This window comes from Cucumis melo, chromosome 6, assembly GCF_025177605.1.
Source record: "Cucumis melo cultivar AY chromosome 6, USDA_Cmelo_AY_1.0, whole genome shotgun sequence".
Classification (NCBI taxonomy): Eukaryota; Viridiplantae; Streptophyta; class Magnoliopsida; order Cucurbitales; family Cucurbitaceae; genus Cucumis; species Cucumis melo.
The window spans coordinates 4283648-4335007 of record NC_066862.1 but is presented as its reverse complement, the minus strand read 5'-3'; the positions used below and the strand labels follow the sequence as shown (position 1 = coordinate 4335007).

The 51360-nt window shown below is 33.6% G+C and overlaps 7 protein-coding genes and 1 long non-coding RNA gene across 12 annotated transcripts; 5 read left to right on the top strand and 3 right to left on the bottom strand.

The window, feature by feature from the left end:
- The first annotated feature begins 263 nt into the window (after positions 1-263).
- LOC103483735 (stem-specific protein TSJT1) lies at positions 264-3327 on the top strand. Of its 2 annotated transcripts, none has more exons than XM_008440489.3 (5): positions 264-702; positions 2286-2526; positions 2617-2737; positions 2824-2933; positions 3056-3327. In XM_008440489.3, exons 1-5 carry the CDS (start codon positions 281-283, stop codon positions 3089-3091), a joined length of 930 nt encoding a protein of 309 aa, XP_008438711.2. In that variant the 5' UTR covers positions 264-280; the 3' UTR covers positions 3092-3327. The 2 variants fall into 2 exon arrangements, with proteins under 2 accessions (XP_008438711.2, XP_050942069.1); XM_051086112.1 differs by having other exon boundaries at positions 339-702; positions 3062-3327.
- A 96-nt stretch (positions 3328-3423) lies between these two features.
- On the bottom strand, positions 3424-8478 carry LOC103483736 (ATP-dependent (S)-NAD(P)H-hydrate dehydratase). The gene is made up of 12 exons (XM_008440490.3): positions 8311-8478; positions 7748-7984; positions 7358-7434; positions 7122-7231; positions 6920-7034; positions 6169-6231; positions 5892-6055; positions 5145-5206; positions 4258-4324; positions 4043-4108; positions 3810-3938; positions 3424-3727 (listed from the first exon to the last, which is right to left on the bottom strand). Exons 2-12 carry the CDS (start codon positions 7941-7943, stop codon positions 3700-3702), a joined length of 1077 nt encoding a protein of 358 aa, XP_008438712.1. The 5' UTR covers positions 7944-7984; positions 8311-8478; the 3' UTR covers positions 3424-3699.
- A 5141-nt stretch (positions 8479-13619) lies between these two features.
- LOC127149853 (uncharacterized) lies at positions 13620-14044 on the bottom strand. Its single transcript, XR_007821650.1, has 3 exons — positions 13918-14044; positions 13760-13836; positions 13620-13686 (listed from the first exon to the last, which is right to left on the bottom strand). It is a non-coding gene; the product is annotated as an uncharacterized LOC127149853 (long non-coding RNA).
- Positions 14045-15786: 1742 nt separating this feature from the next.
- Positions 15787-19976, top strand: LOC103483734 (NEDD8-activating enzyme E1 catalytic subunit). The gene is made up of 9 exons (XM_008440487.3): positions 15787-16178; positions 16273-16436; positions 17088-17290; positions 17415-17647; positions 17726-17788; positions 17868-17924; positions 18101-18222; positions 19124-19241; positions 19397-19976. The coding sequence occupies exons 1-9, from the start codon at positions 16077-16079 to the stop codon at positions 19682-19684; spliced, it is 1350 nt and encodes a 449-aa protein (XP_008438709.1). The 5' UTR covers positions 15787-16076; the 3' UTR covers positions 19685-19976.
- A 1004-nt stretch (positions 19977-20980) lies between these two features.
- Positions 20981-23185, top strand: LOC103483733 (uncharacterized). Of its 2 annotated transcripts, none has more exons than XM_051086111.1 (3): positions 20981-21102; positions 21225-22015; positions 22217-22759. In XM_051086111.1, the coding sequence occupies exons 2-3, from the start codon at positions 21896-21898 to the stop codon at positions 22469-22471; spliced, it is 375 nt and encodes a 124-aa protein (XP_050942068.1). In that variant the 5' UTR covers positions 20981-21102; positions 21225-21895; the 3' UTR covers positions 22472-22759. The 2 variants fall into 2 exon arrangements, 1 of the variants encoding a protein (XP_050942068.1); XR_007821649.1 differs by lacking the exon at positions 20981-21102 and adding an exon at positions 22950-23185 and having other exon boundaries at positions 21732-22015; positions 22217-22686.
- A 2480-nt stretch (positions 23186-25665) lies between these two features.
- On the top strand, positions 25666-28504 carry LOC103483732 (3-dehydrosphinganine reductase TSC10A). The gene is made up of 4 exons (XM_008440485.3): positions 25666-26307; positions 26528-26675; positions 26990-27281; positions 27982-28504. Coding segments are annotated over exons 1-4 (975 nt in total). The 5' UTR covers positions 25666-25773; the 3' UTR covers positions 27983-28504.
- A 1417-nt stretch (positions 28505-29921) lies between these two features.
- Positions 29922-34600, bottom strand: LOC103483730 (glucose-1-phosphate adenylyltransferase large subunit 3, chloroplastic/amyloplastic). The gene is made up of 15 exons (XM_008440484.3): positions 34005-34600; positions 33384-33497; positions 33029-33202; positions 32826-32918; positions 32550-32633; positions 32414-32469; positions 31847-31940; positions 31632-31744; positions 31454-31526; positions 31264-31344; positions 31033-31119; positions 30724-30828; positions 30444-30550; positions 30290-30350; positions 29922-30178 (listed from the first exon to the last, which is right to left on the bottom strand). The coding sequence occupies exons 1-15, from the start codon at positions 34227-34229 to the stop codon at positions 30077-30079; spliced, it is 1569 nt and encodes a 522-aa protein (XP_008438706.1). The 5' UTR covers positions 34230-34600; the 3' UTR covers positions 29922-30076.
- A 373-nt stretch (positions 34601-34973) lies between these two features.
- LOC103483729 (DEAD-box ATP-dependent RNA helicase 58, chloroplastic) lies at positions 34974-39499 on the top strand. Of its 3 annotated transcripts, XM_008440480.3 has the most exons (10): positions 34974-35622; positions 35728-35821; positions 35939-36052; positions 36194-36316; positions 36829-36933; positions 37211-37369; positions 37466-37534; positions 37656-37745; positions 38429-38569; positions 39129-39499. In XM_008440480.3, exons 1-10 carry the CDS (start codon positions 35360-35362, stop codon positions 39390-39392), a joined length of 1422 nt encoding a protein of 473 aa, XP_008438702.1. In that variant the 5' UTR covers positions 34974-35359; the 3' UTR covers positions 39393-39499. The 3 variants fall into 3 exon arrangements, with proteins under 3 accessions (XP_008438702.1, XP_016898934.1, XP_008438704.1); XM_017043445.2 differs by lacking the exon at positions 34974-35622 and having other exon boundaries at positions 35723-35821; positions 36006-36052; XM_008440482.3 differs by lacking the exon at positions 34974-35622 and having other exon boundaries at positions 35723-35821; positions 35943-36052.
- The last annotated feature ends 11861 nt before the right edge of the window (positions 39500-51360 follow it).

The window sequence follows — 51360 nt, the reverse complement described above, 5'->3', positions numbered from 1 at the left end:
TTAACAAAAAAAAGAAATGGTAAACGGCGGTATTGTCCACGTCATTAACCCCGAAGCCCAGGAATCATCGCCACAAGGTGGGTCCCGCCGGCCACATTTCAGTCTCCTTCTCCACCTGGCAGCTCCCTTCCACCTATTCTTTTTTTTTTTTTTTCTCTCCTTCTCAGTCCACTGGTAACCTTTTTTTTTTTTTTTCCTTTTTTCCTTTTTTTTTTAAATAACAACAAGAAGTAGAAATTAATTTTTTGTTTTTTTAAAAAAGAAAACAAAAGGATGTAAAATGACGAGCATATCCTCGTCCTCTCCTATATATACCAACAAAGCAAGTGATCACTCACCCCATGTCCAACCTTCTCATATTTCCACCTTCACCAATTCCCTAAACAACTCTTCGTTTCTTCTTCTTCTTTTTTTTTCTTTTTCTTTTTTGTCTCTTTTTTCCGTTCATTTGTTATTATTATTATTATTATTATTATTATTATTATTTGAAAGTGAAGCCATGTTGGGATTATTCAGCAGTTCCATCATGTCCCCGCCGGACGAGTTAGTCGCTGCCGGCAGCCGTACGCCGTCGCCGAAAACCACATCCACCACTCTACTGAACCGGTTCGTCCAAACCAACCCCTCCGCCGTGTCGCTGCAGCTCGGTGACCACGTCCAGCTTGCTTACACTCACGAAACTGAATCCGCCTTATGCCCCAGGTAAATTACTCCATTTAAATCCGCCGCCGCCGTACCGGAATCTTTTTTTTTTCTTTTTCGAATTACTGGTAAATTAGACGAAATCGAAATTGGTGATCGAACGGTTCAGGATGATGGAGGGTCTTAGTTCTTCAAATCTCGGCCGTTAAATTGATGGGTGTTTGGTTGCTGAGAAAAAACGGGACGGAAACCGACGGAAATATATTTTGGAATTGTCGGTCTTCTCTTTGTCGGCGTCCTATAATCTCGATTGAAATTTAGTTTAAACTAACAATAATTACTTTTTAAGTACAATAATAAAATTTAGTATCTACGATAAATCTGAGCGTAGAAATAACATAAAAACAAATTGAAAAAGGAAAAAAAAAAATATATTGATGAAAAAGTTGTAGTGAGTAACATTGAATGGCTGCGATTTGTCGATCCCGTAGTGGCACGTGCGATCAAGGTCAGTTGATAGTAAATTTGTCTGACAAGAATCCATTGGCCTTGTGACACGTGTCACCTAATTTCTGTCCTGCTTTTAAAACTTATCCATTGGGCTGATACCATAAAGTAAATGTATATTTTTTTAATCATGGGTGTATTATTTAGTTAGCAATTAGTATCAATTTAAATAATTGTTCTTTATTCTTCATTTCTTCATTCCCTTTAGTTGCTTATCAATTCTTTGACTTTCCTTAAGGTGGATTACCAATACACTCAACGAGATAGGATTTTAATTGCTTCGTTAAAGTATAAATGTTGTGTCCTTTTTAACACCTTTACTCAATCCTTACGTAGCTTAGGATTTTGATTGGATATCTCAACCACCGATAAGTCTAGTATAGGTTCAAAGGTTTCAAATCACCGATGTAGGGAGTTTGTCCTCAACTTCATGCTATTTATATTACATACATATAAAAAAATTAAAATAATATCAATTTTAAAAGGTTGGGATTGATCATAAAAACTATCTCCCCACCTCTTCTGGATCAAGGTTCAAGTCCCATTTTTACATTTTAAATATCAACAATATCAGTAGCTAGCATAGACTTAGGTTCAATCCCTACTCCTTATAGTTTTTTTAGATTATATTTACTGAATTACAAAGACTCAATCAACAGAATAATTCTAGATCGGCCACTAATCTTAACCTTTTTTTTTTTTTAAAAAAAAAGATAGATAGAAATTTAACTTTATAAACCTCAAGGTAATTTAACTAATTAAAACTTTGGTTAGAGACCCAAACTAAAAAAAACAAGACTTAACAATTGAATCAAAGCATCAACTTGAAGTATCATGGAGCCATGTATAAAAACTGTACTACGATATTGGCTTTTTATTTTATTTTACAGTTCTTGGTTTTGGTGCAAGAAGGTTAGTAACTTTTTTGATATTTATTGATAAAATAATCTCACAGAAACAGGAGTCACGTAACGTAACTCATAATTAATGCTTATTATTGGATTCAATCAATGAAGTAGTTAGAGTAAAACTCCACTAATTAGTCAATCAAAATTCAGCCATCGCACCAATGACACATGGAGACTAGAGATGTCAATTAACTGAATTAACGAATTTGCTTAATTACGAGACAACAGATCTTTTGCGGTGAAGGACGACATCTTCTGTTTATTCGAGGGGGTTTTGGACAATTTAGGAAGCTTACGTCAACAATACGGCTTAGCCAAATCGGCGAACGAGGTGATTCTGATGATTGAAGCTTACAAGGCTCTCCGTGACCGGGCACCCTATCCGCCCAGCCACGTCGTTGGTCATCTCAGCGGCAGTTTCGCCTTCATCGTCTTTGACAAGTCCACCTCCACTCTATTCGTTGCTTCTGTAACTTTCTTTCTTTCCTCCTCTTTCTTTAATCCCTTTCTTTCATGTTCATTTGGAATGATCTAAGGTTTTGTTTTGTGATCTCCATAGGATCGAAATGGGAAAGTTCCGTTGTATTGGGGAATTACTGCCGATGGTTACGTGGCCTTTTCCGATAACGCCGATCTGCTCAAAGGCGCTTGTGGGAAATCGCTTGCTTCTTTCCCTCAAGGTTGATTAGATTCCTATACCCTTTTAGAACCTTGCATGCTAAACAAGCTTGTTCTGTAATGATAATGGAGGGTTTTTCTTTTGTAGGGTGTTTCTTATCTACAGCAGTTGGTGAACTGAGATGCTATCAGAATCCTAAGAACAAGATCACTGCTGTTCCTGCTAATGAGGAAGAGATATGGGGTGCAACATTCAAAGTAATTTTTCACTTTCAGACTATCCCTATTTTTAGGAAAGTTTCGCAACAATCAATCAATCCTTCACTGAACTACCATTTCTAAGACTAGTGTACTTTTGTGTGGTTGGTGTCATTTTTCAGGTGGAGGGGCCTGCAGCTTTGGCGGCCACACGGTGAAGAGATTTTCTCATAGCAAAGGACATTTTCATATATTTGTGTTTTATTTGTGGTTGAGAATGCAGATCAGAAGAGAGAGAGGGGGGTACCTAACAGACACAGATGTGTTTGTCTCAATTGGGTGTGTTTTTTTTGTGTTCTTTTTGCTTGTAATCTGATGTAAATCCCTTTTGCTTTTGGTGTAATAAAGTCGGTGACTTTGTAGAATTATAAATGGAAACTTGAATTTCCCACCACTTACGTTTTGGCCATTTTCAACCACCTGTTCATATCAAATGTATGGATGTCATTAACGTCTGAATCAGAACATAATGCAAACTCATAAAGTCATGTAATGTTGAAACGATTGAACAGGAACCTCAAAATTATTGAAGATTTTGTCTATGGTGATGGAAAAGGCTAAACACGATAGATATTGTCAATCTGTTCTTTCTACATGGCACGACCTATTCCTTGAGACATTCTCCATTTAGTTAGTTCCAAAGATCTAATCCTAATAGACAATATAGAACCTGATGATCAAGTTCATGGTATGGCCAAACATTTTACATGCATGACCAATCAAATCACGAGTATCTTCAGCGCAGTCGCAAGATCAGTGGAATCAATTAGTCAGCTGGAGAAATGTCCTCTAGACTGCAAAAAGAAGGAACCAATATTAGAAGCAGATTTAGTTTTTACATTGAAATGAACCCTCTTTCCTTAAAGATGACAGTACCTTCTCCACAAGAACTCGATGATATCAGTAGTAAGGGTTGATCTTTTCTTGTTCTCAAATGCAAGCGATGCAGCCCTTCTAAGTAAAGCAGATCCAGCAATGCACCCTAACACTGTTGGATTCTTAGGACTACATGTGAAAAGGGTTGGATGTAAATCATTATACGAAATCGGTATTTGTCATAGCCTCATAGGAGTTGAAAGATCAGATGATGTCTAAATACTAGAACTTGCCTGCTAGTCATATTGTCATCTGTGACTAAACCTTGTCGCTGGGCCCAAGATATGAAAACTGCAACACTGGACCACAGGAGGAAAGAAAAGAAGAGTGAAATTATTGTACAGAATTCATGAACTTCAGGCTTCTTAGCTCATGTTAGGAAAGTAAATAAGGCGTTGAAGAAAACTATATTCGCCAAGAACAGTGAAAACACATGCCAATTACTTGCCTTCCTGAAAGAATATCACCTTGCCCACCACAGCGTCGGGGAGATCCATAAATGCTCACTGACTTGACTGCATCAGGGGTCACATGATTTCACTAAATGGAAGAATCAAGTATAATCTAGCAAGGAAGAAGCCTTGACATCATATTAATAGTTAGGTAAGAAATCGCTTTAAGTCCTAAACATTTATAGCTTAGTTCATGAACTTTGGTTATTTTAATCATTGTAATATAAAATTTGTAACAATTTGATCTCCTACCGTGGAAATTGTATTATGATAAAATGATTTTCTTTTTCTGCATAGGCAGACCATTAAATAAATTAGAGACTCAAAATGGTTATATTATAAACTACAAAGTCTACATCATTGAATTAGAAAAATTGGCAATCAATTTTAATGAAATTCTTCATTGTAGAGGTTAAACTGTTGCAAATTTGAAGTCTAGGTAGGAACTAAATAGCATGAAAGATATAAGGATTAAGTTGTTGCAAACTAAAGTTCAACAACTAAATTGTTACTTTTATGAAAATTCCACAATAAAGAAACCCAAGTTATTATATTGACATGGGCATTAAGAACTAAATTCCTATATTGACAAAGTCAAAACAAAAAATCTAGGGAAATTTGTAGAATTTGAAATTTGGACGAGCACTTTCAATCCATATTCATTTGGGTTTACTTCCACCACGTTAGCAGGATAATAGCTTAGCATACAATAATCCATAACAGACAATTTTATCATTTTTTCCTAATCTGACCAAAAGGTAAAGTTCAGCGCAACAGGTGGGTTGGTGACACAGTGACTAATAATTCATAGAAAAGGAACATTGAATTTGTAGCACTTCTATAACATTAACATGGAAAAATACTTTGTATTTGAAATCAGTACCTGTCTCACCGTCACTAATGAGGTCAGCCCTCCCTTTCCTGAGGATAGTTAGGCCACCAATCCTGATCATGTCCAAAAGTTTAGTAAGCCAAAGACTAGAAAAATTGAATGAAATAAAAATGAACACCACGTAGAAGCAATACTTTAACGATATTTGTTCGAACTTATAAAATAGGATAAAAAAGACCCACATAGGGAAACCATTTCCTATGTATTAAGCAATAAGGAATCCCTAATGATTATTTACCAATTCATTTGGCAAGATACAGTCATATTTTTAAATCCTAATGTCAAGACTTTCATACTGCAGAAATAGTTATTGGGGAAAGCTGTATGTCGTAAATCCAAGAGTGATGACTGATCAGATTATTGGACGGACGGAACACACCACCAAAATATTCCCCTTCCTGATAGTAAACCATCTGGCTAGAGATCTCAGAATCTGCCGATAATTAATAGTATAGAGAAACCAGTATGGCCCCCTGGATAGGAGTAACATCTATAGAGAATTCTGATCCGATGAGGTCAACTTCTCATCTGCCAACATTTCAAATATAAGTACCTCAACAAGCAACTTCTTAATAATGCAATCACTAATGTGGTGATTTCATTTCAGGGGTGTGGTAGGTAGCGTCTATACTAGAGCAATAAGCATGTCAACATTGCAGAATCATGACTTATGAAACTCTATCCAAATGAAGAACAAGATGATTTTACTCTATCCACATGAAAACGTGATGATTTTACCTTTTGGCAAGAGATAGCAATTGGTTAGGAGCATCTTGTTCATCGACTTCAGCAAGCAGCACATTTTCCACAAGACGTTTATATTCATTTACATTGGGAGTCAGGACTGCCAGGGGGTAATTGCTTACAAGGTGGAGATTGCCAGTGATAAGAAAGAGACCATCCTGATAAAGCAACAAACAGAATCAGCATTAAGCAGCCAACAATAGACTGCACACGCGACGTACTATGAAAAAGCCAATTTCTTTAAAATCATAGGTGCTTCAAATATGCATACCCCATCTATGACCATTGGTATATTGGTCTGCCTTGCATGCTTTATGATTTCACTGACACAATCCTGAAAGAGTTTTAGACCATTAGAAAAATTATGGTATCAAAGGCAAGAAAAGAACTATGCATAAAATATAATGCCTGCTCGCTTGAATACCCAATAAACTACGTCCGGCAACCCAAAAGAAAATTATGAAAGCTTGAAATTTTGAAATATTAGTTTCAACCTCGGGGTGAGCTCTATATTTCATAGTTGACAACTTGTTGAAACAGTACATAGGCATAGGCTTACAGCCAAATTGACTGCCAGAAAATATCAGATCAATGTACATAAAGAAACAATGGACGAATTAACTTCCAGACCATTTTAGTGGACTGCGATGGCAAAAAAGAGACTCAGAAAATCAAATTTCTTCCATTTTTGTATCTATCTTTAAATTTCAATCAATTTGAGGCTCACGCCAAAAATTTAAAGGGGATCAAGTTAACAAAATGAGGCCTGATGTGACGAGTGAACTAAGTACCGCGCTTCACCTTCTTTCACTCAGTAGTTAGCACGGAGGAAAAAACGAAAGGTATTTTCTATATTGCCCTCGCCAAATCTATAGAAAAATCCCATCTTATCAAACATGTAAACCGAAGTTTGAAAGTCTGGAAGTAAGAATGAATTTTAAAACTTGCAGGACAAAAATGGAATCGAGTGTATTGTTCATGAAGGGACTACGTAATTAGCCAAAAAGCAATAACATAATCACCAGAAGAAATGGGTCCCTTCCAAGCCCTGGACCAATGACAAGACAATCAAATCTTTCCAGCCACTTGTCAACCTCAGCAAGGACCCTTTCTGAGATGAACTTCCTTTCCTCATCTCTAAACATCAGAACGCATCAGAAAAGTATCAAAGTTCCTATTCAATTTTTTCCACTCAGACCAAAATATACACAAAAGTGGAAGTACCTGACACTGTATGATTCTTCAAGAACAGGATGCACAATTAGCTCTGGACTATAGCTCTTTATGACAGGAGCAGCATCTTTTGTGCAGAAAACATGAGATAAATCTGCACCCTGGAAGGAAAAACTAAGGTTATTATTCACCTTTGCAAGTAAGACGAACAAAGATTAAATATCCAAATAGAAGCTACAGAATAAAACTTTCCAACAAGGAGAGCAATAGAAGGAGTCTGAACTAACAATTTTCAGAGCTGATATAGCTGCAAAGTAGGGAGCACCTGTGTACTCGCGACATCCACCAATAACAGCTATCTTCCCTGACATACAGATTGTTAATTAGAGGGCTTCATAGAAATACCTTAAACCAGTGGACAACATTGGTAAAGGATAAAAATGCCAGAAGTTACAATTGGCAGAAAACTAAAACTAGTATCAAAAACCAATATTCAAATTGAGTTAACAACATCTACAAAGTACCCAAAACCATTACTTTTAATTTTTTACTTACCAGAAAGTTATAGGAGACTAATCCATGACAACAAAAAACTCGAGTATTTTTCAACCAATCGTTCATTGCAAATTGGAAACAAATGAAAAACCACAGAAGTACAGAGTACGTTGAGAACTTACCCGCCTGGCCTTTGTATCTATTGGGATCAAGACAAGGTGTGATTGCTCTTAGAATGTGCTCAGCATCAGCCTCGATCGAAGTGCCACTCATGGCTTTGATTTGTTGCCGTCTATTCTGATAGGTACAATCACCGAACCCTCCAAGACACCGTAACAGAAACTGTTGCCTTCTAAAAACAGCCGGGGAAGCCAACATTCAATAACTTTGGTCTATCGATAAACATTAACCGATTAACTCTGGACATAAGAAAACTCGAAATCAGTAACTTCATCCTATGGAAAATCTGTACACTTTACCAGCGCGACAGAAACGATACTCAAATAATCCGATTCATTCAAACTCATAGTCATTTCATTTCACAATCCATTTGAATTAACACATATATTAGAATCAAAACCATAAATCTCCATCAATTTGTAACTCAAAATCATGGCAAATACAAGAAAAGTTGCAACCGAAATCAGTTCCGATATTGAAGAAAATAATTAGAAGCTAGACTAATGCAACAGAAAAACAATAATCGAAATTTGCATAAGGATATGGAGAAAAAATTTCAGAGAACCTTTTAGTTTTTCGCCTTCCAACGAACGAAGAAGAAGAAGAAAAAGAAGAAGAAGAAGAAGAAGAGGGATAACACGAGGGAGGTGATGTGGCAAAAGTCAACAATTCCACGTATAGAGAGGTTTTGTCTTAGCTAGGTCGACATGTAGTCGAAGGCTTGTTCCTATCGTTGTAGAAATATCGACATGTCGTTTAGCTCACTCCTTTAAGTACGCTGAAGTTGAACGCGGCGAGAACGAAAATAACCGATGAAGGAAACAGCGAAGTTGAACGCGGCGAGGTCTGGCTTGGTGGTGATCGGAGCTTTGGCCTTCGGATACCTGAGCTTACAGGTCGGGTTCAAACCCTACCTCGAGAAAGCTCAAACTTATCTTCAACATCCCGAGCCTGAGCCCTCTACAATTCTAAAAGACGCCGTTTCAAACCCCGACGGTTAAGCTCAATCTTCGTTGTTTTGGTATGTATAAATTTAGCTCATTGGGGATGACGCTTTAGAGATTACCTTGAAATTTCTCAGTTTCCAGAGATGTTGGGAAACTGAAGAAGGATCAATTGCTATTGATTGAAGATACAGATAGATTAGGGAATCCTTCGATTCTCGTGGTATGTGCTCACTGTCGTTTGAATTCTGAAAATTTCCATTCTCAGATTCGTTACGAACATTGATCAAGTAGACCATTTTCTGACTTACAATAATGTAGTTTGAAAGTTTGCTCTTTCTTTATCGTAGTTTGATGTTGTTTAGTTATAGTTTCAGTGATATTGCATACAAAAACTTTGCATATCATAAACCGCGTCTTTGTTGATCTTGGCCATAATTTGAAGTGGAAATTGTTCTTGGGGCTGTGTTATTTCCTTTTTTTTTTTTTCCTTCTGGTTCATGATGTTCAGATTAACATGGTTCAGCAAACGACGATATTGAACATATGCTCCATGGTCATTGCTGGTTTGGAAGAAATTTTAGCTTTCTTCTAGGAAGGGTTCTTATCTGGACTGTCTTGCCATAGCAATAGTTTTCTGAGTCTCAACCACAGTTAAGTACATATTATTATTAAAAATGGGTCGGTTGATCGGAAAGCTATCCTCTAGCCATTTCGAACGGTCGGTTCAGTTGGTTGACTCGGTTTCTCCTTCCTCGGATTGTTTTGATTGCCCTTATTGAATATAATTGGTGACATTTGCTTCAATCTCCCTGGTAGTACAGAAAGGATCTTTGATGGGTTCGTCTTAAGATTCATCAAATGTGTGATTGAGTCGCAAAAACTTCCATATAGGTTCTTCACTAAAATGTTTCAATACATCATTGTCTTTCAAAATATTGGATTTGGTAACTTCCATATAGTTTTTTCACTGAAATGTTTCAATCCTCATTGGCTTTCAAAATATTGGATTAGTAAATTAGTAGTGTGGTTGCACCAACCTCCATTGGGCTACTTCCCTTGTACACGCCTTTTAGAACGTTTGAATACATCTGAGATGCCGAGTTCGAAATGTGGGTGTTAGAGATCACAAGAATTAATCACCAAACCATTTTCAAATGTATCAAAGTTGGTCGTCTTTGGGCAGTGTGTCTCCTGGGAGAATAGCACGAAGCAGGTTGAAATTAGGTACTCTCTTTAGCATAAAGAGGAAAGAAAATAGTTGTTGCACCAGATCAATCCTATGCACCTCAGTCTATAAATGTTGGAGCAACATCTATGGTTCACTTCAGTTGCTGGCAATGTAGAGAGCCCCTATCCTATTGCATCTATCTGATTAGTTTTGGTGGAAGATTGAATAGTTCAAATTGTTTGATAGGAAAGACTGACTGTAGTCTCGAGTTTTACCTACTGCACTCCCTTGCAACTCGGGAGAGATGGAGTGATGGAGTTTAGATGACAGGCTAGAGGGGAATTTATGAATGGAAGATAGTTGTAGAAAAGAGAAAGAGGATTCCTACAGAATAGGGAGACACTTTAAAGGAGGAAAACTTATCGAGAGTCCCAACTAAAAATGCTTCAAAGTTTAGTATAATGTCACGTCTGTGGTAGAGTTTCTAGTACCTTTACCACTTTGACTAATTCAGATGATAACAGAGTTCAAAAGAATAGGGTCTTTTTAATACTTTCCGAAGTTTTGGAAACTTTTTAAAACAACACATCCAATGGTTTCGATGTGAAGCTAACCATCGGGTTCTTTCTTTTTTTGAAAGATTTAGGATATTCTTGAAACTTTTGAAAGCTCGAGAGCTTTTTTTGTACAAAAGTATAAAGTTTAGTTAATTTGATCATTTTTTACAACTAAGTATAATATATAGTTAATAACTTAGGATATATGTTTGAGAAAGGTGGATGTGTCTTATAATATAATATTATAAAATTCATTTTGATATTTGGTTTTTAATTTATTCATCCTAAAACCATTTTTTCATAGTCTTAATTCGCCAAAATTTGGAAGTCACTAGGTTGAAATTAAGGACAGTGGAAAAAAACTTCGTACTCATTTTGATTCAGACGTCACAGAGATAGAACCATTTCCCACTCAACGACCATACGTTCGGCCCGCCCGTAGAAAACGTGCAAGTGTTTACCTATCAACCCCATTCACAACTCTACCTAAATGGTCTATGACATCAACTACTACTACCTCTCAGTGTGAACCAATTGTTTATGATCCCATGCACAAAATACTTGACGTCGATTTGGATAGACTTTGAGCTTGGATTACAGACAAGCGTACAGACGATGAGGTGCGTGAAACCTTTCATGGGAAAAAATCGAAGATACTTTTCAGAGGCTTGTTTATGTGTCGCCGGTGGTTGGCGGATGAGGTAAGGGATTATCTTATTATTTATGCCATTATAATTTTTTTATTGTTATGGTTCTATACATTTAGTGCTTACTTTTGTTTCTATTAGCATTTGGGTGCACTTTTTCTTTTCATTCGCTTCAAGATTAAGGCAGTCGACATACCTTCTACTCAAAACTTCACAACTGCAGACACAATCTTTATGGTTTGGAATCATCACGTTACTTATTTGCATTTGATATTTGTCTTTCAGTCTGATATTTGTGTTTGTATGTTTTTATTTGCAGCGCATTTTAGTTGCGAAGTGACCCCAATACAAAGAATGTATTAAAGAGAATCGCCCGTTTGATTGGAAGGAAGAGTATAGGTTGGTTGACTACGTTGTCGGGTCAAAAGAGGACTTCCAAGATCCTTGGGCAAGTGTTGATTACGTTTACTCTCCATTCAATGTCCATGCCAACCATTGGGTTCTATTATGCTTGGATTTGGTAAGTTGTCAAGTCAAGGTATGGGATTCGCTTCCGTCACTTACAACTACCGAAGAGATGAGAAACATATTACTGCCCATTCGAGAGTTGGTGCCAAATTTGTTAGATAGTACTGGATTCTTTGCTAGGAGAGGTGGATCATCGACATGCAAGGAACCTTGGCCACTTGTCATTGTCGACTCCATTCCACTACAACGAAATAATAGTGATTGTGGCGTATTCACCATTAAGTATTTTGAGTACATAGCTGCTGGTGTTTTAGATACATTATCGTAAAGGAAGAGGAGAAGAAAGACGATAGAAGGAAATGACAAACCTGAAATATTTAGAAAAAATGACCAACTTCATGGAGTTTTTTATTTTGTTACACGGATCGTAAATGTTTTATCGGTTTGTTATACTTATGAAAATTTCTCAAGAAATTACTTACTCTCGTTGACATTTCTGAATCTACCAATCACCTTATTAGAACCTTATTAGAAGTCGTGAACTATAAAAAAGTTTTACTAAACATCACCAAAATGGAAACCTCTCGATGTCCCTAAGCAATTTTGAGATTTGGTTGGTGGGAACCAGAATCTTGGAATAAGTCTTTTAGAATTTTTGTAGACAGGAAGTGGGTGCTGGCCGTTTGAGTGAAAAGAAAGAAACCCGGATTTTTTTATACAGTAAAAGAAATAGGTAAATTGGTTGGTTTACGTGTGTTTTGGTTCTGCCGACCGTTCAACCGACCTATCGATTTCTAATTGTTAGAAACCAACTCCGACCTATCCATTTGCATTCTACTTCTTGGTAATGCATGCATGTATATTTTGGCTAAAACTTCTTCCATCATATCTTTTTCTCCTTTAATTTATATATGATATATTTTTAACAATCGTGATTGTTTAATTCTTTATGGCTACTCCTTTGAGTTGATAGTGTCTTCAGATCCTTTCGTTGTCATAGATTTTTATTATGTAATTCAATCCTCGGGATGTTTTGGTGTCCTTTTTTTGCATGTTATTAAGGTAGTCTGAGTGTAGATTAGGAACCTTTGATTTTTTGTTTATCTATTATTTAGTTGTTTTTGATGTTCTTTGTGAAAGATTATTTTTCTATCTTGTTGTAACGACCCAACTCCTTATACTGAATCGAAGTCATTACTAAATATAGAACAAGTGGTTTAAGTCATAAAATTTATTAAAAACGCGTAGCGTTTAAGAAATTTTATTTATGAAAATTTAAACAAGGTAGTTATGCAAAAAGGTGTAATGCGTTCTAAAGTCCTACTCGGGCCCTATCTACATAAAAAGATGATAAGTAATGAAAAGTACTCGAGCTCAAATACGAAAGTCTAAAATAAGGATAAGCGGAAGCAGTAGCCCCTATGGCCCTCCACGGTCACTTCGGGTCGCTCGCCAGCTTGCCCTTGCCCTTGCCTCGTCCTCTACCTGAAAATATAAAATGAAGAGAGTGAGTATAAAATACTCAGTAAGGGACCCACTACTAGTCCCACTAGGTGCCTGTTAACTTCCTGTCAGAGTCCTGTAACTGGTACCCAATTTCTGGCATGTTCCCGAACACGTGCAACATGCGCTCCCGTAGGAACGTAACTCTGGTCTTCGGTGCCCCGGGGGACACCTAGGACAGTCGGGATGCGAGGACCCCGTCGAGTCACTCGAGTCATATTTATATCCATGCTAGACTGGTGTCCCGTCGGACCACACAGTCCTCAATAGGTGGTGATCCCGAAGGACACCCATGCAGGTACGACTCTAACAGATTAAGCTAACAGGTACCCTAATTGCAGTATACATACACATGGCATCAGCATATAACATATCACATAAATCGTCTCTACACTCTCCGTCTCGACATTCGTCGTATAGCCATAACAGCTCTCGCCACACATAACAGGCCATAGTATAACCATATCGTCAGTTGCATCATACTAACATTTATTTCAGGCATCGTACTGTCTAATTCTTAACATGAAAAATTGGAGCATACATAGTCTCATACTTCTAAACATGAAACTAGTAGTAGAATCTCTTACCTGGAGATTTACTTGTCGAGTCCTAACCGCGAGGCAGTACGCTTTCCAAGCGACGAGGTCCTAACTGTTTAATATGCCAAAATTCGTAATTAGGTCGCCAACGACTAACGGTTCAAGACTCATTTGAAATAACTTACCCTAGAAGGAGGTTGCAGTGCTCGAGCCCCTACTGAAGAAATCCCGCGCTGCAGCAATTACTTGGTCCAAGACGTCCCTTAAGGAAAATAATTTAATTTAATTAACGTCCGAAGCATGGAGTCTTACTGGGAAATGCCACAATAATTAATTAATTTACCAAAATTTAGGTGGATGGAGCCAAATTAGTCTTGGCGGCTCGGCTGGAAAAGGACAGGGACCGGCTCGGCTTGGCGCAGGCGCGGCTCGGCTCGGTACAGGAATTTACGCGTGCGGCTCGGCTTGCAATAGGAATTTACGCGTGCGGCTCGGCTTCACACGCGGACGCGGCTCACACGCGGATGCACGCGGGCGCGGGTTGGGTTCCAGAAGATGGCGCGCGCCGGTTCGGGTCGCGGAGCGGGTTTTCGGACGGATCTTTGCGCGCGGGGCGTCGGCTTCCGGATTTCGGGTGGCGCGGCGGCTGCTGGTGGTCCGGCTACCGCGGCTTCGCTCGGCGACGGCTGCAGACGAGCGTTTCGGCTGCGCTGCGTCGAATCGAAGCGGCGCGACTCGGCTGCGGACGCGCGAAGGTGGCTTCGACTCGGCTTCGGGCGTGCGAGAGACGGCTGCTCCGACGGACGCTCGGCTGCTGGATCGGCTTGGACGATTCTTCCGACGCGGCTGGAAGCTCGGCGACGGCTCGGTTTCGACTGCAGGCTCGGCTGCGCTGCTGAACAGAGAGGGGAGATGCTTGGCGGCTCGGGTTCGCGGCGGCGGCGTGCGGCGGCTAGGGTTTCAATAAAAAAAATTTTCCTTTTTTCTTTTTTTCTTTTCCCCTCTTTCTTTCTTTGATTTTTTTTTTCTCTTCCTCTTTACGCACGAGTCCCAAGGCCTTTTTATAAGAAAAAAAAAACTCTTTTCTTTTCCTTTTAAAAGCCAAAAACAACCCCTCCTCTCTCCCCCCAAATCTCACAAAAAACAACCAACTTTAGTTTAATAAGGCTTCCCTAATTATTTCCAATAAAAATAAAATAATAAAATAAAAAGTAATACTTATTATCCTAAACAAATAAGGATTCCCAACCTTAATTACTCGAGAAAATCAAAATGGTAAGGTTCTTCCAATAAATTTAAAAATTCCCATAACCACACTTAATATTGATGACAATGGCCAAAACAAAAAGAAATATCGAATTTGTTGGGCGTTACACTTGTTCCTCTATCTACATACTTGATTGTAATGCGGAGCTTTCTGGTTTGTTTAAAGTTTAAATTTTTTACTAACGGGTTCTCCAATAAATCTAGAATTGTATTGAGCAAGGTGTCCCAGTGAGAGTGGTTCGGGGCTAATCTCTTTTCTCCTTTCAAGTATGAGTAAAACTCTACTGGTCAAACACATTTATTAGCATTCTTTAGGTTGATGAGTTTATTTTGCAGTTGAATTAATGTTTTTTCACTCTCCTACCTATCTCTAAACCCTAATCAATTGGCTAACACAATGACCTAATTTTCTCTTCTTTTTTTTTGGTTAAAAATGAAATTTAATGATGGTTGAGCATATTCAAAATGTACCTGACATGGTTGATGTTTAAAACGGGATGTACTTAAATATCCTTTTAAATTATTTTTAAATATAATAAAATGAATCAAAATATTTACGAAATGTTACCTACAAAAAGGATACGACGATGCGACAATTTCTAAAATATTAAGACAAAATGAATGTTATTTTTTTTAAAAAAAAAAAGTAACATAGAGATACGAAAGGTAATTCTTTAAATCCACAAAAACTGTCAAAATGTCGATCAAAATACAAATCAAACGCTAAAAACTTGTAGACTCAAACTTAAAAGATGAAAGTTTGGGAATTTTAGAGTTTAGTCTTGCTTTTTAGATAGGCTACTTAGCCTTGGGTCGAAAAAAATGCATCATATCATATAAGTCAAATATTTCTTATTATAAACCTATCACTCTTCTAAATAGTTCGTAATAAACTACGATGTGATCTTATGATATGATCTTAGTTTTGTTAATTAAAATAATTTGTATACGTTTTTTACTTTATAAATAAATAAATAAAAACCGACGCGCGGGATTGGACTTTCACATCTCTTCCACAATCCAACCCGAACTAGCAAAGTGCCACTGCGGTTGAGGGCGCTGCGATTCAACAAACGGCGACTCAGTCCTGCGTGATAACCAAGCTACTTCCACTCTTCCACCCAACGCCCATTTCCTCTACCACCGGAAACCCCTTTTTACCTCTTTCTCCCCTTCTCTTTTATACTCCCAACAATTGCCTCCGGCAGTCCAGAGTCGGCGCTGTAAAGCATTCAAATGGCGGGCTCTGTCGTCCAATCCAGTCGATCGAGGGACCTCGATAAGCTCCTTCTTAGGCCCGGTAATCTCATCGGCGCCAATTTCGAGCCGGGTTCTCAAGTGGGTACTTCTTCTTCTCTGACAATTTTTCAAACACCTTGTGCTCACTACATGGTCTGCAATCGTCTTACGATTGTGTTGTTTTATATTGCAGTTGAGGGACGACCTTCAACAGTATGTGAAAGTGTTGGTCATAGGAGCTGGGGGGTTGGGCTGCGAGCTCCTCAAAGACTTGGCTTTGTCGGGTTTTCGGAATCTGGAAGTCATTGACATGGATCGCATCGAAGTTACTAATCTCAATCGTCAGTTTCTCTTCAGGTTTCAATTGTTTTCTTTGCTCTATTTGTATCTTTGGAGTTTTATTCGTAGTGGATTTTTTTAATTTTTTAACAACAGGGGCCCGGGGGTGGGTGTAGAACTCTCACATTTTGTAGGGTGTATACTGAGCTGTCGTGACATTTCAAATTGATCTCTGTTTTTAAGTTACATCCATTACTGACTGATGATATTTATATTTAGTAAAAATCTGCACTTGTTATAGGAATTCAATGGATCGAATGTCACATTTTGTCACATTTTACTTGACTGAAGCCTTTCTTCATAGTTTGCTTCCCGTTTTGTGGACTTCTCTTATTGTATGTCGACTCATACATTTTTCTTTTCTCAATGAAAGTCCAACTTTTACATCAAAAAAAAAAAAAAGAAGAAAAAAAAAAAAGATGGGTGTGTCGAATGTCCGTTCCTTTTAACCTTTTGTACTAGAATGCTGAACCAGCTGAATTAGCACGGTGCTTAAATAAATTTATCTGTAAGAAAGTTCTTTTCAGGATATTTTATTATTACGATATGATTTGACCTTGGAATCCTTGAGGAAATCACATTTCTCATATGTAAATCTGGAGATGGCTTTACAGTAGTCGTTTGATTAAGTACGGCAGTCAGAAGAATAACACTAAGGTAGCATTGCAGGCTTGAAGATGTTGGTAAGCCAAAAGCTGAGGTGGCTGCAAAACGTGTTATGGAGAGAGTTAGTGGTGTCAATATTCTGCCACATTTTTGCCGGATTGAGGACAAAGAAATTGAATTTTACAATGATTTTCACATAATCGCACTTGGTCTTGATTCAATTGAAGCTCGAAGTTACATCAATTCTGTTGCTTGTAGCTTCCTTGGTATGCTATTCTCTGACTTGCTATGTTACGTCTTTTTGCCATCTTGCTTTCATTAAATGTTAATGTCATGTTATTGATGATGACTGAGAACTTCATGTCCTTTATTTTCTCTTTGTAAATTTAGAGTATGATTCTGATGATAATCCATTAGAAGAAACAATTAAACCAATGGTAGATGGTGGAACTGAAGGCTTCAAGGGGCATGCAAGGGTAATTTTACCAGGGGTCACACCTTGCTTTGAGTGTACCATCTGGCTTTTTCCGCCTCAAGTAAAGTTTCCATTATGTACTCTAGCAGAAACTCCTAGAACTGCTGCTCATTGTATCGAGTATGCTCATCTAATTAAATGGGATGAGGTAATACATTATTACCAGGCTTCTCGTTGATAATTGTGAAAGTACCCCGTTTGGACTTACCAAGACTTTTTCTTTTAGGTTCATAGTGGAAAAGCTTTTGATCCTGATGATTCTGAACACATGAAATGGGTTTACAGTGAGGTATGATAATTCCTGTAGATCCGGTAATTCTTTTCTATTAGTGATTCTAAAATTCTAATTTATCTTCCCGCATCTATAGGCTCTTAAGAGGGCTGAGCTTTTTGGCATTCCGGGAGTTACATATTCACTAACTCAGGTACTTATTAGTCTTGGAATTTTCACATCACTGAAGTAATGGTTATTCTTTTTATCTGAACTTGTGGTTGTTCTGTTAGTGGGTATATATTATCTGCTTGCATCTTTTGTTAACTACTCACACGCTGTTGTTTACAAATTCCCCTACTGATATACATTTTCTAATGGTTTTTTAAGGGTGTTGTTAAGAATATCATACCTGCTATTGCTTCCACCAATGCAATTATATCAGCTGCATGTGCACTGGAAACGTTGAAGATTGTATCAGGATGCAGCAAAACTCTATCCAACTACTTAACGTGTGTACTGTTTTCTTTAACTTTGTGATAATTCCTTTTCATTTTAATGTTATACGGGTTCAATAATAATTTTATAGTGCAGCTTAATATTGTTTTTCTTTATTTCTTACCCATAAATATATGGGTACATCACATGTCAGGCTGCATTTAGAAGTTTTTTTATTATTATAGGTTCTTTTGGGAGCGCAATAACATAGTATTTAGAGGATTGGTGAGGAATCCTAGTGATGGTTCCTTCTTAGATTTCATGTTTTCCTCTAGGCTTCAATTTTGAAGATCATTTGTAATTATTCTCAGAGACATTTTTGTATGGCTGAACCCCCTTCCTTTAATGGCCCTTTCTTGTGTGGGTTTGGTTTTTCTCAAACCTTTTATTTATTTTTCAATGAAATTTTCTGTTTCCATTGAAAATACATTTCGATATATCGTGTAGCATTTTTTGAGTACTTCACTCATAATCCAGGAATGTGGTTTATGTTATGATTGCTACTTTTACATTTTCATTTGTTCTGGTTTTCATTATGGTCGAAAAGTTATATGGTCCTCTTCCATCATTCTTATTATTCTTGTTATTTGTATTCTTGAATTGATAAGTCTGTCAATGCCTTGTTAATATACTAAACACTTTACGGTTCCTTTCCATTATTTATTTTTTACACCTCTTAGATTAGAAGTCTAGCCTTCTATAGCCAATCTCTTCTTTCTATCGAGTGGGAAGTTTATATTACAAATATATTATTTCTATGTTGGAAGTTGAAGCTAGGCTTGCGTGTGAATGACACAATTTTCATAAATCATGTCTGTATTTGGAATAGCCTTTAACATTGTCCCATTATTTACTTTTATTTGTGACCATAATTTCCAGATGCATTGGATTTAATGCCAAGTGATCTTTTTTCAGATATAATGGTGCTGAAGGTCTCCACACTAAAGTGACCGAGTTTGTGAAAGATAAGGACTGTCTTGTTTGTGGTCCAGGCGTTCTTATTGAGCTGGATTCTTCCATTACTTTACAGAAGGTTGGTTATTTAGCTTATGCCATCCACATGTTATATGCAGCTCACAGACATATCCATCTTGTATTCAGTTGTTGCTGTGTTAGTAATTTCAGATTTTGAGAAATCTTGCTAATCCTTCATGACGGTTCCTCCCATTTTGAATTTGCTTGAAACAGTTCATTGACCTGCTAGAAGATTATCCCAAACTTTTGTTATCAAAGGCAAGTGTCACGCATCGAGGGAAGAATCTATACATGCAGGCACCTCCTGTACTTGAAGAGATGACCAGATCAAATTTGGGTGTTCCACTTTTTGACTTGATGGGTAAAGTTTTGAAGGACGTAGTCCATGTGACTGGTGTGGCTTCTAAGAATGATAAGAAAACTTCCTGTCTTCGAAAATTACGTGTGGCTTTTAAGGGGGTTGACGGTGTTACGGACATGGACACTGCAAGTGGGGCTTAATATTACATTGCATTTTTTATCTCCTAATTTGAGTCAGATGCCTCTCTCCACCCCTCTGACATGGAAATTAATGGAAAAAGGTTGATGTGGGGTCTGATCTATTCTCATTTTGTATAAACTTTCATTTCTTGTTCAAAGATTCCTGAAAAGAACAATAGAGCTGTGAATTTGTTGCCCGAGAAGACTGATGTATTGCACAATGATTTACTTCTTTCATCCCTCTACTTCAAGCGACCTTGTGAATATTAACTGCTAACAATGATTATGACTTAGCACAGCGGATATTTTTTAAGATTTCTTTGCCATTTGTATCAGCTTCAGCTTGGAAAAATAGGTATCAAGTTTGTTGCTGCTTTGTATTTTGAACATTGATATCAATCTTTTGGATTGTTTTTTATCTGGTTAAGTAGAAGAGATAAGGAAACCAAAGTATTGTTTTGCCTGAAGTCTTCTCACTCCTGTCTCTTGCTTTATATGTTAAAATAAATGGTATCTGACTCTATTTAAGGTCACATCCTTTCGATGTCAGATGTCGCAGCTTTTCACGAGTGAATGCATCTATCATCTCTTAACCAATTTGAAGAAGAGACATGACTACAAATTAGTCTATAAATATGTCTTGTTTCCAAATTGGAACTTCACTTTTTTATGAATACTTTTCTCTCATTGCCATTTGTAAAATTTGTTGAAGGCTTAATTTACTCTACAAAATAGAATTAGTTGAATTTTATGGACGAAGTGTTTCTTCTATAAGAAAGGTGCTTTGTTCTATTATGAGTGACAATTATTCTTGAAACTTAGGCAGTTAAAGACAAATTATATGAATTTGTTTTACTCATATTTTATCTTGTATATCAAATTACTGCTTTTTTGGTTTTATGGGTATTATTCTTTTTTAAACATGTTTACAATGAATTCGCTCACCTGCTGCTGATCCCCAAATATGATTGATTTGCTTGCTGAAGACAAGGAATGATCTCGGAGAAAACAAGAGATTTACTGAGGCTGAACACTTAATGCTAAAGTAGAAGAAAGAACTCTTTGATCTAACATTTACCTCTCCAGGCCTCCAATTCACAAAGAAAATTGGGCAGCAAACATGGAGGGGCCCTCTACCAGCTAGCAAACCGAGTGAAAATGTGGAACCCTACTCCTCCCATGATTAATAGTTTAGTACTTTGCACATTTGGTTTCACTGTAAAGTGGATGAAAATAGTTATATGGATTTTAATGAGCCTTTGGAATATGTTATGTTCATTCGATTATCTCTGAAGTTGACTGTAGATGAGATTTGATTCCCATTTCCTTTCTCTGTGTTCGATATATTTCTTTATAGATTTCCTGAAATTATTGAACTTAGTCTAGTAAAGGTGGTATTTGGCTTAAAGATAAGATTTGTACATTTCGACCATTTAAAGGTTAATTTCATTGTTTGTATAGTGGCTTTATTTTCCTTTACTTGCATATCTTTCTATCGTTGTTTTATTAAAATTATGAGCTAACCATCTTTCATCTTTGTACATGTTCCTTGACACTACAGATGCAAGTGGCCCTGGGAAAGAGATGTCCACCGACTCCTAGATCTAATGGTCTTCAACTCTTAAACAACACACAAATGCACGGATTAGTACCTATGACAGTTGAGCTTAGCTAGTTCAAGTTGAGAGCCAGATAGATCCTCTCTTATTTATGACAATACAAATCATTTATTGCTTTTTCGAATACTTATCAAAGATTCTTCATCAGATCTTAGTCGTAATATGAAACGTGGTAATGAGATTTGCTTTGATGAACAAAGAGAATCCATTAAAGAAATGCTCTTGAGAAACCCAAGTGCGGAAAAGATTTAAGCCAATCTTCGGCTTGGAGGTGGTGGTGGTGGTTGGTTTTTTGGGGAAGATTTTTGCCGGCAACCGATCCTCATCTTTTCCCCAACTGGATAACACCATGTAATGATTCTTGTGGGGTCTTTAAACTTTAGACAGATTGGCCAGCTGTGGCTAATGACCCACCATCTCACATGCTCAGCCAATATGGTTTTAACTCACCCATCACTACCTTTTTTTCCCTGCTTCGAAAATTCTATATATCCTGAAAGAGAGAGAGAGAAGTAAAGGAAAAAAAAGAGTAATTCTCTCTTTGTTTCTTTTTCCTAACAGACACCCACCTAGCAAGTTAACTCTCTTCTTGCTGTTCTGAGTTTAGACAAACATGGAAGTTGCTTTAGAACTTGAAGATGATTTGTTCTTTGCTGATTTGAGCAGACAGCTTTCTCTTCTTCTCATGGATGATAATGAAGACCCTCTCCCTCGTCCACATGTTTCTCTTCAGGTACTTCATTTTTCATCCCAACACGAACATAGCTCAGCCTTTATAACATTCTAGGTCGTAGGTTCAAATCTCGGCTATCAGAGTGGCATGTACTATTTCAATTTTTCAATCACTTGGGAATTGTCCAATCTTCAAGATCAATAAGTTCTTTAAATTTCTCTGTTGTGACTATGAATTCAAATAAGATTGATCAATTTGCAGGCTCTGTCTCATGGAGTGCACTACCCGACACGGCCACTGGCTACACATGAACATGCCGCCGCCGCTGTTGCCGCTGCCTACAACGGTGTAAGCAAGGGCACCGGTGTGTTCATCCCTAGGTCCCTGCAGCCTGCAAGAAAACAGAGGCGTGGAAGACACAATAACATAAAGCCAAACCGACAGTTTCATATCAGTATTGATGTGAACTCACAAGTATCTTCCAACAACCATTTGATGCGTCCTAAAAAGGGATAAGGATTCGAAGAATTTACGGAAAAGGGTTATCAGAATTCTGATAATAAAAATAAAAAATAATTCTTTCACCAAGTATTAAGTTAATGGTGATAGCTGTACATGGAAGAAGAAGAAGAAGAAGAAGAAGAAGAAGAAGAAGCTATAGTATTAGGCTGTGTGAATTACTGGGTTGTTAATTGGTTTATGTGGTTCATTGGAAGGTTAATTAACCTAAGGTTTGTGAACCTCCTCTCCCCCTTTTGTGAAAAATTAATGGTTGTTTCTTCTAATAATATCATAATTTCATTACATATCTTCCACTGTTTTGTTATTTTTCCAATTTTTTTGTGGGTTGTGAGATGTAACTTTAGACAAAAGAGCAGTCTTGTGAAACATGCTCTGTTTTGTTTGTTGAGATCTGAATCCAACAAAAATCATCAGACTCTGCAAAAGGCTGAAGATGAGTTGAATTTATGTTGTGTGGTTTTTGAGTGTTCAGATTTTGAAGAATATGCTCTTAACTGGCATGACTGCAATGGGCACATGAAGAAGCTTTGATGTTTGAATAGCTGTCTGTCTGAGATCTATGTTGCTGAGTAAAGCTAAAGTTCTTCAAAAACAGAGGAGAGAGAGAGAGAGAGAGATTTTGTGAGGCTTTTAACTTTGGATTCTGTAAATTATTAACTTTTACATTATAAAGTATATACCAAAATGATGGGTGTATTATTATTATTATTATTATTATTATTATTATATGATCCTTCTTATGAGGGTTGGATCAGTCAAATATATCTTTCAAACTATAGTCACTTTCATTTTTAAAGATAACTACGACAAACTGAAAGAGATGTATACCCCTTTGCTTACAATTTGTGTTTCTCTAATTTTCATTTTGTATTTGAATTTTAAATTATTACACTAAAATTTTGTTTATTTATAGTAAAATTGTTTCATTTTTACAAGTTTTTCACTGCGACTCATTTTGGTGTTTAGACTTTCAGTTAATTAATTTGAAATAGTTAAAATTTTGTTAATTAATTTTAATGGTAAACAAAAAAAAAAACATTAGTGAATTTTTTTTAAAAAAATATTGAAATTAAGATAGAAACAAATTTTAAAATAGACGGCAAAAATGCGATATTTTAAAATCTTAACCACCAAATAAGAACAAAATATCAATTTTTTAGAGAAATTATAATATTTTGAAACCTAAATATTATATAAAAACTAACTTTAATATTGATTTTATTTTTAAATATAGAAAAATCAACCAAAATATTTACAAAATATAAAATATTATCTTATTTATCTACAATAAACCGCGATTAAGATAAAGTACTATACGTGTCTATGTGTATCATTATAGAAGCAAATATCGTTGTCTATCACAAATAGATCATGATATTTTGCAATATTTGTGAATGTCTTCAAAAAAATTATATCGTCTAAGATAATCTTTCATAAAAAAATTCTTAAACTAAAAGTTAAAAGGTGAAATGAAAAAGTAAAAAGTACACTCACGATCGATCAGATCTAGATGAGTACATTTTCCATTCCAATCGAGTGATTACAATTGAATCCTTGTTAGTGGATAGCTCTTCAAACTTAGAACAACGTTTACCTATTGATTTACAAGACAAAAAAAAATTCAACCAATACATAATTAACTAAATAAGTGGAGAACCCATCAAAACCTATTTTCTATTTTAGGTGAATTTTTTTTTGGTTTTGTAGCCAATTGTGTGGATAACTACTACAACTATAAAACACAAGAACAACATATAAAACATATGAAAACAAACCGACCCAAACAGTGGTATACCCTTTTCTTTAAAATATCAAAGTCATATCAATAACTTTTATTAATCAGTTTTTGCCTAGATGTTGAAAGAACCCCCACCACTGTTTTATTTAAATTATAATCCCAGAAAAGGGCAAGTAAGCATGTGAGGCAACTGATGAGGAAAAGGGCCAGGGGACAGTTCTGTTTCAATTTTTTTTTCTTTTGAATCTTGGAGGGATTCTATTGTATAACGTTTGATAATGTAAATTATATAAATAAGCTATAACCTCTAACCTAGGAGTTGGAGGGAGGGATGGCAAAGACATGGGAACCGCCCATCTCATCCCCTTTATTACATATCTTATTCCATCACCACCTACACACAATGATGCCCTTTCAAATAATATTATGCATTTGATTATCATCACTTTCTTTTCATCTTTTCATCTTTTCATCTCTTCTAATTTCTTCTCTTTTTCTAATAGCAATTGTTAAACTTTTTTCTTTTTTCTTTTTTTGAATTTTTTTAGCAAATTAATGAGTATGTATTTTTCCTTTTCACAATTTAATTTTCTCCTTAGATAAAATATGACCATAGTCATCTATCAATCCAATTCTTGTGGTCAGTTCTTCCTTGATAACAAATATTAGATATAGACACTTAGGTGAAAAATCCAATGGTTGAATGTGACAGAAGGCTCCATCTGAGAATTCAAAGACCACAAACTTCAATATTAAGTTAAATTCTGGGTTGTATTATACAATTAAGATTCTTAAACTTTTACGTTATTCAAAAATATGTATTAAGACATTAGAAGTATTATGATATTTAATGTATTAGAAAGTTATATAAATGGTTTATTTTATGTAGGTTCATAGATGGATTTTCTCTATTTATTGTTTCTTGTTCGTAACATTTTATAAAATATAATTATATCTTACTTTCCTCTTAATATCTTGATATGGTGTCCGAGCAAACTTACAAGAGTCTTTTTTCTCATCGTCACCATGCTTTTTTTGTTTTTTTGCTCCATTGAGTTGATCCTCAAAGAACGTTGGAGTATTATGATATTTAATAAGAAGAATTGTCAAAAATGACAAATTTGGCAAAAATATTTACAACATATATAAAATTTCAGATTCTATCAATAATAAACATTAATAGATACTTATATGCTTCTGTCAGTTTATTAGTATCTATTATCGATATAATTCAAAATTTTGCTACATCTAAATACTTTAATTTATTTTACTATATTTGAAAATGTGTATCTTCGTACAAAATATGTATGAAATTTGTGGATTAGTTGCAATTTCTTAGAGAAATTTATAATTTAAATTACATGTGGCAAGTTGTGATTGGATATTTGTTGTAAACCAAATATATATATATATATATATATATATTTTTTAAAGTATAGATATTTAATATAGTCAAAGTATAGATATTTGTTATGACATAATGCAGCGATGTTATTAATGTCAAAAAGGAATCAGAAATTGTAAGAATCATTAGCAACGATACACATAGCTTTCATCAATGGCGGACCTCAATTTCGCTTTCATTTCTCTCATTCTTCTTCTTCCTCTCGCACTCCTCCTTTTCCTATACCTAATTGTCCGTCCACGTCCCGTTAAGATTCCTCTCAAGAGTCGCCATGTCTTCATTACCGGCGGATCCAGCGGAATCGGCCTCGCTTTGGCCCACCAGGCCGCGACCGAGGGCGCGCGAGTCTCCATCCTAGCTCGTTCTCTCAAGAAGCTCGAGGAGGCAAAAGACGCTATTCGACTATCCACTGGCATTGACGTGGCGGTCTACGCTGCCGATGTTCGAGATTACGATGCCATTTCGAAGGCTGTAGATGAAGCAGGTCCAATTGACGTTCTCATTGTGAATCAAGGCGTGTTTGTACCTCAGGAGCTGGCGGAGCAGGAATTGGATGAGGTGAAATTCATGTTAGATGTGAATTTATTGGGCACGTTTAACATGATTAAAGCTGCCTTACCTGCAATGAAGAATAGAGTTGACCGTCGACCTGCATCGATCGCTCTCATGTCTTCTCAAGCCGGTCAGGTAATTCACATAAAGGATGGAGAAATGAGCTTGGTTAGCATAAAGTACTTTGGAGTCGTTTTATGAAGTGTTTGTGTTCGAAACTTATACTCTAGAGTGAGCTTCTTCAATTATTAGGGTGAATTCATCGACATTGGTGACATACAGATACTCGCAAGCTGTAAATTCAATAGAATTGTAAATCTTTTACTCCTGAACGTCTTCTTATAAATTTGTGTAGGTGGGTATTTATGGTTACACGGCGTATTCAGCTAGTAAGTTTGGGATTCGAGGTTTGGCTGAAGCCTTGCAACAGGAGGTTATTGGAGATGACATACATATTTCTCTTATATTTCCTCCAGACACTGACACTCCTGGATTTGCAGAAGGTATGTGAAGAGCAAGATCTGGTTTAGGTTTACCTTATAATATTGTTTTGCTGGTCCTCAATTTGGGGATTCAATACTTATCCGGTGGGTTGGAATATTCTTAGCTTAGTTTTCAGTTCATTGGTTTGTATTAAGATATGATGGGTAATGTCTTGGATGGATAAGCTAACTACAATATCACCTGGCTAGAATTTATTTGAGTTAGAAATCATCTTTATTGGATATCTCAGGCTAACAAAAATCCTTCGATTTATACTACAGAATCTTTTCTTAGTTGGTTTCTTCAATTATAAGTCGCTTATTCTTGATTGCAGAGCAAAAGAAAAGACCTGAATTGACCACTATCATTGCTGCTGGAGGAGGCAGTATGAAACCCGAGTTAGTTGCCAAAAAAGCTTTTAATGGCATTAAATCTGGCAGTTTCATAATTCCCTGCAACTTTGAGGGAGCATTATTGTCTGTAGCAACTGCTGGCTTATCTCCTCAGAGATCATTCTTTATGGCGTTCCTTGAAGTTGTTGGTGCTGGAGTAATAAGGATTGTGGCCTTGTGTTTTCAATGGGTTTGGTACGGAAGTATCGAAAAATGGCATGCACAAAGAAAATAGTAAGTTTTCTTTTAAATGATGGAACCATCAGCTTGTTTAGTCCATTATATGTTTTTCTATAAACAATTTTTAAAAAAGTTTATTTCATTCTTAATATATGTGTTCTACCATTGCTTCAATCTTCTAAAAGCTCAATGTGTGGTTGACTATTAGAAATGGCACTTTTTATCAGGCAGCAAAGAGATTTGGTTAAAATAGTCAAATTTTCACTCATTCAAAAGCTAATTAGATTTTTTGTTTTATTTTTTTAACATAACTATACAATCTTTGGTTCTTGCTGTTATTTCTTTTAAGATTAAGATCTTCTTTCTCTTCTAATTTCTAACATAATGATGATGTGAATGACTGTCTTCCTTCTGAACTCTTGCTTCAACTGCTTTATTGTGAATGTCATATTAGATCAGTATTCTAATTATCATATCCTTAACACGTGTTCTCATACTGTGGGTGTCTGTTACGTCTTGTCTAAAGCTGATTCATGCTGTGAATTGACCAGTCACCTGCCTAAGTAACAGGAAATCTACTTCAACCCAAGATATTTAATTATGTTATAGTGAGGTTAAATATCTGGATCATCCTGGAAATCAACACTTCCATCAAATTGCATTCTTTGTTCGTTCCTTTCTCTCTGATTGTAAATTTAAGCCATTTTGATGACCATGCTTTATTAGTAACCTTACCTATGTGTTCTTTTGCTAGGAACCTAGAAGATATGGCTGGTTAGGCAGTTTCTTTCATTTATGGTTATTAGCTATCGAGTTCTCAACTCTGAATTCGAAAATAACTGGAAGTAAAGGCTCGGGCTTGCCAGATCAGTTGAACACCATTGCTTGACAGTCTAAATATTTGGTAGGGAAAAGGATCATGGATGACTGATTCAGTAGCAGTTCTCTATCTTCCCCTTGGCTTGGCGAGCTGTGTAGTTTTCAGAGTTTTGACAAAGGATTTCACGCGGTGTGTTTACTCTTTTCCTCTCTTTTTTTTTCATGGTTAGATGGGCTGCTGGAACTGGATTTTCATTCAATTTCTTAGGATTCTTTCTCACTTTTGCCAGTGGGAGAAGGAGTTGAATTAAGTTTCAGGGACATAATTTGATCATGAGATCAAGAGATTTGTTTAGCAAAATAGTTTCGTTATCATTATCGTTTTCTTAGAATGAAAAATTTGCTGAAAAAAAAAACCAATAACAGGTGGTATGGCGTTAATGTATTGAAGTTTGGAATTTTGTGTTTGGGGTGTAGGATTATAAGACGGATTTCGTCCAAAAATAGAAACAAGAATTCAATAAGAGAACAAACATCACCACCTCAGAAGCTTCTGATGTTTTTCGAGAAATTCTTTTTCTCACCCCAAAGTCCCAACAAAATAACACACCGGTGAAAATTATCGCCAAAGAGTGGATGGAGGATAAGTTCTTTAGTTGGCTCCCTACAACTCTGAGAATTGACAAAGTTTGAAACTGAAAACCCCAAATAGATATGGTAATTGCTAATTTGCCAACTCCCCTTAGCCAACGCCATCCTCTTATCACGAACATAATTAGTCTATTTCTAAGGTGGAGTTGAAAATTCTGCCCCATGTCTTTTTCAGATTACATTTTATTTATTTTTTCCTTTAATTCAACAGGGATAGCTGGAGATGGAGAGATTTAAATGTTAGATAAGATTCTTTGAATTGACTATTCTGCCAGTTAAGATAGCACTAAAAAAAACCCTTTTTTTTCCCTCTCTGCTACGAATTTTATGATTAAATGGTGAATTTATTCCTTTGAAACGTGGGGACTAAGAAAACAAGTCTTCTAAATTCATCCCCCTATGGGTGATTCATTCCATTTCTATCACCAGGGGGGAAAGAAAAGAAGATGAGCTAAACATAATCTCACAAAACCACTCATTTTTCTGGTTTTGATTTAGGGAGTTAAGGTTGTGGCAGAAAAGATTTATCTAACTTCAACATGATAATTGAGACAAAAATATCGACTTTGTCTATTATTTGTTATAGAAATCTACAAATAATCGAAGTGAAATCCTTGGTGATCGTTAATTATCATAAATTCGTATTATTCTAGACATTTGCAATATTGAAAATTAACAAGAAGAGATTAAGAACCACACTACAAATGATATTTGATAGCCTAGCAGGTAGCCTTAGCTAAATTTTATAAAGTATTTATGACCTACCAATATTTGGATTGTAGATCTTTGGTTTAATTTATGAGCCACAGACTACAAGTAACCTAAACAAGCATATAACTTGAACCCATTACGTTGAAAACCAAACACTAGCGGTCTATTTAGTAATCAGGAACATTAAAATTCTTAATCAATTTTTAAAAACGAAGTCAAGTTTTTTAATACACTCTTTTTTAGTTTTCAAATTTTTATTTGGATTTTTAAAAAAGACAATTAAAATACATAAATTAATAGATGAAAATAGATGAAAATAGTATTTATGAACTTTATATTCAAAAGTCAAATGTACATCCAATTAAGTTGTTTAGACTCCATTTTCTAATGCTCGAGGCGCACTAAAGCAATGACCCTTTGGGGCTTAAGGACGATGGCATGAGAAAAAATGGTATATATTTTTTTTCTTCAAAGCAAGTTGCCCAAATAAAAACAGTCTACTTGGCATAGTCGTGTTGAACAATCACATTCATAGATATATTTCGCTGTTAGCTTACATCCTCTGCTTTTCTTATTTTATGCGATACAGAAAATTTAAAATAAATAAAGAAATAATACAAATCAATGAACGGTTGGCATGTTCATCAATGAGGGATGAACAAATTTTATTATATAACCAAACCATCTTTAATTACTGCATTCTTTAAGATGATGGTAACGCCAGAACGTATGTAGAAGCCTTCTGAAGATCTATCCGCCTCTTGTACACCCTACAATACGATTCCAATGAAACATAACTTATTTATTCCAAAGTCATTTCAAAACTATTCGTTTCACGAATATAACTAAGATTCTTTCTTTTACTCTTATGGTAACGGTACCTCCGAATTGGCAATAACCACATTCTTTCCGATTCTAGCATTTTTGTCGATAATGCAGTCCCTGCACATAATATTTATAACAATGAAGAATTAGAAAAGCAGGCTATAGAACATATGAAGATCCTTTTTTTGGGTGTGATGGGGTTCATCATACTTTATTTTTGTATTTTCCCCTATTCCTATTGGTACTCTTCCTTCAGCTAACAAAGATGCAACTTCATCTTCAGTTTCATAGTAATCTGCTCCAAGCATCACAGTGTCCTGCATTTTGCGACTCATCACAAAGCATTGTTTATGGTGTGATATCTTTATATTGCATCAAAAGGTATCTTCTTTTAAAATAATAATAAACAGTGTTTTGACAAATTTTCATATACATATATATTTTTCTTATCACTATACCGTATCATGCAAAAGTTCCATGAAATACATACTTTCAAGTGAACGTTTGAGTTGATTCTCGACCGGATACCGATGACACTGTGCTCTATAAAGCAACTGTTTAAGAAGCTTCCATGTGAGATGATAGAATCTACGATCTGCAAATAACCCAGATATTTTCTCAACATAACAAGCAAAGAAAATTTGGCAGGTAACCAGAAGAATGCTCAGCAGGTTTATGCATGCCAAATGCCTGTTATTTTAAGGCAGTCTACAGCATATTTCGTTAAACAAGAATGAAGGTTTTATAAAAGTTTATGATTTTATAATAGAGATTTAGATGAGTGCAAAATGCCACTGACCTTGCTCTGGTCAATCTTTGAAGGCGGCAAGTTTCTTCTAGAAGTAAACATTGGTTTTGCAGCATCGTAAAAACTAAACCTTGGTGGCTGAAAGGTATAAGCAAACATGAGATTGAACAGCAAGATTAGCACGATAAAAAAAAAAAATCAAATTACAATTCTAGTAATTTGAGGAACTACTAAAGGGTGAAAGAGGGTAAGAAATTGTAAATAAATGTTCAGTTGTCTTACTTGCTCTGTCAGGGCAAGGTTCGCTTCAAAAAAGGATCTAATTGTCCCAATATCTTCCCAGTAATCATTGAAGAGATAAGCCTGTGAAAATTTTGTTGAGGTTAGCATTAGTTTGTGTCTAAATTGCAAGTAGAAAGTTGAAAAAGATGATATAACAGTTCGACAGAAAGGTTACATACAAATTACAAACCTTTATAAAGAATTCTTTGGCCGAGGCAGGGATAATCTCTGATCCAAAGTCATTAGCAGTTGGAAAGCGCCATCTGACTTGAACAAATTCAAGCAACGTCTAATATTTTGTGTTCGACAAAGTCCTCCGAGTTTGTATATAATTACTAGATTGATAAATAGCATTAGGTGCATAATACCTTAAAAGATTCAAAAGTATGTCCTTCTTAAAGACATAAACTCCCATGGAAGCAATGTATGGCTTCTTCTGAGCCTCTTCTTTCGAGAGTCCTAAAATGGTTGTATCTACTGCCTTCAATTTGAATATAGATGATACAGTTTAGGCTCATCAACAAGATCATTTAAAGTTCCTCCACCGCTTTAATTTTCTAGTGAAAGCAATTTTGAATGTTACCATGGCCTTCAGGTCCTGTCCTTTAGGCTTTTCACTGAATGAAATTATCCTTCCTTTTTCGTCTATCTTCATTAGACCAAAGTCTGAGGCTCGGCTACAATAAAAGGTAATGTGTTTTGTAAATAAATTGCAGGAGTATTAGATACTCAATTAAAAGAAACGTAAATTTGAAATAAAAATGCTCCTCCTTTCTTACATATTTCTGAAATAGTTTGAACCTTAAGACCTACGAATATAAAAAGGTTTGAACTCATTGCATGATCAAGATCAACGTGTTAAAACTAATATAATTATATTTAACATAATCTATGGGTTTAAGCTTTTTGGTCAATTAATGATTTTACATGCTATCAAAGAAGAAAGTCTCACATTCAATCTCTTATATTGTCATTTCCTCCCCATTAATATTGATTTTCATTTGTTGGGTTTTTTACAAATTTCAGTTTCACAAGTGAGGGGTAATGAAATTTACCATAAACCACGCGCTTAAGCTTTTGGTCGATCAGTAGTTTAATACAATAACTTTTAAGCTAATTGTCGAGAAGAAAACATCAAGATGTCACTCACCTATCGTCCATTGGCAGACAGGAAAGAGTGATATCTGCACCACTTTGCCTATGATTCTGCCAATGTAAAGAAGATGTATCAGAACTAAACGTAATAACAAATAAAGATTGGTTCTTTATGTCATCTTCAGCCTTACCTGAACAAAATCCATATAGTCCATTCTGTACAAATGATCTCCAGACAGAATCAACACATCTTCAATATTCTTGCTTCTAGCATCCTGCACCAGGAAAAGCTTATCACACTGTTTAACATTTCGATATTTTCTTTTGTCACTTTGTCTTGTTTTTATGTTGAATATTGTATATGGAACAGCCAAAATGTCATGAACAATCATTTCTTTATATCCTTCTCAATACAATAATTTGCTCACTGTGCTATTAGATAAGAATTTTCCTTTCTTTTTTGGTACCTCAAAAAGCCAGTGGAATTGTCGCACGGCATCTGCTGTACCTTGAAACCAATTTTTACCAGCCTCCCCTGGCGTTTGAGTGGCAGCAAGAACCTAAGATATAACTGAAAGCTCTATAAGTCATATTTGGTTTGGGGAATATGATTGTGGGTATATGATTCTCTTAATTCTTAAGGGACATGTTTTATGTGAATGAAACGTACCTCAACATAGCCATCTCCAAAGGTGACTCCACTGCTGAAGTTGTAAGCTCGAGCAAGATGCCTATTTAATGATGCTGAATTGAACTGAGTGAGAATATAGACTTTATTAATTCCACTATTGATACAATTGCTCATTGGCACGTCGATCAGCCTATATGCTCCTCCTATTGGAACCTGTAATGGGAAATCATAAGAAATCACAGCAGCCATCGTAGCAAAATTCCACATGCGCGCGCGCGCGCGCACACACACACACACAAATAAAATGTCAGTAAATTCCAATCATCTAAACTGAAATAACCATAGATGATCACTATCGCTATAAGAAAAATTGAGTTCAGTAGAGGAAACTTACAGCAGGTTTGGCCCTCCGCTTGGTGAGGGGGAATAGACGAGTGCCGGCTCCTCCCCCCAGAATGATCGCCACCACAGTCCGAGGGTCCCTTTTCTCCACATCTATTTCTCTCAACTAAACAAAGTCACAAGCAACAACACATTCATCATTGCCTCAGATCAATACTTCTGAATAGGCCTCACAAAGATTTATGAAGGTCTAACGGTTTTTCAGTCCCTTGTTTCCATTCCCAATGGTATATCTCAGGTTTGTTCGTATATATACATATCAGACTGAGTCCAAATTGCACCAAGTTCATAGATTCAACTGGAACAACCAGAAGGCGTAGGGTAATAGAGAAAAATTCAAATGAGTAAATACCATAGTAGTTGGCAACCTAATTACCAGTCTTCTCTAATGTTCAAACCATATATTGGAGAGTAACGTCCTACAGAGGAAATTCTATCGAAAAACAGAGACAGATCATCACCAACGGTCCAACATGTTAACAAACAAACTCTCAGAAATCAATGTGAATCAACAAACAAGGTGTAGTTTCATAAACCTAAGGCATTTCAAGCTTCACAACACAAGAAAACCAAAAAAAAAAAAAAAAAAAAATCTGCAGAGTAAGAACATTACCGCGGCATCGCCAATGGCTACATTAGTAGTGAGAGACATGCAAACACGTCGCGGAACACCGTTAACAGCAACAGAAACAGCAGGTACTCGTTTCGGTTCCGTAAGTTTCTTCCCCATGAATTCCCCATTGCCAAACCCCACAGACCTCAACTTCCTCCGGACCACCAGTGAAGTGGCGGGTGCGGCCGCCGATAGGGCAATCCGGCAATCGGAAGCGACGGCCATTGTGAGAAATGTAGATTAGAAAGTTACGTAATTGAGAAAGGAGTGTTTTCACATGGAGTGCATGAGAGTTGGAAGTAAGGATTGGGGAAAAGTTATCCTTGCTGAATGAATTTCAACCACCAATTATGTGAATGGCGATCAATGGAAAACCCCATTAAAGATTTAAGCCCTCTCGTTTGATATCAATCAAAATACGAATCGACAGAATATTCTAAAAGGTTGTCTTCGTTTCGTCTATTGCCGAATTGTCCACTTCATCTTCAACTGTATTCACATGCTCAACTCTCTTCCTCCTCGTAGTGTATATAATTTATGGAAGCCACATAATTCCATATATAAATATCTCCAATTCTTTTGGAAATATATACTTTTTCTTCTTTTATTCGAATCAATGTATTGTTTGGGTGTTCTTCATGCACCTAAATAATACCCTTCAAGCTAAATTTAGCAAAGTTTCAATTGTTTTGCAGGTAAGTTTTAGCTCCAATGTTGATTTGGTCAAACGAGAGATTTTAATGTGTTTAATATGAACATTTTATTTTATGTATATGTATTTGGGCGCTTACTTTTTTTTTTTTTTTTTTTTTTCTTTTCTTTTTTTGGTTTTGTATTTACTTTTTTTCTTTGTGTTTACTGTTTTTAATTTAATTTAATTTTTCTTTTTCGTATTTTCTGTTTTTTATTTAATTTAATTTTGATATATTTATATATATATATAAATATAAATATTCTGACGAGAAAAGATAAATTGAAAACTTGGGAATGGTATGTATATCCTGACAAAGAATATCAAAAAAGAGTTTCAAATAGAGAACGCCACCAATCTAATTAGTGAATGTAGAACTATATTACGCAACCTTTGAACATTGTAAAGTAGGTCACAAAGTCATCAACTTCAACCAAATCTTACAGAAGAACTTTACTGAGAAAGATTACCATCTGAATTTAAGATTACAAACTTAGAGTTGGAAAGTAATATTAATAATAATAAAAGAAATAAAAACAATGATAAAATTAACACTTCACAACCGGCGCCGGCGATTTCTCTAAGCCCCAATAGACTCTCTCGCCATTTTCCCTTCCCCCCTTGTTGCACCCATCCAATACTGCGGGAGCTCAGTCCAATTCCAATGGCTGCAACCTTTCTTCCCACTACCAAATTCCCTCCTCCTTGGCTGCTCCTCTCATCTGAAAGGCCTTTTCCTGTTCATTTATCCTTTCAACTACCAAATTTTATCAATACCAATGGACCCATCTACTCCACCTCAAAATTTAGGCCTCTGCAAGCCCTTATGAGCTCTTCTTCTCTAAAGAACGTAGCTGAGTCCAATTTCGAGGGTTCCACTCTCCGGGAAATCTGCAATGGACGTGTTCCCGAGCATATACTGCGCAGGCAACTCTACATATTCCATTTATTCTTTTGAGTTCCTTCTTAATTTATCATTTTGTCTTATGGGGTGTTTTATTTTCCTTCCATTTTCTTTCTTAAATGATGTAGAACTGAGGAAATTGGATTTGTTGCCCCAACTGATGTGCAGAGGCAAGCTCTCCCGGTTTTGTTTTCGGGTCGGGATTGTGTGCTTCATGCGCAGGTCAAGTCTATGTATATAATAAAGCAATCTACTCGGAGAATGGACTGTTTTGGTTGTTTGTTTGTGTAATATTTTGAAATTCTATATACTGTTCGTTACTTACTCTTATCCTTTTAGACAGGTTCTGGAAAGACACTGACATATTTGCTATTGATATTTTCTGTCATCAACGCTCATAAATCAGCTGTTCAAGCATTGATTGTAGTACCCACACGGGAGTTAGGAATGCAAGTAAGATTGAACCCTGTATCTTCGAAATTATGCTTGAATTTTATGTATTTTCTTCTTTCATCAGTTCTTATTTTTCATTTTGTAGTTCTGAAATTAGTTTTGATGGTAATGTTGTTTTTGACCTGGTGGAATGGAACTCAGGTTACAAAAGTTGCTAGGATGTTAGCCGCCAAGCCTGCTGCATCTGAAGATGGGCTAAATTCTTATGTTGTCATGGCTCTTTTAGATGGAGGCTTGTTGAGAAGACACAAGACTTGGTTAAAGGTGCTGCATCTGTTTCTCTTCTTTAAGTACACTCAATGGCTTTTATGTGATGTTGTCAAGAAACTGGAGAAGGGTTTTGGGTTAGATGGTGTCCGATACTTCTAATTGCATGTTTAGAATCTATGTTTTGATGGCTTATAGTTGCATTGTCATGAACTGGACTAGTGGTCAATAAGGCCACTGTAAATTGTTAAATGCTTAGAGGGACGGCTACAAGCTATGGTGGCTACCTACCAAGGGGTAATATCCTTCAAGTTTCTTTTTGGCAACCAAACATAGTAGGGTTAGAAAGTTGTCTTGTTACAGTAGTTGAGGTGTATGCAATCGGACCCAAACACTAGCATGTATAGACAAAACAATGCATTGCCATAGCCAACTTCATTTTGAATTTTAAAGTTTCACCAATGACATCTGATTGTTGTTTCTTTCCTCTTCTCGCTACATTCTTGGGTTGTGATTAGTAGAAGAAACTCCCCATCCAGATTATAACTTTGAGTTATGAAAATTTGTAGGCAGATCCCCCTGAAATACTGGTGGCGACTGTAGGGAGCTTGTGCCAAATGGTAGAGAGACAGTTTCTTGACCTTGGTTCATTGAATGTGCTGGTAATTGATGAGGTACTTGAAAAGAAATTTTATTTTTCACTAGCTTCTTGGCACATGCTTTCTGGACTGCTCGTGAAAGTTGTTATGCCATTGAGTAATATTCTTATAGGTTTGCAGCCACCAAACCAGCTTGTTAAACATTGATTTATCATTCCACATGCTTGGATTATAATTCAGATGTCTTGAAAGTAAATAAAGATATAAATAAACATCATAAAATTGCTGAAGTAAGCTTGTTATATACTTTTATTTCAAGGTCTTCACATCATTTTTCTTGTTTGTTCGCCAGGTTGATTTCATGTTTAGTTCCTCAAAGCAAGTTAGTTCCCTTAAAAAACTATTGACGTCATATTCTTCATTCAGTAACCGTCAGACTATTTTTGCAAGTGCGTCAATTCCACAGCATAGGCATTTTCTTCAAGATTGTATACAGCAGAAGTGGACCAAGGTATATGGAGTTCTTTTTGGTCATTTCCAATTTGTGGTGCAATTCAGCTATTAATTTCCTTAGCTTGATGAAACTTTCCCTCCCTTTCTCTTGCAGAATACTGTTATTCATATTCATATTAACTCAACTCAGCCCATGCCATCATGTTTACTTCACAGATTTGTGGTATGAAATTTTATTGTCCATTCAGGACTATTCTCAGCCATCTCACTGCACATTGAATTTCTTTTTTCCAATAATTTTGATTTAACTTGCTGAAATATTATCTTTTGCTTGAGTTTGACAGACATGCGAGAAGAACAAAAAGCATCAAACCCTCCTGACCTTGTTACTAACAGATATTCCTCAGTCTGCGATCATTTTTGTCAGTGAGCAGGTTTGTGTTGATTGCCTTAAATGAAGAACGACCAAGTAAATAAGTAAAATATTCTAACAGCTTTCGTCGATTGAAGCTTTTAGATTCTTCATGGTTGACTATTTGAAAGAAAATTGAGCTATTCTATGCCAAATTATATTTGCTTGCTATGGATCATCAATGAATTGAATGCTCTAAGCCTCTAATCTAATTGATTATACTGCCCTTGAAAATTAAAAATGGAGAAACCAACACTTCGAATCTTGGAATCTGTTATCTAGTACATCAAATGAGCATTTATGCTTTTGACCATAATGTTTAGAGAAGTGCGCTATACAACCTCTCTAAATTTAAAGGCGGCACTACTATGTAATCTAAACTATTTTTCTCAGATAGTAAACTATTTTCCCTCTGCCCATGGAGCTACATACATACAGTTGGTGAACTATTTAAATCTTTCTATTGTTTCTTTTTTTATTGTTTACTCTTTTCTTTTTATCTTTATTTGTCAATTTCATAACAATTCCAAAACCGGACATGATACAAGCATGGCTGTGGCTGCATATCTAAGCTCATTAGGTTCATATTTTTAGGTCTGGAACTCTTGATTTCAGGAAAATCTATTTCTAGGAAGCCAATCCTTTCAAATAGTTGCAGAATTGAAGAATTCTAACTTGTCTGATTCTGTTACATTGGATTTGCAGTCAGAGAAGTCAAAAAAGGCCGGAAAGATTCCACCAACAACCTTGATGATTGATTTCTTGAAGGCCTCATATGGCGGTTGTTCTGACGTCATTCTTCTTGAGGAAGATGTGAATTACAATTTACGAGCATCTTCCCTGTCGGTAAGCTTCGTGTGCAATCTTTTGCCAACCATTAGCCAAGTAGGGTGTTAAAACTGCAGTTAGATCAGCTCATTGGGATGTGTGATATCTTGTCAGACATCCCAGTCCCAATTAGTTTTGTTAGAAAGAGTGGGTTTGGGTCATGATGAAAGTCCTAGGTTAGTTCACAATTTTTTATTATTTTTATTAGGCTCGTGTTGCCTATAAATATTTCCTCTTTCTACTTTTATTATTATTAGAAAATAATAAGAAACATCTATACCGTGGTTTTTTTCTTTGTACTAAGGTTTCCACGTAGACCTTGTTTTCTTTCTTAGTCTCTATTTATCGATAAGTTTAAATGGGCATGGGATTCAAAATATCTTATTCTTTACCAAACCACTGGATACCACTACTTTTCATCCTCTATTTTCTGCGTAACAACGAATCAATCCAACCAACGGTATCCTTGACTTTTTGTAACAATAATGTTAGACTATGGATGAACTCGATTTGGGTTTTACATTGAAACTGAATCAACACATTTTATTATTTGAATTGTTGATTATTTTGTATGCAGGAAGTGAGACAAGGAGGATGTTATCTTATAGTAGCAACTGACATAGTGGCCAGGGGAATTGATTTGCCTGAAACAACTCATATATACAACTTCGATCTGCCTCGATGTGCTATCGACTATCTTCATCGAGCTGGACGGACAGGTAGGAAACCATTTTCCGAGGAGAAGTGTGTGGTTACTAACCTTATAACATCAGAAGAGAGGTTTGTTCTGCAAAAATTTGAAAATGAACTGCTGTTTATCTGTGAGGAGGTGGCTGTTTAGACCATGAATCTCTAACTTCAACATTTATATGATGCCCGACCTAGGGTTGAAATTTCATGCTTATACAAACACATGATTTTAATTATAATATCCAATTCTTTCTTTTACTTGACTGATATTGAAAAAGTAAAAAAAAAAAAATTGTAATAAATGGTTTGAAAACTCTTGTTCTTTTTTTTAAAATTAAACTTGTGGACACTACTTTTCAAGTTTTGTTATAAAGGTTTAAAAAACCAAGCTTGGAAAATATTCAACTTGATTTTTTTAGAATCAGTTAAGAAATTCAAGTACTTTTTTATTTAATAAAGGTGAGAAGTATATTTGAAAAGTTGGGAAGGAACAAGAATTCATCTAATAACCCTTATCGAATTTAGTATCCATGCACTCTTCCAAGTGAGGATTAGCAACAGAAGTATACTTGGTTTGAGACCACATCAATGAAAGTACTTTTACAGGTCAACTCCAACAACAATCAAGAGAGTCGAAGGAGCAAAGAGGGCCCAAGACAACATACTTCCACCAACCTTTGACTTTTAACTATATATAATAAGTCAAATTGTATACTATCCTTAGTTTTAAAATATGTTTATGTTTAGTCAATTTAATATTTCACTTTTCAAAATTTGGATGAGCTAACATAATTTCAACACAATTAATAGATCAAATTCGATTATCTCACATTCGAGCATTCATTAATATATATATATATATAAACAAAAGGATACTATAAATATTTGAAAAGCTGTTAATTGATTTAAAGAAAAAAGTTCGGATGAGAAGAGGGAGAAAAAAGTGGTTTTGAAAAAGCTTACGTTAGCGGATTCTCCACCAGCTTCCAAAGGGGATTCCCGGAAAAGCATGTCAACCAATTGTATACTTTTATATTAATTACTAAAGTTTAAGGAAAATTAACATAAACTTAATTAAGAATTACAATTAATTAATGAATATAAAAAGGAAATTAAGCCTATGGAAACTCCAAAGGACAAACCTGTCTCTTTCTCCTAACCTACTTTTATCCCTTCCCCTTCCTATAGGAACATGGAATCTACTTCTCTGTCTTCTGTTTCCCACTCTCTCCCTCTTTTCTTCTACTTCCACTCTTTTTCTCCCATCATAAATTAAAATAAATCCCTTCCTTTCCTAACTATTTTGTTTTAGTTATGTATTAGATAATATAATTAAATTTATTTCATTTGTTAGTTTAAATTTTTGGGTCAATTAACCATTCACGATGATGATGATCAAGATTTCTTGTAATAATTTTTTAATTAAATTTACATTTTTTTATGGGTTTGAATCTTTGAGTAAATTGATAATTTAAAATCGTATCTTTTTTAAAATTGTATTTTATTTCGCACCATTTTTTATTCATGATTTTCTTTTCTTTTTTTTTAGTTTAAATATTTAAACAAAACATTGTGAAACTAACTAAGAAACAATAATCTTTGTCGAATTCTAAAAACATTGAAGTTTTTTTTGGAAGGCATATATCTCTTTTTTTAGTATTTTATGGTAGACTTAAACGTAACAAAATCCATTAGAAAAAAAATTATGAGTCAAAAGTAGTGTTTATAAATATAATCTTCAAAAACTCAAATAATTATTACAAGAGGTCATAAATAGTCATTGCACCAGGTCTTAACCATTCTAACTAGATACCACTTTTAAGAATTTTTCTTAAAATCAACTCAATGACTTAACAACACATATGAATAGAATATATATATATATATATATATATATATATATATATATATATATATATATATATATATATATATATATATATATATATTCTTCATTTCTAACTATGGCTAGTGTCCATTCATTTTCAATTAATCTTTGATTACTATATAAAGTGGGTATAGAGTACAATGTGTCCTTACCCATATATGTACCATTATAGGCCTTGGACTTTTTCTTTTTTGTTGATAAAGTTGTAAAGAAATGTTTATAACCCATACACATAAAAAATATGTAAACATATAAATATAACTATTGAAAGTAAGAGTATATAGTACAAAGTCAGAAGAATGAATGGGTAGATGCAGAAAGCTATGGCCTCACTCTACACCCTTTTTACATTTTATTTGTTTTGTTTATTATTTCTCAATCTCCTTTGAAGATCACCCTTTGATGCCTAGTCAACATTCTCTCAAAAAGTAACCATTAATTTACCACCCACATTCTTCTGTTTATATTTAAAGTTCATACAAGTCATATCATTAGAGTTTGTTTCATTATTTTCTAATCATAAATTAGTTGGGCACATGGCTGACTTATTCTATTTGTGGATTGATTCTATTGAAAATTGTTAGGAATTCAATTCATTCTATTGAAAATTGTTAGGAACTCAATTCATAAGTGGTACAATTAATTGGGTATATTATAAAATGAGTTGTACTAAACCAGCAATAATAAATTAGCTTTTGGTCAAAATGATATAATAGTACAAATTTTGAAACAAAAGATTCAATTATTTCTTGTTATATTGTTAAAGATTATAAATGTAAGAAAAAAAGTGTTAGATATTATATTAAATTTATCTTTTTCATGAATTTAGGATTTTGTATCAATTGGTGATTTATTCAGAACACGATTCTAAGAGATTTCGTATTAATATTGATTTCTATCCGTTTGACCTTTTTTTCATAATTCAGTCCACAAATGAAAAAATGTTAAGTTATTATATTAAATTTACTTTCCCAAACCCTAATTTTTATTCCTATTAGAATATACCTAATTTTACCATTGATTTTGTTGCATTATCGATTAAATAAAGCCCAACCTAAAGACATTTGTAATCATGAACGGTAAAGAAAACATTTGTAATTATGAAAAAAAAAGTATGATTTTTATAACATATTAGCAACGAGCACTTAGTTGAGGTGACAATTAAGATTCAATTTCTTTTTTCCAATTGGGTAATTAAATTAAAAGGTTTACTTTTTTTTCTTTTTCTTTTTTTCAGAATGTGATTGGTATAATTTTACCCTAAATTTTAGGGAACATAATTGATCGTGTTTAAACATGTTTTACTGCTCTTTTTAGTACGCTACAGTACTGACTTAAGTTTTTTAATCTTTTTCATTGTTATGTTTTGGACACAAAACCTAATGATAAAATATATCATTTTACAGTCATATACATTCACTTAATTTATGCTCAGTTTCACAATCAAAATTCAAATATTCTTTTTCTGGTATATATATATATATATATATAGTTTTTTTTAAAAAAATCAAGGTATTTAGGATAGGATTAGGGTGATTATGTAATCATATAGCTATTACTATATTCTTGAACATTAAAATATAAAATAGGTGCATTTGTGCATGGATTGCGTATGATTCCATTATATATATATATATATATATATATATAGGTTAATGTTGGGAGTTGAAAAGGTAAAAGAAAAAATGATAGTGAGAGGGAAAAGGAAGATTTTTGTAAAGAAATAATAATATTGGAAGTGTGTGGGAGCAACATGGCGAAAAAGGATGGCTTTTTAAGGTTAAATTAAATTAAATAAGGTTATATAGTTAATTAATTATTAATGTGAGACATGAACTGGATTCTTTGTCCTTAATACACTAAACTATTAGCTTAAATTTGATTACCTAAGCCTTCATTTACCCTTTGGCTTTCACGTTAAGGCCAAGCTATTAGCCATATGACGGATGCATTCACCCTTTACAAAACCAAACAATTATTTATTTATATATATATATTCTCCATTAATAATTACATTAAATAATTAATTAAAATAAACCAATATAATCGAATAAAAATATCTGCCTTTTTTTAGTACGAATAAAAATATCAGTTGACAATTGACATATTGATACCTTTGTAAATTCAGGAGCTTTCATCATATCAATGCCTTAGGAATCTATTAATTAATGTTTTCCATAATATTCTAATTAAAATGTATTAACAAAAAAACATAACTAATTGTCTCCATGGATTGTTATGGATACTTACTGACTTAATTATGCAAAATGTGAATTATTTATTTCATTTAAATTGAAGTTTTTGTTTATTTTCTTTTCAAAATTTTAACATTACAAATTATATCCTTAAACACAAAGATTAAAGCTTGGGTTACAATTTTATAATATCTAATAAATAATTAAATTATTCTTTAAACTTTCAATTTTTCTAAATTCTTATTAACACGAGATTGAAATTTCATTTCAAAAACATTAATTATTAGACATAAAATAAAAAATTCAAAAATAAAATGGACAAAACTTCAAAGAGGTTTATATATTATATCAATTAAACTTGTAGCTTACATAGATATTTTAACTAATTGGTATTCCTCTACATTGATTTTTCTTTTGACAAAACATTATATTTGATTTATTTGGTTTTTTTTTGGAGTTAATTATATGAGTAAACCATTTTCCTAAATTCTCCCAACAAAAAACACCTGCAAAATCAACCAATGAATTTACAACATTTCATAACATATAAATTAATTTTTAAGTACTATTTTTCTTTTTCATCTTTACAAAAATTGCCTTTTTTAATGTTTATACACATGAAGTCATCAACCATTAGACCAAAAAACATGAATTTAAGCAAATTCATTGGTAACTCAAATTACATTATTTTGCAGCCACATTTTCATATGCTGCCGTCAGTTTCCACACAATGCTCTAAGAAATCCAAAACTAATGTCAAATCCAATTAATTTTTAACATCACTCCTAATTGTCTCTTAATAGTTTTACTATTTAAATTATAATCAAACTTTAATCCATTACTATTGAAATTATTTCTAAATATAATAAAATAAATCAAATATTTATTAAATATAACAAAATATTTATGTTAGTCTAGCATACTTTCATAGAAATTTTTTTATATTTACAAATATTTTCATAAATCTGTTATTTAAAATATATTTTAATTGTCATTATTATTTTGTTAATGTGAGATAGTGGAAAGGGGCAAATAAGACATCTTTACGTGTATGATCTCATGATGAGCTTTCAAAATCTCATATGTGATATTTTTTCAATTATTAATTGGCTTCTCAATCTAATTGATTTGAAGCTTCATTAATTAATTACTTATTGTATACTTGATAATCGCCATCCAATCTCTTTCTTACAATACCCTTTTGTTTGGGTTTTGTTTGAATCCTAAAATTATTGAATATTTTTTAATCAATTAAATATAAAAATACTAGAAAAACTGTAAAAAAAAAAAACAAATAATTAACCAAAAATTTACCCACAATTATGAGTAAGTTTATTTTTCGACCATAAAAATATTGTTATCGAAATTATAAAATATTGTTTTTTAAAAATAACCCGTAAAATACTTTTGTATATACCTTTTCTTTATCTAATTATACGTTTTCGATCTATCCATATTAACATATAACTTTGAAATTTTAGTCAAAATACATTCTAGATTATTGGTATTCGTTTAGTCCATAGGATTCAAGGAGACATATTTTTATTCTTCAAAAATTTCAAAAAGTCTTATCTAAATTTCTAAGCTTATCAACAAAGAAAAGGTAAAACAAAATTTAAATTATACCGTAACTAGAAATTCATAAAACAACAAAATATCGATGAAGGTAAGAAAATTATAATTTTTAAACATTAAAGAAAAACCAAATATTTATTTTATTATTTTAAATCATTTATGTTTCTATTATAAATAAAAAAAAAATCTTCAACATATGTCCATGTTTAAGTGCGAATAACTTCTCCATTTATTGAAATTTCACACGTCAAGAATGTGATATATTATTTTATTTTATCTAACATCATAATTGATAGTATAATGTATTATTTCCTCAAAATTGTACGAGAAAGGAATATTAAAACTTTATTATATAAAACAAAGAAAAAGAAATTGAATAATCTAAAAAAAAATCCATATGTTTGGGTGTAGAGCAGAGGTGACAGCCACAAGTATTTATAATTTGGTTTGGTATTTGTATTGGAACTCACCAACCTAGCGTAGCTATAAATATTCCTTAACTAAAAGCAATTTTTAAAATTGATTTTTCTTAATAGAGGAAAAAGAAAAAAGGAAATTAGAGAAATAAAAAGAAAAGGGAAGTGGGTGCATATAGATAGCACTTAGGGAGCCAAAAATTGACCAAGTGGGTGGGTGTAGTCAGCAGTTGGTGGTGCGGAGCCACTCTGAAACCGCTCATATTTGATGTTAATTCTGACGCAAAAGCCACTCCGACATCTCATTTCTTTGCTTGACCGACTGTCGGATGATAAAAATATATTCATTTTCTTATTTTTATGTTTCTTTTTTCACGTTTTTTTTTTATTGATAATTATTATTTAATGTTATATCATTACAACCTATATGATTGTGTATGATTTTTGTTTTCTTTCTAAGTGGTTTTTATTGAACCACTTCCATAAAATATGCATTATTAATTGCCCACATTGATTTTTCTTTTTCATCTCTTTTAAGAGAGAATTTAATTTCTCCTATGTTATTGTATTTTTTTAAGAATTTGTTTTCGACTATGACTAAATCGCTTTGATGTTTGCTTCTACTCTCTTAATTTTTTTTTTTTTTTTTTTTGTTTTAAAATGAGAGTTAGAGTGTTTTTTATAAAACATTTTAGGATGAGAAAAAGTACTTTTATGTTTCTCAAAGTATATACAGGTATAAAACAAAATTAATTATCACAATTTCCAAGAAAAAAAAGGGAACGATGGCTACAAATTAAATAATATATATAGTCTTAATTGTAAGTTACAATTGCACACTAGCTAGCTATCTAATTGTGTAGTTATAAATAATGAGAACTTTAGCAATATGTAATTACAAAGGCCTTATATATAATTAGTTGAGTTTGTTAACGTTTTAATCCTTGAAGTCAAGGAGGTTTGATTCCACACCATTTAGATTGTCAAAAAAAATTGTATATAAACCCTAAATTAGAAAATTGCTCAAAAAAATCGAACATCAAAAAAACATACAAAATCTAACTGAACAAACACTCAAATTCAGGTTACAATATACCAAAATGGAACCATAAAAACCCTAACCCTAAGACTCAATTTAACTTGATTTTATATTTTTAACCTTTGAAAAATTTTGAATCTATTGTTATGAGTGTTGTCAAAGGCCAAGTCAAAATTTAAAACAAACAATTTTCTAAAACTTGTCTTTATTTTATAGGATTTGATTAAGAATTCAAGTATTTAAGTTAGGAAAATAGAACCAACATAGAATTAAGAGTTTGAAAGCTCAAAAACCAACTGCAAATAAAAACTTAAATAACATAATAATATTCCAAACTCCACAGAATATACAAACTTCTAACACAACCATAAAAATTAACACCAACAAAAACAAAAACATTAACACAATTATCAAGACTCCCGATCTATGGTAACAACTTGTAAAATTTTAAGTTCTATTTTGTAATTACTTAATTTTTAGTTTTTGAAAATTAACTCCATTTTCTTTCAGTTTTACATAATGATTTGCATATTTTTAAGTATAAGAGAATTAAATTCTTAATCAAATTCCAAAACCAATATATATAAACTATTACCTTTAATTTTCAGATCATACTTATATTTGGATAGAGAAAAAAAAGGATGTTTTAGTGTTTAATAAATTTAAGATTAAAACATTTGAATATATATAATCAAATGACTATTATCAAATAAATCCAAAATAATTTCGTTTAAATATCTTTTAAACCTAGCTAATTCACTTAATTACATTCAAATTAAAGCTAACGTAACCCACATGGGGGTTTAAGCTCAACAACTAGCTAGGGCATCTCACAACTCTCTAAACTCAAAAAAGAACCAATTAATAAATTACAAATTTGAATAAAGAAAAGAAAAAAAAAAAGGACAAACAATTGATTTTCACAGTATAGAACACAAATGCACTTGAGGGTGGGTTTCCTTGAATGGCAATAATCTTTTTGCATTTTTAGAAAGCTTAAGTGTAAAGTCCCTGTAATTAATATGCAAACACCTGATCTCTTAATAAGTAGTTTTGGCATATTATGTTCTTTCTCTAAAAGTAGTTTTAAGGTAGATATTATTATTATTGTCAGAAGTAAATAAAGATTATATAATTAAGTGGAGTGAAGAAGAAGGGTTCTACCATCAGAAACCCTCAGCCCTCAGCTGGATCACACATTAAATTTTCCCTTAGCTTTTTCCATCTAACTATATGCTTCACACATTACATCATTTTCCGTACGATTTTATACCCTATGTGTTGTTTATATTTATATGTACATTTTAGTGCCTTCACACATGGATTCCTGGATTCCTCTGTGTAACCCTAAATCATAATTTCGAATCTATGCTCTCAAGTTTTGACCTCACTCAGAAGTATGTCTTTAATAGTTTCCTTTAAGCTTGAAAGTTAGGAATGAATTATTGACTTTTGAGATATTAATCGATCTTTTAACATGATTTTAAATAAGTAGGCTTTTTATGAGTTGGATTTGACTAATAAGTAATCCTAAGAGACTCTTAGATGCTTAAAATTATAGATGTCAACGTCTCTAGGTTACCATCATTTTGGTTCTAGGAATATTTTTATTAATATGAATTTATTTTTAAATTGATACAACTTATACTATTTTTACATTTTTTTTAACAAAATAATATATCATAATTTAAATTTTTTTATAAATATAATATTAATTTTAATATCTTATTAAAAATAATAATATTTTCACTACATATAACAATATATATATATGTGTGTGTGTAAAATAACAAATAGAAATGACAAAAATTTAAAAATAAGGATGCTAGAAATATGAAAATCCATCTTTCAAGAGGGCATCTAAAACTATCTAGATGCCCTCGGTTCGAACATCTTAAGATGCCTGAAAATCTTCAGATGTCGTGGTATCTTACAGTATTATAAAACAAACAGTGATCTAGATGCCAACTCCATAAAAATATAGGATGTACGTGAAACAAACAACTCCTAAATAGATATGATATATGAATTATATTTAAACACTGAATTCGAAAGATGGAAGGAGTAGATTTTAAAGATTATTTCTAATGTTTTTAGAGTTTGAATTGAAATATTTTCTTTAATAAAAGTAAAAAACAAGCATAAATTGGGAGTAAAAGGACACAGATTGAGTCTTATTTTTAAAAAATTAAGTTATTTTTTTTTCTCATTTTAACCTTATAACTAAATGTCTAAATTTTAGCTTCTTTACTTTTATTTAAAGTTATTGCACAATTTATTATTTGTTTTTCATTAAAAAGAAAAAAGTTTTGGTTTCCACCAACCCCACTCTATAAATTTTGAAAACTTAATTTTAGTACAAAAATATTGTCATTATTTAACTAATTTTAATTAAATAATAATAATTTTTGAAGAATTAAGTTTAAGAATTATTTTGTTTCATAAAAGGTAAGATTTAATTTAGAATACATAACTAATTAAATTTAAACCATTAAAAAGTAGGTGAAGGTACTCTTTTTTTTTATTATTTTTAATTTTTGAAAGGAGATGAAGGTACTAAAATTCTTTAACCTATTATTTGTCATTAATGTACATTTTCTCATCCACTAAATGGATTTTAATTAACAAGTTATGCCGTACGGTGAAATTTCTTTCTTTCCATTACTTAAAAACAAAGAAAACAAAAATGCCCTACAATGGCATTGGTATATGGTTGCCTTTGAATTTTGTTGTGTCTATTTTTCTACTCCAATTTATTCATTTTCTTGACTTTCTATCTCATAATTATCATATTAGAAACACACTAAGAAAAAGATATATATTTATGATTATATAGGCTTTTTTAAATATAAAAAAAATAAATCAAAATATTAAAAGTTTTAGAAATCAGCTAAATGATAAAAGTGTATGGGTTTATCATGCATAGATTTTAGAAGCTCAATATATATATATATATATATATATATATTATATATATATTTATATAGTTCATGAAATTATGAATATTTATTTATTGCAAGAAAAGTTTAAATGGGTGAGTGAATTTTGAATAAAATAATAAATAAGAAGAGAATCCAATGTGTGTAAATAAGGAATCTATGAGCTTTCCCAAATCCTATCAAATGGAACCATATAGCATAGAGGACGATTCAAATTCCAACATTATTTATAATAAAAATAAAGTTTGGTATACTCTAATATCTCACCTATATCTCCTTTAATTTGTTGTCATCTCTAAAATACATTTCATTATTGCACATTCCACATTCTTCTAGAATGTTGAGTTTCATAATTAGTGATTGTGATCTTTGGTTAAATTGTTTAGTGAATTTTTAGATATATTGATCATTTGATACTCTAAACTATAAAGAAAAAAAAGAAGGTTAATTTCCTATTTACTCATAAACTTTGAAATTCATTGAAAACAATACTCTTTGAACTTTTTTTTTTCAATTACTAAAATGATTCAAATAAAAATAAATATAAATAGCTTTAACAATATCTTTTAAGATAAACATTATAAAAAAAAATGATAACAACAACCCTAATCAATAGTTAATCATGCACACAAATGATCTCTTCATCTCAAAGTATTTCATGTAACAATTTCAAATTTCAAGAACATATATTTTAGAACAACGCTTTTAAAGTTTAGAGGTAAAAAGCGAAACATTTCTAAGTTCATTAGCTAGAATAAAATGATGCTTTCTCTTGTAATTATATACTACATATATTTTCTTTTTCATATATTCAACATCAATTATAAAAGCGAGAATATAATTGTCAACTTGCACATAGTTCGTATTGGTATATCTCTATCGATTATTATCTTCTCTATTTTACGTTTCATGTATTATAGTGTTTATTTGTTGATTTCGTAACAATTCAGTAGAATAAGATACAAACTATCATCTTAAAAATTAAGAATTCAATCTTCTTTTACCCACAATTCTTGAACTATATAAAAAAAAAAAGTGAGAATATCAGGTTGGACCAATTAGGGTTAAATAATTTGTGAATAAAATGATAAGAATAAGAGTAATTTTTGTATATATGCTCACGTCACACCACAATCCCCTTGAAGAATCTATGATATCCGGAAGCAACGGAGACAAATAAAGGTTTTTTGAGCGACATTGCTTAACCCTAGATTTCAATGTTCACCTAACATAATCATTTATCTAAGCAAAACCTAAATTGGTTAACCTACCCATTCAATTATCTAATTATGAGCTTGGAGAAAAAAAAGGTTAAGTAGTAAATTTAGATTTTAACGGACAAACCAATTTTTGACAATGTTTTGAATCTCGCGATACCCATAATGAATAAATATGTCTATATAGTTATCAACAACAACCCTTTTTAATAATAAAATAGTAATGTTCAAAATTATGAAAATATTTAGATAGCTCTTATAAGTAGAGATTCGTTTGATTAGTTCAACACGACTAAGATAAAAAGAAGAAAAGGATTCAAAATCGAAGATTATAAAAGAAAGTTAAAAGCGCTAAAAATTAGAAGTATTTGAAAGAGTGAGCAGGGACTATTTTTGTGCATATTTTGTCCAACAAAAAATCTGTAATTTTATCACGAAGAAAGAAAAACAGTTGATGGGAGGAATAAGATGAAAAGGAAAAATGGGTATTTAAGAAATGAATTTTCAAAGGGGGTGGGCTGACATTCTTGGTGGTTCTTTTTAAATGTTGATTCCCCATTTGGACAGAAGCAAAAGGAAAGTGGTGTGTGTTGACTCTTTAAACCCATATGAATCATACTCCCCAATTAAATTAAATTAAATTAAATTAAAATGTAGTAGAAAATTTCAATATTTAAATAATTTTGGATAAAATCTAAATAAATGGTATGAAGAAGAGAGAATTAAGGGAAATCACTGTCAACAAATATTTGAGAGAATCTTTTTGTTTCCTGGCCTTTTTGTTCTTTTTCCTTTGGAAGTTTATGAGGGAGAAGAAAAAAAAGCTGGTAATTTTTGGACCAACATCCCC

Bases quoted from the DNA above. Each gene is read 5' to 3' on its own strand.
- LOC103483729 (XM_008440480.3), top strand. From the start codon at position 35,360: ATGGCTGCAACCTTTCTTCCCACTACCAAATTCCCTCCTCCTTGGCTG. The intron at 37,535-37,655 runs GTATGAAATTTT...TGAGTTTGACAG, and splicing joins GTTTACTTCACAGATTTGTG to ACATGCGAGAAGAACAAAAA. The intron at 37,746-38,428 runs GTTTGTGTTGAT...TTGGATTTGCAG, and splicing joins TCATTTTTGTCAGTGAGCAG to TCAGAGAAGTCAAAAAAGGC.
- LOC103483734 (XM_008440487.3), top strand. From the start codon at position 16,077: ATGGCGGGCTCTGTCGTCCAATCCAGTCGATCGAGGGACCTCGATAAG. The intron at 16,179-16,272 runs GTGGGTACTTCT...TTTATATTGCAG, and splicing joins ATTTCGAGCCGGGTTCTCAA to TTGAGGGACGACCTTCAACA. The intron at 16,437-17,087 runs GTTTCAATTGTT...GTAGCATTGCAG, and splicing joins AATCGTCAGTTTCTCTTCAG to GCTTGAAGATGTTGGTAAGC.
- LOC103483733 (XM_051086111.1), top strand. From the start codon at position 21,896: ATGGAAGTTGCTTTAGAACTTGAAGATGATTTGTTCTTTGCTGATTTG. The intron at 22,016-22,216 runs GTACTTCATTTT...ATCAATTTGCAG, and splicing joins GTCCACATGTTTCTCTTCAG to GCTCTGTCTCATGGAGTGCA.
- LOC103483735 (XM_008440489.3), top strand. From the start codon at position 281: ATGACGAGCATATCCTCGTCCTCTCCTATATATACCAACAAAGCAAGT. The intron at 703-2,285 runs GTAAATTACTCC...ACGAGACAACAG, and splicing joins GAATCCGCCTTATGCCCCAG to ATCTTTTGCGGTGAAGGACG. The intron at 2,527-2,616 runs GTAACTTTCTTT...TGATCTCCATAG, and splicing joins CCACTCTATTCGTTGCTTCT to GATCGAAATGGGAAAGTTCC.
- LOC103483732 (XM_008440485.3), top strand. From the start codon at position 25,774: ATGGCGGACCTCAATTTCGCTTTCATTTCTCTCATTCTTCTTCTTCCT. The intron at 26,308-26,527 runs GTAATTCACATA...AAATTTGTGTAG, and splicing joins TGTCTTCTCAAGCCGGTCAG to GTGGGTATTTATGGTTACAC. The intron at 26,676-26,989 runs GTATGTGAAGAG...TCTTGATTGCAG, and splicing joins CACTCCTGGATTTGCAGAAG to AGCAAAAGAAAAGACCTGAA.
- LOC103483736 (XM_008440490.3), bottom strand. From the start codon at position 7,943: ATGTTGGCTTCCCCGGCTGTTTTTAGAAGGCAACAGTTTCTGTTACGG. The intron at 7,232-7,357 runs GTTAGTTCAGAC...TTTTCCTTCCAG, and splicing joins CTATATCAGCTCTGAAAATT to GGTGCAGATTTATCTCATGT. The intron at 7,035-7,121 runs GTACTTCCACTT...TCTGATGTTTAG, and splicing joins GAAGAATCATACAGTGTCAG to AGATGAGGAAAGGAAGTTCA.
- LOC103483730 (XM_008440484.3), bottom strand. From the start codon at position 34,229: ATGGCCGTCGCTTCCGATTGCCGGATTGCCCTATCGGCGGCCGCACCC. The intron at 31,745-31,846 runs GTAACATTCAAA...TTCAAATTGAAG, and splicing joins GACAGGACCTGAAGGCCATG to GCAGTAGATACAACCATTTT. The intron at 31,345-31,453 runs GTTTGTAATTTG...AAATTTTCACAG, and splicing joins CCAAAGAATTCTTTATAAAG to GCTTATCTCTTCAATGATTA.